This window comes from Ceratotherium simum, chromosome 4 (genome assembly GCF_057802395.1).
Source record: "Ceratotherium simum simum isolate JZ-2026a chromosome 4, ASM5780239v1, whole genome shotgun sequence".
In the NCBI taxonomy this organism is placed as follows: domain Eukaryota; kingdom Metazoa; phylum Chordata; class Mammalia; order Perissodactyla; family Rhinocerotidae; genus Ceratotherium; species Ceratotherium simum.
In genome coordinates, this window is record NC_141903.1 from 59,936,565 (window position 1) to 60,008,653 (window position 72,089).

The 72,089-nt window shown below is 40.4% G+C and overlaps 1 protein-coding gene and 1 pseudogene across 2 annotated transcripts; one reads left to right on the top strand and one right to left on the bottom strand.

The window, feature by feature from the left end:
• Positions 1–10,617: 10,617 nt before the first annotated feature.
• NREP (neuronal regeneration related protein) lies at positions 10,618–40,420 on the top strand. 2 transcript variants are annotated; one of them, XM_087429931.1, is made up of 6 exons: positions 10,618–10,635; positions 11,395–11,436; positions 12,732–12,795; positions 33,000–33,110; positions 33,215–33,292; positions 38,681–40,420. In XM_087429931.1, exons 3-6 carry the CDS (start codon positions 12,793–12,795, stop codon positions 38,804–38,806), a joined length of 318 nt encoding a protein of 105 aa, XP_087286057.1. In that variant the 5' UTR covers positions 10,618–10,635; positions 11,395–11,436; positions 12,732–12,792; the 3' UTR covers positions 38,807–40,420. The 2 variants fall into 2 exon arrangements, with proteins under 2 accessions (XP_087286057.1, XP_087286056.1); XM_087429930.1 differs by lacking the exon at positions 10,618–10,635 and adding an exon at positions 10,977–10,994.
• On the bottom strand, positions 25,981–29,978 carry LOC147917306 (uncharacterized; annotated as a pseudogene).
• Positions 40,421–72,089: the final 31,669 nt, after the last annotated feature.

Below are 72,089 nucleotides of genomic sequence, written 5' to 3' on the forward strand. Positions count from 1 at the left end.
CAGTAATCCCAGATATGTTAAAATGAGTTAAAGCCTAAATCAAAGTATTTTATGAAGTTTAAGGGAGATTACACAGGTGAATGCGCTTAACACAGTACTTCTCAAAACATATCAGCTCCGTAGACGCTCCTTTCCTTCCTTCCTTCCACCACTCAGGGGCCTCTTTACCTGCGGCTTAAACACATTCTGCATCATTTCATTATTTTTAAATGAAGTGTCAGCACTATTCTCCTAAGAGCTATAGAAAAAAAATTTAAAACATTAACGTGAATAAAAAAATAAGTTTGAACACTTTTTTTTCTTCAGGTGAAACCAAACTTTTCTATATTGACCGTTTCTTTCCTGGGAGAAAGAAAGGTTCCACGCATGAGCAATGGAATTACTTTGAAAGAACTCATTCAAATCAAGCTACAGCACTTTTCTCTCTTGCTTTCCCAGGGAGAGGATATGGGGAATAATTCATTATTTTTTCCTCCTGAAGTTAGTCAAATTAGCATCGACTTCATTTCAACTTTGGCACTAAATCAAACTTGAGCTTGGCATGGTTAAGGATTAAGAAAAACAATTCAACACCTCAAATGAATTCTAAAGTTAAGAGCTGCCTTTACAATCTAAAGAGAGAAACTATAGTTTGCTTTTATAATTCTCCACAAATTCTGTGCCTCTTTAAAATTGAATATTGATGATTTATCAAACACAGTAAAACTTCATTATCTTGAACTGATTAGTCACTTTAAACTCTATTTTGAAGAAAGACATGTGTTCTTTCCTATTTATACATTAAACAGATATTTTACCTACCTAATGCCAGGTTCAGTCAGACACCAGGGATCTAAAAATCAAAAGTAAGGATCCCCAAAGTCTGGTGATAAGAGAAGCAAAACAACGAAGTACAATGTACAGTACAACGTGATGTGTGCTCAGCTAGAAGAATGCCTGCCTTTCTGATCTCATCCTCATTCCTCTTTGCTCTTGTGCACTGCACTCCAGCCACGTTATCTCAACCACACTCTTCCTAGCCCTTGAACACCCCCATTCATTCAGCCTCAGTACCTTTGCACCTGCTCAGCCCCCACCTTCTGACAGGAATGCTCATCCTCCATGTCTTTCAATTGCTGGCTCCACCTCATTATTCAGATCTTAGCACAAGTGTCAATTCAAAGAGACCTTCCCTGAATACCCATTCCCTCACCCTGCACCCAGCCATTCTTTGCCACATCATTTTTTTTAAAAAAGTTCTTTATCTGAAAATGCCTTGCTTACTAATTTGTTTACTTGTATCTTGAATTTGTAACTCTAGAATTAAATTCCATGAGGACAGTGCCTGGGTCTATCTTGTTCACTGTTCTATGTCCAGTGCCTAGCACAGTGCCTTGCACATAATAAGCAGATGCTCAATAGATATTTATTGAATTGCATGAATGGTGCCATGAGGAGTCATTGGGGCCATCGGGGAAGCTTCACAGAAGAGGTAATGCTTGATCTGAGGCTTGAAGGAGTCTGTTTAAGATATGGGATTAGCAGCAAGTCAGGACTGATTAGAGGAGGGATTTGAGGAAGGTTTCCACCTTGTGTGAGTGAGTATGTGGAAGTGTGACTATTTGCATAAACAGAGAACAGAAGATGGTCACAGACTTCCAACGGAGATGATGACTTCAGTTTTGCATAAAGTGAGTCTGTGATGCCAGTAAGTCGTTCAGGTAGGGATGTGCCATGGATACTTAGACAAAGGAACTAGGTCTGTGCTGGAGACAGAGATTTTTGCTACTTTTTACCTTGTAAAGCCACTCAGGAGAGTTGCCAGTGAACTACTCCTAAATATAGACCTTTCAGGGACTACTTTAATAAATAAGCTTTTTTTTTTTTTTAATTTGAAGCACACTTTTTAAAAAATTTCTGAAAATGTGCTGAAGCTAGACTTTAAAAAGTAAAGCTAGACTTGTAAAAGCTTAAATCTTGTTTACTTCATTAATTTGTTTCATAAAATCTTCCTTCGTATACATTGCAAAAATACAGTTCCATCTAACCTCAGATTAGCCTGACTCAAGTTGAATTACGAAAATTCCTGACGGCTTGGATTCCCGAGGATGTGTTCATATATGACCAACTGAGGCTTTTTTCATGCGTGTCCTTAACTCCCTGGGGTGAGGGATGTTAAAGTAAATTGTAATTTATGATAAGTGGACAAAAAGAATTCAGGACATTTAAACCTGCAAAACTGTAAAAAGTAAATGTGTTGACAGAAGGAACAAAGAAGTTTCTGAACTTAGTAACCAGTGAAGAATTATCACTTGTATGATTTATGGCAGAAAGAAATTTCCTTCCCTTGTCGAGCTCTTCCAGGGAAAAAGCACTTACCCAGCCCTTTCCTGGGCCTTTGGCTCTTCTCTCCCACTGGAACTGGAAGGACACCCAGCTCCACGGAGGAGAAATCTATGGACTGATAATTTGAACTTGAGGTTGTGAGGAGGAAGCAACAGAACTCCAGGGGGATGAAGGAAGGCAGAGAGGAAAAAGCAAAGGCCTAAGAAGGCCTAGTAGACAACGGGGAGAGGGACACTCCAGAAGAGAGGTTTTCAGATGTCCATCCCAGGTGGACTCAGTATGTGGGAGGCAACTTAAGACGGATAATAGAGAACCACCTTGCACAGCCCTCTACACTTGTGTTCTTGGTTGTCTAATACTAAGATTTTTCTGTCTAATGAGTAGCTGAGGCATTTTACCCTTTCAACTTTTCAGGGCATAGTAAAGGGATCACTGCTGATGCTTTAAGCAGTGACCTTTTGGTGCAAAATGAGGCAAATCCATGCAAATGAAAACCTGGCAATTTTTCTTGGAGCTCTCCTGATTTCAGCTTCTTAATGTGCACATTCTCAGAATTCTCAGGGAAGTCTCACGGGTCTTCTCAATCACAGAGTCAAATTCTCACTGTTTTATTATGATGCCTTTGAGAATCAACAAAAATAAAATTTTATACTATTTTAAAAAAATGATTAGGACACCTTTTTCAATTCCAGCAAGGTGTTTAATTTAGAATGAAACAGCTATATACAATGCCAAAACCAAGATGAACCTGAAGTTATGAAATCTGTGCACTTTTAAAAGGAACTGTAATGACTGATATGTAAATGAATATGTGTGTGTGGAGTGGGGGAAGGGAACCTCAGGTTTTCAGTTCCGTTTTCTGACAATATGTCATTACCAGTATTTGGTAGAATAACTGGCACATGGTGTCATTCAAAACCGTTTGTGAAATAAATTAATCACCTCAAAGAATCACAGGCTGTTTTAGGGACAGTTTAGGTGCCATTTTTGCAAATGCAGAACTATCTCATTCCTATAAATTGCCAGAATTTATGGTGTAGAAGAAGGAAGAGTCTGTGAAAAAGTCAAAGAAGAAGCGAGAGAGTAAGGCCAGGAAATTAAGGGAAGTCACGGAGTGAAGGACTAACCAGTATCCATTGGATCTGGAAATTTCTCAGCCTAAGGGCACAGGAGGGGAGGTACAAGAGCATGATAGTTGAGACTGCATTCTGGAGTCAGACTTCCTGGGTTCAAGTCCCAGCTCCACTATTCACATTGTGTTAAGTAATTGCACGGCTTAACCTCTCTCCACCTCAGTTTTTCATCTGTGAAGTAAGGATATTGATGTCACAGAATTGACACAAGGACTACATGTGCTAACTCGCTGCAGATGGGGAATGCTTGTTTCAAATGCTATTTTCTGGGAAATTGAGGACTTTTGGTGAAAAGTAATGCAGTCTAGTCATGATTTAGACAGTCCAATCAATGTTACTAACCACAGCCATGATCTTAAATGACTCCCTTCATTTTTTTTCTACCTGTTTCCTCATCTGTTAAAAAGGAATAATAAAATCTGCTTCTTGTGGCTTACGAGTTATATAGTGAAAGACTTTTACAGGTTAAAAAAGAAAGTACAACAAACGTGTGAAATTATTATTATTGTTAAACCCAAACACCTTCATTATTCTTTATATGTTAATTTCTGTGAATTCCAGGGGACCACACTATTTGATGTCTGAAGTTTCTGGCAAGCGTTTACCTTCTTAAGTATCTCCACAAGGAGAGGAGGTAAATTATCCCAACTTTTGAAAAGAAGAACCTCATTCTAAAGGCAGAGAGTCTTCTGTCTTCCAATCAGCTGTTTCTCTCTTTGGTCAGCCTCCTCCTTCCATCTCCACTCTCCAGAGTGGTCAGGTGAGGAGGGTGCCTAAGTGAGGGTGTCCTGAAGTGTAACCCTTGATATCTCAGGTGCTACTGAGTCCTCGAGTCGGAGGATGACAAATCCCACTGTAATGGGACAGAACTTTGCTCAGCTGTCAAGGTGCTTGAGCTAATTTCAAAATGACATTTAGTATGTACAGAATTTTGTTTTAACCACAGCACAGTATCAAGGGATATTTAAATCTAGAGACATTTTTTGTTACTTCATCTCTTGAATGATAAGACAAGTGCCAGCTTCATATAACAGAATAGTATATATTTCGTCAGCTTAGAGCACATTTCTGCATTTTCCCAGTGTTACAGAGACTATCCTTTGATTACTTTAATCAATTTTAAACTTCAGAATTTCCTATGGAAAAAACCATTCTTCTTTGTTAAGGATAATCAGCTAACACACACACACACACACACACACGGACACACACACACTAGGACTTTAAAATAATTTTCTTGCACTTGTTTTGGAATAGCATTAACCAGCAGTATTATTTTTAAAGTTTTGCACCACCATTCAGATAAGTTTTAAGGCAAGTAGAAGGCTAATATTTAAATATGTTTCATATGGTCTGTTTTGCATGGTAGGATAATCTGGATAAATCTTCTTTTGAGACATTCCTTCCATTTATCTCTTTGTTTCTGCAGCAGCCAGCTTGTTCTTCACCTCCAGGAGGGCTAACTTGGTTTTTCCAGGGATTTTCAATTATTTCCAGATGTTGGACAAAATACAAAATTGAGGGCACCATGATTTTCAGAAGTTCCTCACCTCTTACATTTGTCCTTTATAAGTGCTCTGTTCATGATTATATTTTATAGAGTGCCATAGGTTATAAGTCATCCTATATTCCCTTTTACATTCAGATTTCACATTTTGCTAAATTAACACCTATTTTTCCTCCTTTCATTGCCAATGTCTCCAATGTCAATGGCTCAGTTCTTGATGTTTTGTATTCTTTCCTGAGACTTACTAAATTCTCAAATATGAAGGCACTTTTCTGAACTTATTCTCAGTGTGGGTTTCTCAGTGGTGGAGAATCCTCCTCATCTATGCTGCCTTCAGCAGCTGTGTAAATACAGCTGGAAACTTGCAAGTGGACAGGCTCGATTGTAAATAGGTTTCCTTATGTGTTTTGGAATGCTGTTCTGAGAACCACGAACCATGAATTTCTGATGAGCCTTCATAACTGCAACTTTCATCCACAATTTAATATGACTTTCTGAGTTTGGACAAAGCCTCGTCCTTGGTAAACATATTACTTCTTGAGCTTCAGGCTCTTTCTTAGACTTTCCATTTTATGATACCCTAAAAGTCATAACAAACAGAAATATTACAAATCCCTTACTCTTCTGAATGTTTGGTGCAAGGAAGGTGTATTAGTTTGCTAGGGCTGCCATAACAAAGTGCCACAGAGTGTGTGGCTTAAAAAACAGAAATTTATTTTTTCACAATTCTGGAGATCAAGGTGTCGGTAGGTTTGGTTTCTTCTGAGGCCTCTCTCCTTGGGTTGTAGATGGTCATCTTCCCTTCGTGTCTTCACATGGCCTTCCCTCTGTATGTGTCTGTGTCCTAATCTCCTCTTCTTACAAGGACACCAGTCACATTGGATTAGGGCCCACCCTCATGACTTCATTTTACCTTAACTACCTCTTTAAAGACCCTATCTCCAAATATAGTCACATTCAGAGGTACTGGGGGTTAGGATATCAACATGCAAATTTTGGAGGGGACTCAATTTAGCTCATCATAGGAAGGAAGGACGAGGTAAAGGGAGAGGGTAATAAAATTACACAAGGCTTGCTGTTGGAACATTGAATATGTGGGTTCTACATGCAACAGGTATAAAACTGAACTCATTGTCATCCACTTCTCCTCCCAAATCCACTCTTCTTCCTGTGTTTTCTGTCTTAGGAAGGACCATCATCATCCAAGCAGTCACAAAGCCAGAAACCTGGGATCATCTTAGACTCTTTTCTCCAGCTAATCCCCAGTACGCTATCAAGGCCCTAATGAGCCCTGCAATTCTACCTCTGTAATGTAACTTGACCCCTTCCCTCTTCTCCTTTCCCACAGTCTCTACTTTAATTTGAGCCATTCATAATTACTCACCTGGATTACTGTAATACTCTCTTAACTGATCTCACTTCCTCAGTTCTACCCCTTCTCCCTACTCAAATCCATCCTCCTAATTGCTCTAAGAATAGTCTTTCTAGGAAAAAAAAATCTGGTCATGTCACTTTCAGATTAAATTTCTTTGATAGTTCTGTATTGCTTTAAGTATAGAATTCAATTTCTTAGCTCAAGCATGCAATGTAATTCTTACCCTTCAGGCTGATTGGTTGAACTTGGGTTACATGCTCATCTCTAGCCCATTATCAGATCCAAACAATTCAATACACTGATTGGCTAAAATAATTAGGATCTACTCCTTGGGGTCACTTTTCCTGGAACTTGTGGGCTGTATGGGGGAAGGATGGAGACTAGGACCAAATCAGAATTTCATTAAGAGGAGGAGGAAAGAGACAATAGTTGTTAGGCAGGTAACAAATAATGCCTATTACAGGCTGTTCCTCTATGGAATTTACAGTCTAGTGGTGAAGACAGAAAAATAAAGCCAAAGTCACAGTGCTGTGTGATAGGACAAATGTAGAGTTCTGCACAGGGTGCATGGTGAGCACAGAGACTCCTTGCTAAATCAGACCAGGGGTTCAAAGAAAGTTTCCTAAAGGAGGTGATGCATAACCTAAATTTATGAAGAATAAGCAAGGGTTTACACATTGAAGAAAGGGGAAAGGGACATTGTGGCAGCAGAAACAGCAAGTGAAAAGGCCCAAGAGTCATTCACCATAGTGACTCACTGGGAAGCTGTACATCATTCAGGCTGACCAGAGAGGTCCTAGAGTCGAGGCTAGAAGGAAAGGCAGGGGCAGATCATGATATATCATATAAATTTTATTCTCTAAAGCTACCTATAATAACTATTGCTACTGTGTATGTAATGTAAACACAGTACACAATTCTACCTAATACAGCACTCTGGTACTAGGGTATAAATCCCAACTGAAAGATGAAGAAACTGAGACTAAAAGGTTAAATAACCTCCAGGGTCACATAGAGCTGGCTCTAACTACTTTTACACACAGCTTTTCACTTGGAACTCAAACTCATGGAAATTGTTACCCCAAGCGAGGACATAGACTGAAAACAAACAAAATTGCAGGAATATACATTTGAGATACATTTGAATATATGAAGATACATTTGAGAATGAAACACCTAAGGGAGATTGAAGGAAAACTCTGTATCTAAAGTACATTCTCTCTTCTTGACCAAATCCTCTGATGGACTGTTCTTTGGCATACACGTCAGGGACAGAACACAAGGGTCAGGTTCTGACCCAGGATTCTTCTTTTCTTATATCACCTGGCTGTCACCAGTCATGGATCAAATTTCTCAGCTCATGATCTGCCCCTGCTTCTGCCTGGAATGTCTCTTTCCCCTTTCTTCAATTTGTTGCCTTTTGCTCATTCTTAACAAATTCAGTTTAAGCATCACCTCTTTTAGGAAACTTTCTTTGAACACCTGGTCTGATTTAGAAAGCAGCCTTTGTGCTCACAGAGTACCCTGTGAGGACTCTACGATTGTCCTTATCACACTGCACTGTAACTTTGGCTTTGATTGTTTTTCCACCCCCTCACCCCAGACCATAAATTTCATGAAGATAAGGACATTACCTACTTCTTTTTCCTCTTTCCTAAGAAAATCTTGCTTTTGTTCAGGTCTCTGTCCCTCCTGCATGCAATCCACCTGGCTCAAGGGAGGCCACCTCTTTCCCACCCCAAGGAATGAATCTGATTGTTTAAACCAGTGCTTCTCAACCCGGGCGAGTTTGCCCCTTCAAGGAATATTTGACAACGTCCAGACACATATTTGGTTGTCACAACCGGGGTTTGCTACTGGCATCCAGTTGGCAGCGGTCAGAGATGTCGCCAAACATCCTGCAATGAAAAGACAGCCCTCCTTCCCCCACCCGGCCCCTCAGTCCCATCAAAAAATTATCCTGCCCCAAATGTCAAGAGCGCTGAGGTTGAGACACCCTGGTTTAAGTCAGTGTTTGCATGACTTTGCTTCCTGACTGTGACTGGTCTAGGGATGAATTTACATTGTAAATAATTAACCAGACTGAAACGAAGGACTGCTATGCTGTGATTGGGAAAGAAATGGACGATAAAGCTAGAAAGTTAGATTGTCGTCACATCATGGCAAGTTTTGAGTGGAAGGCTAAGTATGGTCTTTATCCTGTAATGGGGCAGGAGATACCATGGACAGAAAAGTATTTCAGGAAAGTGGGTCTACCACACAACCTGCAAGATAGATGGGAGGGGGCAGAGCATGACAGCCAGGAGCACTGTGACAGCTATGACTACATTTCCTGAGATGACATGGTGTGAGTTCCCTTATGTCCCTTAGCACCGTCTCCTACACTCAGAAGGACTCAAGAATGTTTCTTGAGGGGCCAGGCCAGTGGTGTAGCGGTTAAGGGCGCGCGCTCGGCTGTGGCGGCCCAGGTTCGGATCCCGGGCGCGCACCGTCACACCGCTTGTCAAGCCACGCTGTGGCGGCGTCCCATATAAAGTGGACGAAGATGGGCATGGATGTTAACCCAAGGCCAATCTTCCTCAGCAAAAAGAGGAGGATTGGCATCGGATGTTAGCTCAGGGCTAATGTTCCTCACACACACACAAAAAGTTTCTTGAATAGTTGGATTGTAACCGTTTCCTGGAACCCAATAAATAGACTATGATTCTGACCCAGTGTTCTTATTTCTTAAAACATCTAAGTCACCTGTATGTCTGTGGTTACAATGAAGACAAAATAACATAAAATAAATCCTAAATTTCTCTGTGTTTTGAAAGGACATCTTAGGTAAGTGTTGCAGAAGCACTAAAGTCACTATGTATGTACGTGTGTCTGTATAAGTTTTCTTGTAGAAGTAACATTTGAACATATCTTCCTGGGATAGATTTTTTTGTCGATGCGGCAGTGCCCTCTTGGGTTTCTCTTCTAGCCTACCTCTGAAGTGAATGCCAAAAGTCTCAGTGTTGAGGTGCCCTTCTCCAGCTTGCTGGAGCTTGAGACATGCAGAAGCAGCGCCCAAGCTTCTGCCCTCTCCCAGTACCCTGCTTACTCCCCAGACCTTCCCTCCAGCATTTCCCTGGCAGGTGGACGCTGGCCCTGAAGGCCTTAGGAAAGTTTGCTGAGTTTTGTTTCTTCCCTTTCTTTCTAGCAATGTCTCCAAGGTAACCTTTTGGAGGAAAATGACTATGATATTTTAGATTAATTCAGGGAAGCTCCTAGTGGGCCCCTTAAACATCACACCCACTGGCAGTCTAAGTATTTGCTGCCACTGTGGCTTTTGTAGTGTGAAAGATCTATAGTCCTGGCAACAAGCTTACAGAGAATTTATTCCTTAGAATTAAGAGTGTAAAATATTTCTATTTAAGGTGGGCTATTTTAAGTATGCCAAAATACTTGAATCCAAAAAATAAGACATTCTATAAACATGTTTTTGTAAATTCTCCCCCTCCATCTTTTTCTTTTCACTGTTAAATGGAAAACATTGCGTTTACTGTTTAGAAGTAAAATGTGGATGGCAAATTTAGAAGACATTATTATCTTTTATATCTTTTTTTCTTGGCAAAGCAATTTAATTAGGAAATAATCTTCCCCTCTAACATCTGACACTTACCATAAAATGATATCCTGTTTTGTTGGCAACAAAACCAGTTTCTAGCAAAATTTTGAGCTATTACATTACTATGAAAAGATAGATTTTAAATAAGAAAGACGAGTTTTTACAAAAATCAGAAATGCAAAGCACTTTTTAAAAAAAGTAATCTGCAATTTTAAAAAGTACAGTTTTAGTGGGGCAGGGAGTGGGGAACATGCTAAATCGTTCAGGGAAGGAGAAAGGAGCACCAGGGGAGCGTCCCTTGGTCTGAGCACACCACGCTGCAGCTCTTGCTGTCTGTGCACGCGTGTCCAAGTGCGCGCGTGTGTGTGTGCACGTGTGTGTGCGTGTGTGCACGAGCGTGTGCCCGAGTGTGCGCGCGCGCAGCCACAAGGCCTCTGGGCCGGGCTCCGGGGTGCTCGCGGCCCGGGCTTCCTCGCGGGCGGGAGCGGGGCGCGCGTACCCGGCGGGGGCGGCGGGGCCGACCCCGGGCCGTGCGCAATCGCGTGCGGCGCCGGCTCTTTGTGTGTCCGTGTGCGGCTCCGCGCCGCCGCGGGCACCATTTTCTGCTTCGCTCGGGACAGGCACATAAAAGGGAAGGCGGCTGCCGCCCGTCGCCGTCCTCTTTCCCTCAGATGCCCTCTGCTGCAGGTTTATTATTACAGTACGGGCCGCGCCGCCTCTCCCCGCGGACCTGGCGGGCCGCCGGGCTGTGCAGCGCCCTGGCCGCCTTCACGCCTGGCGCGCCCCCAAACCGCCTCCTCCGCCTCCTTATTTGTCTGAAAAGCAACCGCACGTCGAGGCGGAGAAGCCCGCCGGGGGCGGGAGAGGCAGGGCCGGCGTGTGTGCGCGCCGCGCTCCGGGGGCGGGGCCGGGGCTGCGCGCCGATCTGCGGGCCCCTTTGTCCCCCAGGGGCCAGGCGGGCGCAGTGGGGACGGCGCGGGGCGCCGGGGGTGCGGGGGGCCGGGGCGCGCGCGCGTTGGCCGCTCGCCGACGGGGCCCCGAGTCGCCGATTCCTGCCGAGTAAGCAGTCTGGCTCCGCCGCGGCAGCACAGTGGCAGCAAGGCTGGGGCGCTGGCGCTGCGCCAGCCCCATCAGAATTAGCTCATTGTTCACTAGCACACTAGCAGCAGGGAGAGAGAGAGGGAGAGAGAGAGACGAGAGAGAGGGAGAGAGAGAGAGAGAGAGACTGACTCTTAGAGAAAGAGACACACACACTCCTGGAGAGAGAGCGCTAGGCAGGGAGACCTTCCCCTCCTTTTTCCAAGGCTGCACTTCTTGGAAGTGAAGCCGGTTTGGGTTTTGTTTCCCTTCCCCCTCCTCCCTCCTCCTCCTCTACCCCTTTCCCCTCCCCCTCTCCCCCCACCCCCCTCCAGCTGTCTTTCTAGCATGATGCCCTTTTTCATCCACATTTGTGTTTCAGGTGTAGAGAGGAGAGAGTGAACAGGGAGCGGGGCTTTTGTCTGTAAGTATATGCCATTCCCATCCCCGGCCGGGAGCGCTGCTTTCTCTTTTGTGTCGATTTCTTGCCGTTGCTCTTAGCTGGACCCTTCAACCCTGCAGAGTTCATGCCTCTTTCCTCTAAATTTTAAAGAGCTGAAGCGGTACCTTGGAGAAATTCTGGCATTCTTGGTCCTGCTGCATTAAGGCTGGAATTTAACTTGAGCTTTTTTAAAAAATGCACAAGTTAAGAGGGAGAATTCTTTTGGGAAGGGGTGGGGTTTTTTGCTTGTTGGTGTGGTTAATTTTTGTTCTTCTTGCTCATAAAGCATTGTTAGTAACTATTTTGTTTCTTTGCATTAAATGCACTTTGGTGCATGGAGCCGCCTCCCTTTTATTAAATGAATTCGTGTCCCTCCATTCTTACTCTTGATTACTCTTGATTTCAACGCTGCTGCCGCCGCCAAGGGTCTTATAAAGACATTCGATCTTGCAACACTTTTTTTCTGCATTTTCTTTCAAACCAGTTGAACTTTGGGGGAGGGAGAGCTTAAAAAGAAATGACTGCTTTTTGCTTGATGATGATGATAATCTGATTTGCATTTGTATGTGTCTATAATAACGTTATAGGAAAACTCTAAGAGCTTATGATACCCTTTTGGAGAACTTTTCGTTTCTCCATTCATCTTAATTTTCGTTATAACTTATGTTAACAAAAGAACTGTGTTCTGATGCCATAAAGGTTGAGAGGGAAATCACTGCAGCATGTACATTAATGTTTGTTTGGTTTAGGGAGAAGGGCATAATGGTGTATATTCCTGACTTTTTTTTCCCCAGTGTAGTTTTTTTTTTTTTTAAACACGGAAGGTTATGTAATGCAGTGCCATTTCCAAAAATATCCACTCTGAGGCATTACACTACACGGTGGAAGGCTGATTCCTATTCTGCTGTCTTGATTGCAAATATACTGCCAGTAGTATGTCTGGGAACAAAGAGCAGCCAGAAAACAATCTATTTTTATCACTTGGTTCTACTTTTAAGTTGCTAAACCTTTTGAACTCCTGCAATTTAAAGATGAACCAAACACTAAATATAGCCCAGGACTCTGCAAAGCCGGGTCCCAGGGATTCCTTTGTCCCCTATTTAAGCCTGTAGACCGCTTGGAAAGCTTTTTCAGAAACCCCAGTGGCTATGATAATTTGCATGTAACTTATCTTAACCACAGAAAATGGCTATTTGTCTTAGCCGCTAAACAGGCGTTTTTTATTTGCTGACCTGTGGTGAGGTGATTTGTCTACTGTATTTAAACATTTTTTGCAGGTTGGTCTCCCTGGACTGAAGAGAGGGAGGGTGCAAGGCCAGGACTCTTACGATTCTCAAAATGGTAAGAATTGGTCATCAGAGGAGATTCTCAGTAGCTTCTTATCAGTCTTTATTCCATATAAATATCAACCACCCACCTTCATCCCGCCTCAGCCCTTCATTGTTCCTACCCCTTCTGACCTTTAAAAGGTTCTATCTCTAGCATGTGGGAGCTTTGCAGTACAGCAATTTATGTGAATTTGATGTGGTGAATTAGATCTTTTGATTTTCAGTCATTTTGAATAGAAAACTGAAATTCCTCTTTCAGAGGCGAAGATTTATTTAACTCGAACAACAGAAACCGTTCTGTTCTTTAAGAAGAGTGATATGTTGTGACATGCATGGAAGAGGTGGCAGCATCAGGGCCCCAGCAAAGACTGGGTCTTACGTGAGAGTGAGCCAGAACTTAACCACAAAGTGGGAGTCTGTGTCCAGTTAGTCAAACAGCTCTAGTGTCTGTTCTTCTTGAGAGCAATATATATGAAGAGCATGGACTTTCATAGTAATACACTCTGTCTGTTGTATCGCAAATGTAATCACTGTTGTTTTTTGTTGATTTATAACTTCATGTAAGAGAGACATTTGCTCAGTTTTAGTCAAGTATGTTATCCTCTAAAGGAAAGTGTAACTATTTCGGACAAGCATTATGAACCACAGAGAAGGCAGTTTAGTGTTTGATGACTGAGTAAAGAAATAGACAAAATACACATTGAAAACAGCTAAATAAGTCTATTAATCTTCTATGAAAAATTTCCTCTTTGGAAGTATGGTTGAACAGAACAAAATAATGGAAGTATCATGAAACTTTTCAGATAAGTACAGCATGTCCTACTGCAGATGTTTATACTCTTTGAAACACCTCTTTGCCGCTTAGAATGTGTGATTTCCAAATTTAGTTTTAGTTTTTTCTTTTAAACGAGGGTGGAATTTAATGAATCAAAATTGAATCTGATATACTTGCTGTTTTCTTTGAGAACAACCCCAGTCTAAGCTTCCAAGGAGAAAAATGAATCAGAATCAATTAAATGAGTTCAGTTGGAATCCTGTTAACAAGTAAGCTCTTTATTTTTTTGTGTATGCCTTAGCTGTCATTTCAACAGGTGGGTGTCAGAGCACCGAATGAAATAGTTCTTGCTCAGACTTAGATTGATAATGACCAAATTAAGGAAGTTAAGCTAGAAGGGCAAAAGGGATGAACAGAAAATTAAACTGATCAATAGGTTTTGTCCAAATGGTTCCTAACTTCATGTAAAATTCCTAAGTAGCCATTGTCATAGAGTACTAGGGTGGTAATAAAATGAACTGCTGCAAAGTATTTTTTTGATTTAATTATCTTTTACTGTGACTGACCACATCACCCTGTCTTCTAGCTCTTTATCCCAGAACCTACACTGTGTCACCAGAGATAGACCATGAAGGTTCATGCATGTGGTAATATGTCAGGTGACCAGTTTGGTTAAACATAAATTTGATCGCTGGCCCTGCCCAAACTAGCCCTATAGATCAAGCTCAGAGAGTAAATATCATGTTTCTGTAGTAGTGAGTGGAATGAGCTTTGTGGAAGGCAAGCATGTGTGCCAAAGACGGGAATGAAAGTTGGAACGATTTGAATGCAGAAGAGCAAATTCGAATTATTATTACATGTTGTTAATTTCTTACAGTTGTCGTTTATGTATGGTGGCAGAATGAGAAATCACAATTTGTTGCTCTTGGAAGGATTTTTACTCATGGAAAAATTCTCACAAGTTTTTGGTGATCTTTTCATCGAGATGTCAGTCCCTTTTGGCACAAGCCCATTGCCTGAAATGAAACCACCGACAGTTATTGTCTGTGGGTGATTCCAAGTAACTTTCTAGCAATTCTCTTATTCCGGGAGGTCTGAGCTCTTACAAGTCTTTGCACATAGTAATGTACAAAAAGTTTCAATTATGATTTTTTAAAAACTGATATTAGACCTGTCTTTTCTCCTTTTTGGCAAAATGCAGTTATTTTCTTTCCTTGATTAAGACTGAAATTACTGTGCTGATCTCGGTCACTGGCTTACTTAGAGTAAAGACTTAGCCCACATACAATAGAAACTACTGTTAGCGAAGCAGTAGATTTAACACCTGCCCACCTCTAGAAAGTATATGAACATGCCTTTTGTATTAAATATATATTCCATTTCCCTAATTTAAAACACTAAAGAAGATCTAATTTCAGTGTATTTAGCCTGTTTAGTAAAGGGCTCATTTCAAATACAAATTTATAATTAGCTCATTCCAGTGTAAGAAGTGAACTGGTAGACTCCAGAATTCAAAACAGAGAGATTCAATATCTAAACATTTTACATACCCTAAAATGATAATGCTTCACAACAATAATTTGAAGACACTCAAGAATCCTAGAGTGTCTTTTGCATTATTTTTTAACTCTGTGAGGCAGTTAGCACAATGTGTTCTGTGTCTGGGGCCCTTTGAGCACAACTCCAGGGAGCATCATTTACATAGATTACACTGCACCTGGGGTTGTGCAACTCAGGAGTACCTTGAAAAGTTGTAATTTTGAGTATAGTTTGCCATGTCCTCATTGACCAGAGTGTTCTTTTCAATAACTCATTCCTCAACTTTTTAAGCTTTCTGGTAAACATGCCTTTTTCCAGTTGCCTCCCTTTTTTAAATTTTTTTTTTTTTTTTTTTGCAATTAAGATATTGTGAGTTTGCAGGGATCTTCAGCATTTCTATAATTTATATTTGGCTTTTTCCTAATTTTAATTTCTAAGATTATATTTTCTATGAGTCCTTGGTATTTACTTAGGTGTTTTGTTTTAAAGGTACTTGCTTCAGATATGTCAATGAGAAGATAATACTTCAGAATGAGCAGATGGTCTTATTGAATAGCTTGAAAAAATAAAGTAAGCCAATGTCAAGGTTAAGTCCTGGTTTTCAACATGACTACCCTCTGTGCAGTAAACTTGCCTCTGCGTCTGTGTGCCATGGGCTCACAGTGACATAAGCATGGGCTCATTCTGTTTTAACAGAAACCTAGGAATTGGAACAATTTAAGTTCTCTCTAAGGCTGACGCTGAGCTTTTCAAAACGATGAGTTGACTCCATTGTACCGTTCATAGAGCTCTGTTTTCTGTCCAGTCTGTGAAGTGGCATTCATGGTCTTACAAGGAGACTCTTTCAATAATCTCTCCATTAACATAAGGTTTTCTTGTTTAAAGAAAAAGACAAAGATTGAGGAGGGATGAGGTCCTCCTCAATCTTGGTAGCTGTGCCATTGGGTTTGGAATGTAAATTTACAAGTTGCTCAGTGATTCTTGATTGTAGAGATGCTGAAGAGTACCTAGGAGGGTAATTTTATATGATGCTGTCTTCACCAGGCCTTCCAGCACACCGTGAAGAGGAGAAATGGGAATTGTTTGGGGAATTAGGACAGTAGCGATGGTCTATCTGGAGTTAACCCCAGCCCAGCTTCCTCTTGAGCTGTAGAGATAATTCAGGCAGGAGAAGGTATTTGAGCAGAAATTTTGGAATAAACAGCTATTCAGAGGATCATTCTATTTTAACCTGATACAATAAATAAAATACAAATATTTTACTAAACTAAATGAGTAACCTACAGATTGTGAGTTTTATACATTAAGTGTTCATCTACGTTGGACTGACTGGGAGCCTTGGAGTGAAATACAGTGGCTTCCTTGGTTTTGCACATGTTTTTCTTAATGCTGTTCCTGGATGGAAAGTCTTTTAAGGCCTTATCCTCACAGCCAAAGTGACATGGAGGGTTGAGATAATTATCTGAATAATTATGCTTAAAACAAACAAAAAAACCACTTGATTTTGTCTGATTCATCTTGGTTATTCAAAATGTTGCTGGAATGATGTAGGAGTGGGAAGGAGTTGCCTGAATTATCTGCATAATTCCTTTGTTATACAGGAAAAGACTAGGAATAAGGAAATCTTATCAGCAAATCCAACTTGAATATACCAGAGGAAAATATATTGAATGTACTTGGACTGTGTCATCTTGGTTGATCAAAATATACTAAAAGATTCCAATTTTAAACTGCTCCTTTGCTTTGAACTGGAAAACATGTTAACCATAAATCTCAGTCCATATCTGTAGAAATTATAGTTGCTAAAAATATCATTTATTGCTTCTAAAGTTATCTGAAATGGATATTTCTAGATAGATTTTGCACCTAGGGACAACTTCAAGAATTTGTCATCTCAGTGGCTTAAAAAATAGCAGTGATCATGAAATTGATCTGCTAGTGCATGACAAGTATTAGCAGCTCTAATGGTTTGGGATTTAAGCATTAACCTGGCTCTCAACTAAATTCTAAATATCAGTTCAGTTATTAGTAGCATGACGTGGTATTAACCTGGGTATAACACCAGATTATACTCTCCTTCATTATTTGTTAGTTGGATCGTATGCATTTCTTTCATTGACCAACTAAATTATAGGCTCCCAGAGGGTTGACAAACTTCATATACAGTGCTTAATAAAGTATTAAATATATATTAGAAACTCAATAAATATTTGGTCTATGCATGTTAATATCTATTAAGTTGGACTTGTTTTTATTCACTCTTAATGACTTAATGTTTAGTTTTGGTGAACTGGAACTGAGTTGTATCCTTACGTTCTTCTAAAGAGCGAGGAAGTTGAAGTGAATGTAATTTTAGTTTTCACAGCAAATTGTTTTCCATTATTTATTAAAGGGAGAAAAAAATTTGTGGCTAAGTTATGAAGCCACTTGCCAAAAAAGAGTGGCTTGCAATTGCTCACCTTTACCAGCCTTTAGAGCCACATTCTGAGCAACCTGGTGAGATGCTAGCTCTCTAGGTTTGATCTAGCCGTGGTGCTCAAAGCTCACGGCAACTTTCCTGCAGCCGTAAAAATCCCCTCCAGGATCAAGGAGGAGCTTTGCTCCCAGTATTGGAACTTATTTAAAGCCCTCACTTATTTCCATTATAGTCTGATTCTGTGATGTTATGATAATAATCCCAAGAACTCAAAGGTGCCATGTCTGAAAGTACTGAAGAGCATGAGAAGAGTTAGCAGTAGGATTATACATCTACTCCCAAGTCAATTGAACAAGTATTTTTTGAGCATTTTATTTGTGCTTAGTTCTTTGCATTGTAGAAGGTACACCCTTGGCCTAGACTCTCAGTGGATTTGTATTTTAGTTGTGGAAGGAAGACTAACATGCATGACAAACTTAACAAACAATGCAATGTGATATAATCCAGTGCTAAATTGTAAGATGCAAAAGAGTGATATTATTGAGGCCTGGGGACTGGGAATTGTAGGGGATAACATTTTTAAGAAGGTTAAAATTAAGCTAGACCCAAAGATGGCAAATATATGGCATGCATGCCACCACTAACTCCTGCTACACCTGTGGCAGACATTGCTAATCAACCTTGACACTGACAATCATTGTTATTCAGCCTGAATGTGATTTTAAAATCCTCAGTCTAGTGTTCTGTTAACAATTGATTGGAGTTGGCACAAAATTTGAAACCTAGAAGTGGTGCTCTACCTTCGTAACTTTTTATCCCTAGCTCTTAGCACCAGTCCTTAATCAATATTGAATGAAGAATTAAGAATATTTGGGTAGATTTAGATGAGAGAGAAGTATGCTTCAGATAAAGAGAATACATTAGAGAGAGGTGCTTGCAAGAGTGAGCATAGGCATTTTTGCTGTAGTAGGGAATGTCTTCCTCGCTAATGAGGGCCTCTGTGCTGTCAAGGACAGACCTCACAAACTAGACCTAGAAATCAAGGACATGATGTGCTAAGCCATAAGATGCTACTGAGCAGGCGTCTTAGAGATGGCCCGAGGTTCTCACTCAGGTTCCAACCTGTCTCAGGTTCTTTGTCATTTGTTTGTGCCCAGCAGAAAAGAGCACACACACTCACTCACATACACTTTTCTGGTTAACTGTAAGCTTACTTTATTGCTGCCTCTTACTCTCCTTGGGGTTGGGTGGAGTGGTGGAGAGAAGGAAGGTCCTTAGCTGGAAGGAATTGGGAAGGAAGAAGGGAGCATGCTTAACCTCTTTCTCCCAAGAAAGTGGCAGCAATTCCACTGGCAAATTCCAGCAGGTTCTTCAGTGTCCACTTGGCCAGAGAGGGTGTTGCTGCTGTGCAACAGGAGGCACCACGCTTCCCTTCTGTGAGGCTAACTGGGTGTAGCCATGTGTTAATCAGTTGCAATCACATGTACCCAGCTGATTCTCTCTCTCCACTTCTTCCTGATTAGCCAGACGTACTTATTCAAAATCCAAGCCGACACTTACATCATCATCATAAAATTGTTTACAATTTGAGGCCTAAAGGCTGTTACTAATTTAGTCAGTAGTCTAGTGACCATCTAAAGGGAATCTCATCACATGATACACAAAAGTTGGGGAAAGCCAAGACCAAGAATTTTTCTGGAATTTCTTCTGGATACAGCACAGACTCCTACCTTAGAATACATCAGCTGCAAGATTTTCAACATGAAATGATTTCACTAGCTCTTTTAACCCTTCATAGGAGGTTGTAGTTATCCCTGGGTCTCTTAGTAAAAGTAACATAGGTAAGCATTGAGTTCTTCATGGCTACTTGCACTTCATACTTTCAAATAATTTTTTTTTTGAACTTCTGTGTTTAGACCTTCATAAATTAATTTCTGTGGCTAGGCAGCTGTGTCAGGAAGTATGTGAACTAATCTTTATTTCTAGCCATGATGGAATATATTTTCTTAGAGTGACCAGGTCACTTGTTATTCTAAACGTGCCCCAGGAGTTCCTCCTCTTAGTGCCTTTGCTTACTCAGTCCTAGAAAGAATGCTCCTCCTGGCAAAATAAAGCCATTCTTCCACACTGAATTTAAATGACACTCCTCTTTGAAACTCACCCCAGTACATCCAGCAGGAATAATCTCATTCTCCTCTGTACACTCATCACACTTAGAACATTCTACTTGTAGCTGGCTTATTTCTGCATGTTTTTCTACCCTCCAAGATTGTACACTTGAATAAGAGCATTGACCCCTCGTAAGTGAGCCTCATCCCTCTCTTTTTGGTAGCAGTTGGGGCTGTGATACCTCGTTTTCCTTTTACTCTGTCAGCAGGATGGTGAATTCAGATATGGAAAAGTTTCATCCTTGAGAGGGAACTCTAGAACTGCTAGTCAAGTTGATTGGTGTTCTCGTTCCATAAAGTGGAAGGAAACCCTAACCATTGACATGCTGTAATGGGACCTTGGAACAGATCCCACAGCTGTGAACCAGTCTGATCACTGCTCTAGTACCTATCCTGGATCTGTCCCATCGTTAGTGGTCAATAAATGTCTGTGCAATAATGAATGAGTCAATGGTTGTGGAGATCTGTTACTTCTGGGCAGAACCAGGTGGCTCACCTTGAGATTTATAGCTAGTAACTGCCTAACGTTTTGCAGAGTTGTCACAGTTCAGTTTATAAAATTTACAGCCTAGGAAATGGGATGACTACACGTAGATTATGGATTTACTTCCGAAAGGCCCCACTCACTAAACATTTAAGAAGGCTCAATGTTAGGGAGCTAAGGGGGGAGAGTTAAGTGAAATTGAAGTACACTACAAAAACAGCTCCTAAATTCTGTGCTCCCTTCTTTTACACTTCTTTAGACAGAAGAGGTCCTGAGAGAGTCCAGAAAGTTGGTTTGGTATGGTCTGCTGAAAGAGGAATCTCATTTTAGGGTAGAGTCACACATCTCATCCAAAATGTTGGCTGTGGAGCGCCATTATGGTCTAGGTTGTTAATGGTGTTTTCCAGCAGTTGTACAGTTTGTCTCTTAGCAATCTGATTGAGGTAGTCATGACAGTAGAGCATAATCTGCTCTGGTTTCACAATGTAATGAAATCTTCATAAATAAAATTATTGCCTATTATTACCTTAGGGTGGTTTCCAGTCTAAGCTTTTTGCCTTAAAAGTGTTATGATTATCAGCTGGAGATATTTTTAAACCCTTGATTTTAGACTGTGCTTGTTTGGTGTTCATCCTTACTTTCATGGACTAAAATACAAATATAACTCGTATTTGAAAAGGAGAAGGAGAAGACGCAAGAGAATGTGGCCAATGAAAGGAAGATGTGTTTGCTCCTTTTTAGCTGGCATTGGGAACCAGAGCCAATGATTGGAAAGAAAGGGAGAAAAGCTGAATAGTCATTGCCGGTAAAAATACGAGCCAAAGACTCATACTGATAAGTAATTAAAACAAGAAGGAGATTCAGAATGTGCACAGAAGTTTTGGTGTGGTTGCCCAGTTCTAGCTCTCCTCCCTTCTCCACCCCTGCCCTTCCTCCGATCACCATCGCACACCACTGTTCTTTGATTACTGGGGCAGGTAGCAGCCTTCCTGTCTGATTGTATTGGATACAGTTCCAGCAGGGAAAAGTACTGCAGGCCGGTGCCTACAGAGGGAGAAATCTACAAAAGTCATTGTGTTTGAAATGGGTCTGGGCATCTTGAGGACGCTTTTATTGGATAAAGTCAGTATCGGATATAGAACCTATCCTTGGACAGGAAAGAGTAGAAATTAGGAGAAGATACTGCATCTTTGGCAGCCAACATTCAGAACTGTCAAGGAAAAACTAGAGTCAGTAGTTAGATGGATAAAACTTATTGACTAAGATAACTTAGAAACATGACCCAAGTAAGTAAGGGATTGTTATTACGTACTTTTCCGAGAAGTACTGTTTCATACCCTTCACTAAGTTCCCATAGTGAAAGTTAGGCACAAGGCATATTGCGACCATCATCTGAAAGTCTGTTCTTGTGCACATTTGTCGGGCAGTTGCTGAATCCCAGGGTGTCAGTGTGCTGTGTGGGTTTGGCAGCATGTGGTTGAACACTTAGCCTAGTGGCTCTGCATTGTAGGGACTCAGTTTATACTGGCTGAAAGAATGAATACTGTGCAGAGAATGGACCCACTATTTGAAACATGCAATATCAGGGACTTGCACTTGTTGTATGGTTAAGAGAATTAGAATTTGAAAAGATGAATTAATTAACTAGCCCACTCCTTTCCTGAATAGATGTCCCAAGATTTGATGGCTTAGTTCTAAAAAATGTTTCTGAAAAAAATGTGTTTTCTTTGCTACTTTGGCACTTCCAGCCGAAACTAATATAAGATGTTCATTCTATAGGATTGAAAGCTACCTACCAAATGTTCAGTACTTCATAGAAAGTAAGTACTTAGTAAGTATTTCTTGATGAATTGATTGGATAGTTGAGATTATATACCCAACCAATTCAGTTAATACAGCATCAAAAGTTCTGCCCACATCTTCTCTGAGCCCTTCTCATCTTCATAATTTTGATCCTTAATTACCTGGATTTGACTGTGTCTGAAGCCTAGATGCTCTGGACCATAACTGAGTGTCCCTTTCATGCTGCCCTGTGGAGACTTGGGTTAAATTATACATCATGCAATGCCCCTGGCCCTTTAATATTTTGCTCACTTCTTGATAATAGAATCTTAAATTGTTCTGATCTTGTTATCAAGGTCTGGGAGCCAAGTCTCCACATATTTTCATTTCATCTTCATTAAGCCTATTCTTTTTCCCTTTTTTTTTTATGAGGACTGCTTTTTAAACTTTAATTTTATTATATGAGGCTTAACTGTCTACACTGTCACAATCAATTCAATCAGAAATTCAATTAAATTTGTTTTTTGGCATCATAGGAACAATTCATCTGATAATTAATGTGAATTTTTACTAAATCGATCAGCTGTTCCTAAGTTGTTTAGACAAAGTCAGAGGGACACTACATCTTTGTGATTGAATATAGTACTCTACCTGTAAGCTGAGGATCAGATGCTGCTTACCTTCTTATTTGCCATTTGGTACCTTTATGATGGTAATGCCTAATAATTGTCTTGTTACCCCATCTCCATTTTTCCATTTTTCCGTCTTTAGAAATGTCTGCATTTCTATTAAATTAATTAAAAGTTTCCAAATGGAGTCAGGTTAAATTTGTTTTTCTTTCTGAATTACCATTCTTAGTAGTTTATACACTGCCTCTCTGCTCTAATAAGTGTTTATTTTCTTCTGCTTCAACTAGGATCACTTTATATTTTTATGTAGTGTGTGGTTTATATATCTGCAGACCACTGATAAAGATAAGATTTTAATTTTCCTTTAACTAAGCAGATTGTTTTTAAATTGACTGAAACGTTGAAGAGCCGAGTTACAGTGAACATGATTTCAAATGCATTGGATGAAAGAAAGATATATTGAAGTAGATTGTCCATGGCTAGGCCATCTGAGAAGTTGTTTCAGAGTTCATTTGGGGGTCATGTTAAAACAATTTGGTTTCTCAATAAATGCCGTTTGTAATTAGCTGCAGTGATTGCTAGATATTTGTATTGTGTTGAACATTTCCTTCCAGGGAAAATTGAAAAAAACACAAAACTCTGACGACCAGTGTTGCTGGGGTTTAATTAGATCCAAGGTCCTCATGTAACCAAGCCCAAGTTGCTGCTCTAAGAGTAGTCTTTCCTCAAGGACTCGAGCAACGTGTGGGCACTGGAGAGCAAACCTCTCTGCTCTCAACAAGCGCTAATTGTTTTTAGGTAAGTTATTTTTGAAGGGCAGCTATTTATCAGAAACACAGGCGGCAGAGCAACAAATATTTTTCAGAAAATTACTCTTGATGGTAGGTGTCAGAAATCCATCTAAATTTCATCACAAGGGCACTAAATGGAGATGCTCAGCACCTACTTGGGGGAAAACAGGCCCCAGCTCTCAGGGGGCCTCATGGCAGCACTCCAGCTGGCTCTGGGGAAATAGCAAAGAAGATCAATATTGACAGACTGTGTTGTATGAGAGGAGAGGCTGGGTTTGCATCCTCTCTTCTCCATTTCTTGCTGATGTGACCTTGGGCAGGCTCCCTGACTGTTCTCCCTCAGCTTTCTCATCTGTAAAGTGGTGAGGGTGATGATAATGACACCTAACCCAGATCCACTTACTCGTGTGCCTCACCCTGTTGCCAGCGCTTTATATATACTGATGCATTTGATCCTTGCAACAGCACTGTGAGGATTACAAGTGCACCTGGAAAACACACCTAAAATTAAAAAAACAAAAACATTACAGTGAACTCTAGTATGCATTTCCACAGAAAACTGTGGGTCCTCAAATTTACATACTCTGCCTGTGTGGGTTCCAGCAACTCGTGTGTATTGCTCGTGGTTCTCCTCCCTTGGGAAAGTATAGTTTTGATGACTGGTCTACAATGGAAGAAAAACTGAGGGAAAGAAGTGAAAAAGATGAGGTCAAAGTCTTCTCTTGTTGGAGAATGCAGTCAGGACTTGGAATGAAGGTTTGAGAATTTCCAACATTCTCTCTTTCCTGTCAGTTAGAATATGTGATCCCTTTCCCAGGGAACTTAGCCTCCTAATTTGGCATTCCTTTTGCAGTTATCTTCACAACTCTTGACATATCCATTTCTTTAGTGACTCCCAGCCCTGAAACACTTTATCACTTTGGGCTGGTGGCTGCCCCTTTAGGTCTTCTGTGCTTCCCATGGTACTGCCTGACTGAGCCCTCATCAGAGAGAAGCCTTCTACTGCATCGGACCATGCTCCACCCGATGGGGTTGAAAACCCAGGTGGCATACAGGGGCACATCCATCCTAATCTTATTATATTCTCCTGTACATTTAGTTTTTTGCCAGTTTTCATAGCGGAGAGGTCATTGGAAGCCTTTTAATGGCCTCTTTGTAACCTAAGCACTTAAAGCTTGGGGATAGAGATTTGCCTATATTTTTCCTTTTTTTAAAGCCAAATTTCTTATAAGATAATCAACTAGGCTCTGATTTAAACCAATTTTAATTACATTCTCCCACAATAGAAACTACTTTCCCTTCAAATTTGGTGATCTATTGTGATGCTGGTTGCTGTTGAAGAGAGGTCAGTCTTTAAATGACCAAGACAGTGCAAGACAAGCATTGAACTGTGAAATGACTTTTGCTAAATGCTGAGGGGTTTGCAGCTGCCAGCAGAAGAGGGTACATTGATGGAAAGAGTGAATAGTTTCTTTTGGAATGAGCACTTTGGGGAAAAATGCACATTTTCTAGAAAGCTCAGTCTTGCACATATCAGCAAGAGGAATGCTTTGAAATGTCCACAAACTCCTGAAAAGCAGCTGGCTATCTCATCCACCCAGACCAAGAAAAATCCAAAATCCTTGTGTCTAGATAAATAAATACTTATCTCACTAGCCTAAAATTGAGGGCTGTAATTTTTGAGGGTAAAATTGAGGGTAAAATTTTTCATAAGATTTTAAGGGATAGCACAGTAATTTTAGGATAAGAGGAAAGAAAAAATAGCATTCTTGGTGAGTAGAAATCAGACTTCTTATAGTTATTTGAAGGTGAAACCCAGCATACCTAAAATTATTCAAACCAGCTAACAAAAGCAAGTCTAGATGTTTCCTATTAACCTTGGAATGTGTTTGGAAAAAGTCCTGCTAACTCCAGATGTCTAGTATTGGAAAGCCTATCAACAGCATTACTCTCGTTTGTGGCAGAGAATACTGTTCAAAAATTCACAAGTGTTGTTTGGTGTTCTGGGGCACAATATAGTTTTCTTTCCTTCCTCCCTCCCTCCTTCCCTTCCCTTCCCCTTCCTTCCCTTCCTTCTGCTTCACCTTAAAAGTAGGAGAAATGTCACAAGAGGTAGTGTTTGTAATTTCTTGATTACAAATGAAAACCAGTTTATATAAGGGAATAAAGTGGTCCAGACTTAGAACTCGGATGTGTTAAGTAAATATTTACTCTGGTTCCACTCCAGGGAGGTAAAAGACTTTATTAACATATTTGTTGAGGTCATGGGGGCAAGGAAAAGCTTATGCTGTGCTTAAATGCCTGAGGGGCCTTTTTTTTTTTTTTTTGCTGCTAGTTAACAAAGGCCAGTATTTTTTTCCTGCTGAAAAGAGCAAATATCTTGTTTTGTGGCCTTTACTTTCTTATTGTTCATTCACAAACTGCTTAATCTCAAACCAGAGTTTTAAAAAGCTGTTTTATTTTTTCCCTTTGTTTGGAAAATCTCTTCTTAGATATCCCTTGTGAGATTTGTTTCCAAGCTTTATTCTTGTACTTTTTCTCCTGGTTTACTTTGGGCTGCTATCAGCTGTTTGTACTTTATTTTGTCTTCATCACGGAAAAGAAAAATCGCCCATTAAAAGTCGAGATTTGAAGTGTTGAACTTAATTCCTTGAGTCCAGTCCGCAGTTTGGCTCTGATTACCGTACCAGGCTGACCTCCAGCCCAGGGGAGGGTGCCTTGGCAGAAATCTGAGAATTCCTCGATCAGTAACTCCCTTTTTTGGATTTATGGAGTCTTTAGGTGGATTGCTTTGTGCTAAGCATGTTCCTGTTGGAAAGGAATGAGGCTGGGATGCGAGGAGGAGTTTGCACAACACAGATGTTTGCAGCTGACCTCCGTGGTCACCACGGTTGAATTAGCCAGCTGCCACTGCAGGCTGCCTTCAACCCATGCACCATCAAAGCCCGGACAACTCACATAACAGACAGTTTTAAATAGTGGTGAAAAAGCGAGGTCGGATGATGTTAACCTTTTGTGGCTTGCTCCTGACTTGATTTGTTGTTCCTCTTGAATGTCTTTGCTATTATTCTTAGAAATCAAATTTTAAAAGACTGGGCAGCCAAACAAGCAGAATATTATATTGTGGAACAGAGTGACTGTGAAAGCTCTTTGTGCTGACGATTAATTTCACATGTAAATACTTGCATTATGTTGCCAGCGAGGAGATTTCCTTTTCCTTTCTCTGCCTTGTTGAAATCTAGAAATAAAATTCCACAGCTGTCAGGTTCCCACATATTCATCAGCGGCCGCTTAAGATGGCTTCATGACGAGCAGAGTGAATTTAGAGGATTCCACTATTGAAGTCTACACAGCTTGTTTCAGACACCCCAGCTCACAAAGTAAAGAATTATGAATCTTTTGCCTGCCTGATATGTAATATTGGGCAGTAACATAATCTGCTACATAATATTAATAAAATGTGGACATTTTCTTTGCCCATAGTGCACATATGTACCTGAAGCAAAGCGAATGCCAGTAGGCTTAACCAGTTTGTGAGCTAGGAACTACAACTGTCTCCCCTGCCCCCATTTCTACAGGTTAAGGACTTGTCAGGCTATGGAAAAGCTGAGAGTGTCAGCAGGTGTTGTAATACAGCACTGCCCTAATAGGCCATCCTTTCCTTTCTAGCAGGAGGGTATTTATGGCCGAGTGCAATAGTCGGGTGTTTGTAATGCTTTCTTTGTAATTACCCATTGTTACCACAGCCAGCTCCTGTGTGCGTGTGTGTACTTACGTGTGTGTGTGCGTGTGTATTTAAATTAGGTCGCTGCACATTTCACTTAGTTCCCAAACCAGAATGTTTGCCAACTGAGGCACCAACTAACACTTTTATTCTGCTTCCTAGAATGTGCAGAGGTTACGTACATTATCTAAATGGCCCCATGTTCTGTGTGCTTCTCTTTTTGTCTCCTAGTTGCAATGCATTTCCTCCACTGTGGGCTTCATCTCCGAGCAGCCTTCACAGAGTTAGGCAGATCTCTAAGACTAGGTCTCTAGAGAGACAGCTCAGTGCATCATCTTTTGGCACTATCTAATCTTTGATGTAATGCTGTTCAGAGAAAATGATCCTTGTAACTCATTTATGGTTTCAGTTTACATTCTGCCCTCTCACGTGACCAGCCACACCTGGGAGCAGAGTGGCTTTTGAGGGAGATTCTTAATAGCACCACTTCAAAGGATATTTGCAGAAATGAAGTGCATGCATATGCACGTAAATTCTCCTTGTATTACAGTACTAGGTTTCACAACCTCCCAGCCAATTAGGCAGAATAGGACATGTACACATGCAGACACACACACACTGTTTAACTGGCAGAGAGATTATGAAATATACTCCTTTGCTGCTCAAAGAATTAATTATGCAGGTCGGACACCTGCTCCCCTAGGCAGCTTTCCTAATTGCAAGGGGTGGGTGCCTATCCTTGTTAAGTCATAAAAGGGCCATGTGTGTGCATTCTTTAAGCACATAGAACCCCACCAAGGATAGAAAATAATATTGTAATTATGATCGTTAACAACCAAGCGATGCAACATCCTCATAGCAGGTTTCTGACAAGGTATGTTAACCAATTCAGTAAGCACCATATATGTATGTGGTGTAAATCTATGACCCTGCCTTTGAGGGTCATTCTCATGTAACGGTCTCCCTAAGGAAATATTGATAAAGACAGTAAATGAACAGAGGAAAACACAAATTTAGAAACAGGTAATAAATACATATACTTCAAATTTTACATGCAGTATCTTAGAAGTGATAGGAAACGTGTCAATTAGATTGATTCTGTATGTGGACCATACTAATGAAAAATAAATAGCAAGTTTTGAAATGAAAAGCTTAAAAGAGGTTAGAAAAAGAATTTAAGCAATAATCTAGTTTGCATTTTTTTAGGACCTTGTAGGAGTGGCCTCTGATTTCCCCCACATTTTATTTTTCTAATTTGGAAACCAAGTAATAATCATGAACAAGCTAATTGCTTTATAGACTTAAAAAATGAAGTTATTTTTCATGATACATTGTCCAGAGAGTAAAACAAGGCCTGTAATGAAAGAAAGGTAGATTTAGAAAGGCAAACACTGTGATCATTTAATTCTCAACTCGTGTGCTCTGCTAGACAATTGAAACTTAAACTTGCAACGATCAAATGCATTTAAGAGAATCAGTAAGAACTAGTACCTTTTCACCGTAAAACTGTATTTAAGTATAGAGTGGGTTTAAATATATTAAATGTACTTGAAAGCAAAAGCTGGTTTTACCTAAGAGTTGCTCATGTATATCTAAACACATATCTGTCATGATTAGTGTATTTAAACCAATGTAGTTCTCCATGTCACTTCAGTTGTTTTTTTTTTGTGAGGAAGATCAGCCCTGAGCTAACATCCATGCCAATCCTCCTCTTTTTGCTGAGGAAGATCGGCCCTGAGCTAACATCTATTGCCAATTCTTCTTTTTTTTCCCCTTTTTCTCCCCAAAGCCCCAGTAGATAGTTGTATGTCATAGTTGCACATCCTTCTAGTTGCTGTATGTGGGACGCGGCCTCAGCATGGCCGGACAAGCGGTGCGTTGGTGCCTGGGAATCCGAACCTGGGACGCCAGTAGCGGAGCGCGAGCACTTAACTGCTTAGCCACGGGGCCGGCCGCTCAGTTGTTTTTAAACCTAGTCGTTACTGAGATAAATGTAGCATTGTAGAAAAAGGTGCGTTAACTAATATATTCAGTGATAAGCGTAAACACTCAACCTTTCCCAGAATTCAGGCAAAACCTTTGTGTGTTCTCCAATTTAAAACAGTAAACTTTTCTTCCCCTCTGTATTTTCACAATGTTTTCTTAATTGTTGAAGGTATAGCTTGCTTCTCTGATTACTGACTTCTGAATGAATGGTACTCTAGAGGATTTTGAGGATTGTACTTGAGCAAGGACAAGCAATTGTTTATTCTATATATGGAAGATAGTTTTAAAAGAACATATACTTCTCTTGTGAAGATTAAGGCAAACTTTGGTTTACTTGTTTAATAAGACAGCAATTTTGAGGTAATCCCATGTGTATTACCCAGAGCTTACATTTCTGAGGTGCACACCACCACCATCAAGAAAAGAGAGAGAACTCAGTGAAGTTGAAAAAAGAAAAAGTGAGTTTAATTGGTCTTCATGAAAAACACAAACTTAAATCCAGAAAACAAAATGCAAGGAGTACAGTTTAAGCCATGTGTCCACTTTCGGAGCATCAATTGACTAGTAGTGAAAGGAATGAACAGCTTTAGGCACCAGCAAGAATGGACTCCAGAAAGATAGATCAATTTATCCCTGTTTTCTGACCCGCTTAACTATCAGCACTCAAAAGCCTCAATCACAGGGTCATTGTCAGCTCCTGATATTCTGAACTAGGTGAAAACCTGAGGGCACAGCAGCCTGTGGCATTTGTGTTGTTACTATTGTGGCCCCTGAACGCTGCCATGGGACCTTCTGGCCACAGGGGTGCTTTTGCATAATGGGCTCACTTACCTTCTCCCTTCCTTGGCTTGCATCTGGCAGCCATCAGGTGCCCTTCCAGATCTGCTCACTGCCACCCCCATTTCCTCTGTTGACAGCATTACTGGATGTTTTGCTAAATATGGTTTTGTTTGTTTTTCGGTCTGTTGATAGATGTTCCAACAACTGTTACATTTGACATAACCTATACATTTCTTTTTTTTTTTTTTAATTGCACTTAAAGCACACCAGTCATACCGGATTATGGCCCACCCTAGTGACCTCATTTTAACTTAATTACCTCTTTATAGGCGCTATCTCCAAATATAGTCACATTCTGAGGTACTGGGGTTGGACTTGAACATATGAATTGGAGGGGCACAATTCAGCCCATAGCACACACTTTAAAATGATCTTTTAGAGGGTCTGTCACTCCTGCTGTCCTCCCAACCCCCGACCATAGATTTGAGCTCCTAGAAGGCAGGAACTATATTTCTCTTCTTGCAATCTCCAGAACCTAACGTGTCCAGCTCATTGCAGGTGTTTCACAATCTCTTGGTGAACATATGCGTGGACAAAGGTATTCTGAGCTATTTGAGAGCAGGAGTAATGATTGTCATAGACCTTTTCTCTTAAGTTCTTCATTTTAGAGTCTCCGAACACTACAGGTATAAGAAAGAACAAAGCTGTAATGTAGTAGCATATATTTCCAACAACCTACCACCTTTTTCCAAAGCCAGAAAAAGTTTATACATCCCCTTTAGATACTACTCTCAGATACCAGGGGTATACTGAGTTCTTAGAGACCAGCCAAGCAGGTTTTAAGAATGTAACTGAGACTCCTCTATTCCTGCTGTGGAAGAATTTACCACAAGGCCAAAGTGACATTTATTTTTCCTAAAGTATACAATGATTACTTTATGATTCAAACAATAAAAAATTGCCTAATTAGAAATGCCCTTGGTCAGTTTGTGGCTAAATTAATATGTTTCAAAAGAACAAATTTGAGGTAGAGGAGGAAGTTTCCTTAGTTGTGGGTTTTGCTATCAGCTACTCATGTTCCTGAGTTCTTTGGCAAAAAAATCATTGACCATTTTTTTTAAAAAAAAGAAAGCTTTTGGAAAAACAAATCGTAAGAATAATAAATATAATAATTTCTGAGAGGCAAGCTATTTTTCCCTACAAATCAGACTTGGGTGGCTTTAGTATTGATGCTTTGAACTTAGAGTTAAATGCTAAAGCAGTGTCATTTTGTTAAAAGGGAATATCACAGAAAAGCACAAGAACACAGACGTAACAACAGCGTTTACTTGATTTTGCTTTTCATTGCATCCGTGTGCCTACTTGCTTACTAAGTTTTTACCTGTATTTTTATCAACGTTTGGTTTTGCAGTGGAACTTTATTTCTCGCTAATATGCGTAATACTTTTAATTGTACTTAAAGCATGCTTTTAAAAGTAGTAATGTAGAAATGTAATCATTTTATATCTATTTATATTACATGAATTTACAGTTGATCCCAATTTGGGGTCTCCTAAAATTAGTCCCAAGCTGGGATTTTGTGTGCTGTGACTTTGTTTTAAGCCTTAAAAAAACCTTTTGTATTTTAGATTGCAGTGTTGTTTTCTTCACCTGTTCCTGGTTAAAGGGAATGTGAGGGGTGGCTGTTTGTCCCAAACAAGGCAGATGATGGAATTCTCCCAGAAGGAGCTGGGCAAAGGAGAGGAAAGCTGAGATAAAGGAAGGAGGTTGGAGTTGGGGGAACCACATAGCCCAGAAAGCAGACCCAGTCCAAAGTGAGAAAATCCAGTTCTTGCAGAATAAGCTCTCAAACATTTAAGACCTAACTTTGTGTGGTGGCTGTGGACTGGTGTAATTTTGAAAGAGAGGTGGTAGGCAATTTGCATTCTGGGATAATTCAAGGGCATCGGGATAGTGGGACTGAAGTTTAGAATCTGGAAACCTGGTTTGAGTTTGAGACCTATCCTACACTGACTGTGTGAATTTGGGCAAGTCGGGTGACCTTTTTGAGTTTCAGTTTTCTCATCTCTGTAATGATGAGACCTATTCACAGGCTTATCGTCAGGATACATTAGGTAATATATGCAAAACTGCTTTGTAAACTTGGATGTGCCATAAATGTTACTGGAGTGGAGCAAAGATAGTTACTGTTAGACTATCCCCAAATCCCCATTTCCTACCTCAGATCCCCGACCAAAGGGATTGATTGGGACATTGAATACATTGAGGTTACCCTGGGGTCAGGCTGCCACATCTAGTGCTTCCCAAACCGAAAACGATATATAAGTCTGTTTGTTAACCTGTTAATACCGTGTGATTCTTAATATTATTTATTACATGTGAGGCTTAGTTACAGCATTTAGAGAATCAGATCTGGAGGGAATCTTATCTAATCTCTTCCCCTCTCTTCAAGTGAGGCTGTATCAAATGTGAATTAGCCCTGACAGATGGTTGTTAGATTCTGTTTCTAAATTTCTTAAAGAAGATTTCACAGTTTTCCTCTCTAAATTCTTTTAGTAATTTAACAGTTCTTATGCCAAGTTCTCCCTTATAGCTGACCTAAATCTATAGTTGTGATTTAAATCCTAACCCCCTACTCCTGTCTTTGTTGGAGATGGAGAACAGCTGGTCAGCAGCCTTCTTATGCTCATAACCCTAAAGAGTTCCTTAGTTCACCTCACTCTCTCCACCTCATCCCACCCCTGCCCTCACCCCCTAGTTCATCAGCTAGTATTCTCCGAGTCATTCATGGTGAAGCCACCTATATCCCTGCCTCTCAGACACTTGGCTACGTTCAGGCAGCTGAGCAGTGTTCAATGGCCACATGGACTTGGGGAGAAGGCAGGCTGCTTCTTCCTTTCCTCCTTATGCTTTGTGCATAATCTTGAGCCTTCTAGTAAATGATCAGGATAACCCCCAACAGTGTTTGATGGGTGTATGGCACATTTATCTCATAAACATGGAGTTTTGCAAGGACACTTAAGGGTTGCTTTGAAAGTTAGGCCTCCCCAGTGCCTTACTTTGCTCAGCCGGACATGCCATGAAGCTGCCACTCTGTGGCCTGAAGATAACATTGATTGATATCTCTGCTATATTGGAATTAGTCTTGGAAGACATTGAGCCTAAACTCTCTGAGTGCAGTGTCCATCCAGAGGCACACTAACAGTTTGAAAGAATTGATGCTCTTCCCCAGTGCTCCGAGTTGCAATTGCAAAGTAAGTGACCTTTGAGGACAGTTGAGTTTGTTAAGCTGATCCCATGTGGTTTCAGAGTGGATCCTGTTTTGAATCTGAATGTGTGTACTTTTATGTCTCTATAGGTTTATTACCCAGAGCTCTCTGTCTGGGCCAGTCAAGAACCATTTCCAAACAAGGAAATGGAGGGAAGGCTTCCTAAGGTAAGATACCTAGCTGCCATTTTGTTAATGTTTTTTCAGTCTAGAAGTAATTTTTTTAAAAAATTAGAGTTATTTCTTTCTAATTTTAATATCCATTATAATCTACTATAAAAATCCATTAACCTGATACTGTTGTGACCTTGGAAATAACATATACTAAAAAAAAATCATATCCTGAAGTCCTTGGACTCTTAAAATTCACATTGTCTTCCTTTCTTGACAAGTCCAGAGTCTAAAGCAAATTTTCATTTAAGAATCATAAAATCAATTTATCAAGTATACATTTTACAGGATTTTAATTTGTTTGTTCCATTCCTGGGTAGATAAACTCAAATATGATGATCGAACTAAAAGATATCTTAAAAGTATAAGATGGTGACAGTTTTGTCTGGTAATGATGCCCAAATGTCTGATAATATTAACCATGAAACAATACAGAAAGAATATAAAAAACTATTATATTTCTTTCTTCTAATTTTTAGGCCTAAAAGTATTTTCTATAAACATGCTTTCATGGTTCTGACATCTTAGGTGTGACAATTTTCTGCCTTAAGAAAATTTGTAAAATTTACATTTTAGATTTTAGCACCATTTCCGAAAAAAACAAAAACAAAAACCCAACAAAAACATTTAGAGTTTTTACTGTAGACACCTTTGGACTTTGCCTGTTAGGGTAAATATCAATTTGACCTTAAGCAGGAGGATTGTACTTTTTACCACTGACCTGCTGATTTTGCAATTAATAAAAATAGAGTCCATTGAAAATAAAATTTCCATTTAAAAGTTTTATAAGTGTAACTGATCAATGGTGAGGCCTTTCCAGCCAGTACTGATATTTCCTTGTTTGAGAAACTCTTATTTACACTGAATGGTTTCAGCAATTTGCTGTCTTTTACTGACTGGCAGAATTTGAAGAGATTGGGTCAACTGGCAGTTTGCAGTGAAAGAAAACAATTCTAAATCACTTTTAATCTTTCAGAAAATTTCTGAAGGTCAAGGTTGAAATCATTGGCAGGAAAGTAGGTGAACAAAATGATTTTGGCCCTGTCTGAGCTAGACTTGTGCTGATCTTGTAGAGTGGAAGTGCAAGTGAGCTTAAATACCGAGGCTTTACTTAAAACACACCCACACCCCACCACCTCACCACCACCACACCACCACCACACTACCACCACACCACCTCATCACCACGACACCACCACCACACCACCTCACCACCACCACACCACCACCACACCACCACCACACCACCTCATCACCACCACACCATCTCACCACACCACCTCACCACCACCACCATGCCACCACACCACCTCACCACCACCACACCACCTCACCACCACCTCACCACCACCACACCACCTCACCACCACCACACCACCACCACACCACCACCACACCACCTCATCACCACCACACCACCACCACACCACCTCACCACCACCACACCACCACCACACCACCTCATCACCACCACACCATCTCACCACACCACCTCACCACCACCACCATGCCACCACACCACCTCACCACCACCACACCACCTCACCACCACCTCACCACCACCACACCATCTCACCACCACCACACCACCTCACCACCACCACCATGCCACCACACCACCTCACCACCACCACACCACCTCACCACCACCTCACCACCACCACACCATCTCACCACCACCACACCACCTCACCACCACCACCATGCCACCACACCACCTCACCACCACCACACCACCTCACCACCACCTCACCACCACCACACCATCTCACCACCACCACACCACCTCACCACCACACCACCACCACCATCACCATGCCACCACACCACCTCACCACCACCACACCACCACCACACCACCTCACCACCACCACACCACCTCACCACCACCACACCACCACCACACCGCCTCATCACCACCACACCATCTCACCACACCACCTCACCACCTCACCACCACCACCATGCCACCACACCACCTCACCACCACCACACCATCTCACCACCACCACACCACCACCACACCACCTCACCACCACCACACCACCACCACACCACCTCACCACCACCACACCACCTCATCACCACCACACCATCTCACCACACCACCTCACCACCTCACCACCACCACCATGCCACCACACCACCTCACCACCACCACACCATCTCACCACCACCACACCACCTCACCACCACACCACCACCATCATGCCACCACACCACCTCACCACTACACCACCAGCAGTGGCAGTATAATTCTAGACGTTCTTTAGCAGGCCAGCTCAGGCCATAATTCCCCTGAGCAGCTTAGGGTAAGACGTGATAATGGAAGGGGCGCAGGAGAGTATAGTATTTTCGTTAGTTCCTGCCCCATTCAGGCATCCAGAGGTCCTCTCATTGATACTGGTGACATCAACTGGAGGGGCAAGACTAGGCAAGTTCCTTGATGAGGTCAACAGTGCCTCCCTTTCCTCTTGGAAGGCCAGTCCAGGTACTAGGCCTTGCCTGCATTAAGGCATGCTCTGGAGGGTTGGCACAATGGATCCTGGGATTCAGGTCTTCTGTTATTTTAAGTTCTTTCCTTTCTAAATATGTGAATAGTATTTTAGGCATAATATATTTGTCCCTTTTTCAGCACTTTCCTTCTGGAAAGCACATCTTTGCATAATCATAAGAAAAATAATCTTGACTTACTTGGTCCAAGGCACGTAACGGGGGATTCACATACTAACAGTCATCAGCAGAGAGGGCCATCCAACTGAGGCAGGTCAGCTGTAGGGACATCCAGGAGAACTAGTGGATGCCACTGCCAGTGGGAGCCACTGGACATATCCTTTCCCCCTCCTCCAGCCTTCTAGATTACTCAAGTTCTCTAGGCACCATTATCTGCTAGATGATGGAGGAAGATATGATTATCTTTGCCTGAATTCTTGTAAGGCCTGACTTCTGAAGCAATAAGACATCATTGTGTCCCCTCTTCAAAATACCTCCTCCCCTTGCTGCAGAAGCCTAAAATTCCTTCAGTGGGGGCAGGAAGACCTCCTGAGGGACAGGAGGTAAGGATTGAAATCTAGTAAATTCCAGCCTCCAAAGAGAGGATACTCAGAACTTTATCTCTCCAGGAGCACCTCTCCCCACAGGCATGTTGGGTTATGGCCCCTCAGGGTGCTTCAGGAGCATACCTCCCTGCATAACTTACCTCCATTGCCTTTCCATTGTCCAAGTACTTAGGTGTCTCCCATACAGCAAGTTAATTAAAGGCAGGATGGACAGGGACTGTTTCTGTCTCTGTTTAAATCTCTGTAGGCTTAAAATCTAATAGAATATTCAAGCCATAGTAGGCACTCAGAACATTAATAATAAATGAAGACACGAATAATTGGGAGCCTCAAAAGAGAGAAAAAATAGTAAAAATAGTAAATTCAAATCTGAAATAATCTCCCTCACATTTTTTTTTCTGGAAATACCTCTCCCCTAATTACCCAGATCCCACTTAGCTCTTCATTTTATTGTATGTTTTCCATGGAGGTAAAAGATTAATAAGACTGAGAATTTGTATAGAGACAGACTAATGTTCTATATATTCACTTTGAACAGAATAAGTCTGAACTGAAGTAAGCAATTTTAAGGCCAGCTATGTACAGAGTGTAGTTGTTGAGTGGAATAAAGTTTATAAACTTTTGATTTTCCTTCCTGGCCTGTGACAGTTAGCAGCCGTTGAGTTCTTCATTTGTCCAAAACCTAAATTTGTTGTATCTTGAACTGTGCTAACTGCTTGATGGGGGAGGAGGAACAAACATTATTTTAAAGGCACCAGGATTACTTTTTCTTTTTTTAAATCTTGCGATTGCGTGCCAAAATTTTGAGACTGAAATAATTTTCACAACTGAAAGGAATTGCTTAATATAATTATCTAGATCCTTAAGTATATGTGAGTGATGAATTATATTTTAATGAATTTTTCTGGTTTGGTCCTACTGCTATTTAATGATACCAAACCAACCTATAAGACGGGAACATTAAAGTACATACTAAGTGGATTTTATATACATCCTAAAAATGTACGCTTTCAAAGTCTGAGATTTTTAAACATAAAATTTAGGCACACCAGATGTTTGATATGAAAAGTCTGTACAGTAAATAAGACTTCTTAAAGTTGAATTATCTTTACATTTAGTTCGCCCTAAGGCTGCTGAAAACATTTATTCGGTTTCAAGTTGTTTGGAAGTTCCTGACTTCTGAATTCTTCTTAAAGAGAAATGCAAATGCAATAATTTACAGATCACAAAGCAAGATTATAACTTTAATCCAAGTACATATATCCTGTCAAATTAGCTTATTATAAATGTCCTGTTAGAACATGTGACTTCAAAAAGAAAAAAAAAAAAATATCTCTTAAAACCATAATGGATAATTTTTTCCAAGAAAACTCCAGTAATTAATAGTTTGGCTAAAAGAGAGACTGCTATCAAATCACCATTTTCATATCTGATTGGGCCATACAGTCTATTTGTGAGAAAGTAGGACCTTTATTTTATATCATCCCTTGGGCGAATGGGCTTCAGTCTCCTGTCTTCTTGCTGTTTGGTTCTGATGGAGAGTATCTCCCCATGGGTGCTCAACAGATCATCGGTCACACTGTGGTGGATTATTCTAGTCAGAAACACAAAAACCTCACTCATCAAGATTGTGAGGAGAGACTTAGAATAGCCCCAGTCCATCCAAACTAGCTGAATCCCACTCTCTGCTGTCCTTGGTTTTACACTCTCTTCCTCTTTCCTACAGCCCTGCCCCAAGCCCACACTATTTCCGCCCGAACTATACTCCCACCTTTGGAACCCACTTCTCATTCTGACCGCACATGGACTGTGTCAGTGGCTTATAGAATAAACCATACATAAATTACATTTGTACAAATCGTGATATGCTTTTAAATATTTTTATTGTATATTAGAAAACAGAGAATTATCCCTTTCACCACAGCCATTGAACTCTTTAAAAAAATTGTATTAACACTCCTCTGAGCACCTTTTACCCAGCTTCCTGTCAGGCCCTAAATGATACTAGAAACTGTCTTCAGAAACCTGACTCTGGGGAATGCTGCCTCCCACATGGCTGGGCACAGCCATTAGAGAAGCACTTGATTTTACCGAAGCCAAGGCAGCTAGTGTTTAATTACTTCATGCCCCCACAGACCTAATATTTACATTCAGGTGAACTGTGTTTAATATGTAAACTCTGTTTGCAAGACATCAGGAGTTCAAGGATAAAAGGCAGGTGGGACGGGGAAGCAGAAATTTTCAAATGGTTTCAGAAGCATGACTAAGTGTGTCTCTTTTTGTGTGTGTGTCTGTCTCTTTGTGTGTGGGTCCACCTGCTTTTCAGGGAAGACTTCCTGTCCCAAAGGAAGTGAACCACAAGAAGAGTGAGGAGACCGAGGCTGCCTCCCTGACTCCCCTTGGCAGCGATGAACTCCATTCCCCAGGAATCAGTTACCTCCACTCTTTTTAATCGTAACACCTCCATTTGTATTACATATGGTGTATGGGTATTGATGAGGTCATGGTATCATATATGGGATTTTTTTCTGTGTAAATCATCAAGTATAAGAAGAAACTATGGGACTCTGAGCCCTGCTTTAGAGAATTTACAGTGGACAAATAGGTATCATCAAACCAGTTTTTAATCATTCTGACTCTGTGAAACCGCTCAGAATTTCACACTGTGAATCCACGTTTACAACCCTTACAGGTGGGCCTTCAGGCCTGGTTCGCTACGACGATGTCTTCCACAATCCAACTCCCACTGCTCTCACACAACCGGTCCACTCCTGCCTTTTCACTCACACAGCTCCTGACTGCTTCTTGCAGAGGCTGAGAGTCCCCATTTTTTTTTTTTTCATTTAGCTGTAACAAGCCTAGTAGTTTATGTTCATCAATTGTCTGTATATCTCTATATTTTATCCATGTACTCTTTTGATGTATAGAAGTAGTTTGAAACTCATTGTTTCCTTGTGGTAAGTGACCGAGATGCTGCCACAGGACCTGAGACACTGATGAATGGTGCTATTTTGGACTTTCAACATGCTCCTTGGCGAGGTAGCTCTGATGGAGTTATTTTTTATTTCCATGTTCTAAGAAGGTGTTGGTACTCTGTTTCCCTGAATGTTGTTCTCTAGACTGGATTGACTTGTTTTCCTTGTGTCTTCAGTGTGGCTTTCTTCTTCAGCATTGTAGGTTGAGTGAATGCTACCAGAGAGGGTGTAAGAGACTCACGTCTCATTGGCTGGCACTCATGGACACGCAGTCGCTGTAGTGGGAGCAATCACAAAACTGTAATTTACTTACCAAATCTCTTCCTTTCAGTAGCCTCGCCTGCCTAACTTAGAGACAGAAAAGCAATAATTTGTCAGGCGTTTTTAGGTGTCTCTTTTGGTTCTTTTTTGAAAGGATATTTGGGAAAAAAGGGCAAACTCTTTTTTAATAAATGCCCTCTGAAAAAAATCCAAAAAACTAGCATCTGAGTAGGAATATGAAAATTATACCCTTCCTAAAAATTACCTTTGAAAAAATGTCTTTACAAAATTAAAAAAAGAAGGCAGAGCGCTCTTTGTCGGCAGTTTTGATAAGCAAGGAGTAGACTTTACATTTTTGTCCTTGCTCCCAATGAAATGGATAAACAAAAATAAAATCCGACAATGCCATCTACTCATGGAATGTTGTTGTGTTAGCCAGTCTGAAAGCCCACCTTAATTTTTATATAACTGTCTTTTAGCTCTGCCTTTGACAGGGCGGGCTTTGTTCTGAACTGTGCCGCTTCTGACTGTTAACATCGATGATGCATGCGCTGCACTACTTCCTTCTCTTCTCGCTCCCCCATTGGCCTGAGTTTCTTGTGCATTTCCCCCCTCCCTCCTTTGTTAGAATAGGTGTATGAGCTGTGTAAATAGAGCAAGAAAACAGTATTCTGCATCTGTGGCATTTATGTAGAGTTGCAGTTGTGTACTGCTGAACATGCAGGCTTTTGTAACAATGTGATCTTTACTGATGCACTCACGACAAGTACCCAATGTATTTTAGCTATTTTAGTAGTATTTGTTCAATAAATATGCAAGCTGTAAGGTAACTGGCTTGGCTCATCATTGGAAAGGCCTACTTTTGAAGGCTTTCACTGGTTCATGTTAATTCGTGTGTTCTCAGAACCCCAAAAGTAGACCCAAGGGCAACTATCAAAAGAGATGGAATCAGCTCTGCGTTTCATGCATTTTCCTTTCTGAGGGTTTTATGGGATTAGGGGCTAGGCAGTGGCTCATTAGGATGGTATTTGCAGAGCTGCCTCTGGATACAAAGAAGAATTATACCAAAACTCTTTTATTTCTACCCTTTTTTTCCCCTTTCAAGGCACTCCCACACACCTCAGAACTTATTCTTTCCTACTCCTTGCCATTAAGACCTACTGTGTGGTATTCTTTATCCATGCCAAAAGACACTTGACCTCACTTCTTCATGAAATATTTTAACTTATACACAGACAAAAGGCTTATGCTTGTAAGAGGATAAAAATTTGAGATAGGATTTTAAGTCGTTAATTCCTATGTGCCCAGCTACCTGGAATCTAGCAGATGATAAGATAGCATTACCAGAATCTTCTGGAGGTCTCATGTGACCCTGAAACCTGGCAATTCAGGGGATTCATGCTCTCCCTGTGTACGAGAAATGCCTGCTGCTCTCTTCTTATCCATTAGGAGAGTGAAACTTCCACTGGGCTTGCACACAAGTTGCTAAATTGGCTGGTTGGGTTCAGATATTTGAGTTTCTCTTGAACAGAGGATAAGAAACAGACTTCTGAGATAAGAGCCAGAGAGAGAAGGGAGAGGAGCAAAAGGCAGCATTGCCTCAAACTAGGAACTCATCCTCTGGAGAGTGGGGGTCACTGTGTATGTCAGGAGAGACTTTTAAATTGGGGAGTTACTTTTGAAGTTAATGCACATCTCAGATTTTGGTTAAGATTCCTATTTAGACTCAACTTTTAATCTTACTAAGAGAAAGGAACCTTAGGGCAGAACTAAATCCCAACTGCCCACCAGATAATCAGAATTTAGTCAATCTGAAAGAAAATTCTTAAAATGGAGCTGCCTCTACCTCTTTTGGTAATCTCATCCAGAGGTTAATAGTTCTGAATGTAAGAGAAGTCCTCCTTACACTTGATTACCTTTCATCTTATAAACAATTGCCATTTTCCTCACCAAATAGGCACCCATCACTTGTATGTTAACACAGCCGTGAGGGGATACATCTTGCCTTCTTGCCCTTGCTAAATGGAGAACAGAGAAAGGTGATGAGGCTAGGCCATGGGGGTGGGACGGCCTGGGTTGCTTTATGCCCATTGTATTAGTTATCTGTTGCCACATAACACATTACAACCACGCTTTGCATCTTGAAACAACAAACTTTTCTTATCTCACAGATTCTGTTTTTCAGGATTCAGGAGCAGTTTAGCTGGTGGTGATGGCTCAGGATCTTTCATGAGTTTGCAGTCAAGATGTCAGCAGGCTGCAGTCATCCTACGGTTTGACCAGGCCTGCAGAATCTGCTCCCAGTATGGCTCACTCATGGCTGTTGGCAGGAGAACTCAGTTCCTCCACTCATGGGGCTCTCTGTAGGGCTACTTAAGTGTCCTCATGACCTCTGGCTTCCCCCAGAGCAAATAATTCAAGAGAGAGCTGGAAGCAAGCCACAATGCCTGCAACTTATTCTCAGAAGTCACCATCATCCATCATATTCTATTCTTTAGAAGCAAGTCACTAAGTATAGCCCATACTCACAAGAAGGGAATTAAACTCTGCCTCTTGAAGGGAAGAGTATCAAAGAATTTATGGACACATTTTAAAACCAGCACATCACCTGAAGATAAAGTGCTCAGGGTAATTGTAGGTCAGGGGCTGGAAGTGAGAAGGGCTGAAACCAGAATCATAGCTAGTTCTTTCATTGAAGAAGTTTTTTCATTCCTTGGAGCTCCAGAGACTGAAGGCATATGTGGAGAACACCCAGGAACTATAATATTGGGGTTGCATAGCCTCCATTTACCAATTCTAGTGCTATTAGCCCTGAAAGGAATATTTAGAGAATGTTTTTGGAAGCTATAAACACAGGGAAGCTGATATAAATGATGTCTAAAGTTCTATCCAACTCAGTGGACTTTGGTTTGCTGTTGACAACTCCCTGGGCCTCCATGAAGCTTGAAATAGATGATTGACCCTGCACTTCACTTTAAACTTCCAGGACCCACATGTCTGATCAGCTATGGACTTGTGAAGGGTTAGTAACTGCTGAGGCAGAGCTAAGAAATTGGAGCACTAGCTGCAGTCAGAGCAGGAGACCCAAACTTTCATTAAAGACTTCTTTGTTCTCTCTCTGGAGGCAAAAATATAACCATGTTGCCTTGGGCAGAGATTGCTAACCAACGATCATGGATCAGCTATGACCTGTAGACTTGTTTTGTTTTGTCTGCTATGTATTTTATAAAAATGTTGGTTTAATTGCCAACATTTACAAATTGGAAGATTTCCCATGAAAATGCAGGTTTTTGACTTCCTTTGAAAGTTGGAAGATCTAGCAATAGTGAAGTTGGAGCTGAGGAGCGGCCTTCACCTTCCGTGAGGCATGCCTCCTGCAAGGTCCAGTCCTCACTCTTCTTTTCTTATCCCCTGTCTGCTTCATTGATCTACATCACCTGCCTGCTCTGTTAGTGTGTGAGTTTGCAACACCAGCCCTCTGGTTTCAGGGGATGGTGATGTGCTTATTCACCAACAAAGGGCCAGGGGACCTTCTAAGATCTTTTGGTTCGATAGGTGGAGTGCATGCAGGTCTATGAACACCAGACTGGAAACGGGCTCCTCATTGCTGTTCCCCAAACCGGGGCTGCTGCAGTTCTGTCTGCACATCCAGGCCCTCTTTGAAACTCTCTGATTACCCTCCCTCAGTGACTGAGATCCCCGTGGTAAAAAAAAAAAAATCTTGGACTGGGTCAGGTTAGGCTTTATAGAGGTCTGATAAACTCATGAATTTCAAACTAGGGTATGTGTACCTCAGGGTATGTGAAGTCTTTCCAAGGCGTACATGCTCATGGATAGTTTTAAGGGAACTAATTTCTAGATCTTCTATACATACTGTACTCTTTCTTAAATTTGATCTGCTGAGAATGAGTCTGTGTTCGTGACAGTCTTTTCCGCACATTATTAAAAAAAGATATAGGTCTCACCTATCCCAAATTTTAATATGACACATTGCCCTTGATATGACACAGAAACCCCACATGTGGCAAACAAAGAGAAAGGTTCCTTTAATGATTAGTCATAAATCCATAGAACTTTGGGCTTTCCCTTCTTATACACACGTTAAAAGTGATATGTTAGAATACACAGAAGTGAGGGGTTTGGACTCACGTATGGATTTTCAGAATTCAGAAAAATGGTAAAGTGGAGTGATGGAAATAATGACAATTTTTATTTAATGGCTTTTCCTCTTCCACCTCCTGACTCTTGTCAAAGAATGCCTTACAGTTGAGGGAGAGTCCTGAGAGAGTGAATCAAAGAGAAGATCAGTAGATGACATCGGATACCAAAAATGGCTTCTTCATGTAATTGTAAGCAATTATTTTCAATATTCATTCCTACAATATACCTTAAGTAGAAAGAATAACTTAGAACAGCTAAAGCAATATAGTTTTGCAATGCTGATTAGTTTAAACGTAATCAGAATGCCTTTTGGGAATACCAAATTTTTACAAGATAAAATGGATAAAACCCAAGGATAAACTTTCGTGTGGGTTCTTTCAGATTTGATGTGCATTAGTTAATAAAGTTGTCAAAACCTATTGTATCGAGCAGTAACATGAAATATTTATTTTAGTTATAGTCAGTTCTCATCATATTCTATCTTACAAGAGGTTTAATATCTTTTTCATAATAACAAAAAAATTATGTGCTACTAGACTGATTAGCAGCCTAGAACTTTTCGTGGCATTTCTGATTTTTACATTAGTTCTTATTTATTCTTCAGAGCTAGTCAGCAGCATTCAATAGCATCACACAATTTTAGCAGAGATGTACCAAGTCTTTTTATCATTTTTCTTACTTTATATGAGAAAGAGTGTATTGATTAGCTTATTGAAGCATGGAATAATTAGTTATATTAGATATATATTATTTTAATTCTGATTGTTTTTAATGATCAGTTTCACAAGATATGCTTTTAATTCTCATTGGTTTTTATAATAATCCTCAAAATAGTTATTTGAATTGAAAAATGAAGTCAAAGTTTTTTTCTGACAGAAGTGTAGGATTTGGCTAATTGGTTTGAGAGTGGAGACTGGCTCTGCCAGTGAGGTTCTTGATAGACATTTTCCATAAATGAACTAAATCTGCAGCTCCAAAATAGTGGTAATATATTTAAAGCAAGAAATAAGGTCAAAGCATTTTATTAAAAAGCATTATTTTGGCAAAAGTGTCATGTAATTAATAATATATCTGTTTTCCTATTATTTGTGAAGATACAGGATTTAAAAAGATGGGTCTAAGTGAAAGTGTTACAGCATAAATAACAATAATTTGGTAAATCTTAGTAGAGCTCTTTTGGTATACTTTCCAGAAATTGAGAAAGTGAATTATTCTAATGATGAGAACAAATCTCTTTGCAAGTCAGGTCCTTTCCAATTCACTGCTTATAGAAAAACGAAGAAGGACCTAATGAAGTTATCAGATGACAGAAGATTAAAAATATTTTTGATAATAGATAATTATATGAATTTTGGCATATAACATGGAAGGAGTTCACAGGATTGGGTTACATTGCTATGATAAAACACTTTCAATTCCTACAGCTTACATGTATAAAAACAAAAATAGAAAGAATTGATGCTGATCCCATCTCATTCTAGCAAAAGCTAGAATAAGTAAGATACATGAACTAACTTAAAAAAGTTCATCTCATTAAGAGATACATTTGCAATATAATGTCACTTTTTGTGTTTAATAATTCGTATAATGTATTCATGTTGTTTTAATCAGTGGTATATTGCTAATAATGCTAATTCAACCACATAGATTTTTTTAATGATTAGTGTTTTATGGTCACAGAAAATAAAAGTTTAAAAATTTAATTTGGATACATTTTTATTGAAGATAAATGTGATAGGGTAATCAATAATGTCTTTTCAAACAAAAATTACGTTACATTAAGGTAAAATTCTTTAAGGGAAATGGAATGAAAATTTAAGTTCAAGGAGAAAAAGAAAAAAAGAAATTTCTGCAAGTTAAAAAAGTATTTGTTTTTAAAAATGGAATGATAAATATTATCAATTGCCATAGTGTGTAGATTTGATTGTCTACATTTACAAAAGAAATTCAACTTTCATTTTAAAATGGAAACATTTACAATATGCTCAAATTACATCCTTTGAAAGTATTTAAATTTATGATGAAAAACTATTATTAACTTAAAAATTGCATGATGGGAGGGCCGGCCCGGTGGCCTAGTGGTTAAGTTCTCACTCTCCTCTTTGGCGGCCCAGGGTTCATGGGTTTGGATCCCGGGTGTGGACGTACACACCGCTCATCAAACCCTGCTGTGGTGGCGTCCCACATACAAAATAGAGGAAGATGGGCATGGATGTTAGCTCAGGGACAATCTTCCTCATAAAAAGAAAAAATATTGCATGGTGGTACCTACTTTATTGAGATTCTTTCAGAGGGTATAAGAACCAAAAAATTTGAAAACCTCTGAGCTAGACAACCACCTATGCACTGTGTTTTGAGGAACTCATTCTTGGCTAGAAATACTTCCCACCCAGCCACAATACCTGATTTTCCCCCGTTATTCTTCTGATTGAAGCCTTGATGTTTGTTGGCCGTGAACTTACAGCACTGCAGGGGACAGGTCCCTGAGAGAATACAGTACTAGTGAATTTTGATGGGGAAGGGAAAGAAAGATCCAGACTGCCTGTTTGTGGATGGTCCACTGAGGCACTGACTGCATGGGGGAAAGGCAGGAGGAAGATCCCAGAGATCAGTCTTCCTGGGCTGCAAATTCAATGAGTCTGTGAAAGATTGGCAACTCTTCTTAGAGCCTTTACTTCATTCTCTTAAATCTCTTTAGTGCTAATATCCTTTTCCTTTAGATTCTTCCAAACACTTCATTATGTCTCTATCCAGCATATCCAAAAGGGCTGGGTCAATGGTCACAGGAGAAGGGGGCTTGGATCAGTGAGAGAAGGAGGATTATATAGCAGGCTCCCAACCCATTAGTCCTTGAGACTGCAGCACCCTTGGGGAGAAGCCCGTAGAGCAGCAGGCAGCTCGTGAATCAGGGCAGGAAAAGGGGGTCATCTTTTCTTTTGTTGCATGTGTCTATTAGGCTTACCTCTGAGCATAACTACATAGAAGCAATACGAAATTAATCTATTCCCTCACACAATACACGGTGCCGTTAGTGCGCAGCTTAGCTGTTTCACTGAGAGACCCATGTGGCTATGTGAAAGCCTCATGGAATAGAGAATTTTAAGAATGCATTAATTTGCTGGTTCCTTCAAGTTGGGCAGCTTTAATTATTAGTTGAAACCTTTCTGAGCCCAACACTTCTGTTACTTTCCACCCACCCTTTGGTCCTAGCTGAGTTCTCAGAGCTGTGTAGACTAAGCGGGCTCTTTCTTCCACACAACAGCCTTGCAAATCCTGCTCTCCTTGCCTTTTTCTCCTCCAGGCCACCTGCCTCAGTTCCTTTAGCCAGTTTTCTGTGACCTGTTTTCTGGAACTTTCACCACTCCTATTGCCCTCTTATAAGAACCCTTGTTTGTGGCTGACCCGGCTTCTTTTTAAAGATGGTAGCCGAGGTCTGGGAAGGATCAATGGCAAAGGCTTCCATGAAGGTCACACTGTATGGTGTGCTGGCCCTGGGGGCTCCTATGACATAGCTAAGTTGAGAGAGTGGGGGTCCTGGTTACTATCTAAACAGCTGCTGTAGAGCCGCATGCACTCTGCCCCCCCGACACTTTGGGCAGCCCCAGTCCTGAGCAAAGTCTCCACAGTGCTCCGCACCACAGTGCTGCTCCCAGGGCCCCTGAGAAGGACGGAGACAGTCACTTCTTTTCTCAGAGGCCCTAGATCACCTCCTGTTCTCTCCTTTCCTTGGGCTGCTTGTACCAAAGGTGCCGGATATCTGGGAGAGGGGAGCAAGCAAGGGTATCTCCTCAGGCCTGTTCAGGGGCTATCTCCCTACTGGTTCGCTCTTTAAAATCCCAAGGCTAGTTTCTGCAGATTAAATGCTCCCTGCAGAGCTGAGGGGCACTGCTTTCTAGGAGAGAAGGGTAAGTAGAGTGCTCTAATTTGTAATTAACAGCTAGGATCTGCTTTGTCAGATGTGATAATGAGGGAGTATTTGATGTGAGTTCTTGTGGAGGAGGAGGATTAGCTCAGAGGGACATGGCAAAAGTGTGGTAGCAGCCCCTGGAAAGAGTGTGAAAAATAGCCACTTGCTCATTGCTTGTGTGGGACACTGTCACTTGTATCACTTCCCATATGGTCCCTCTGCAACACTGTGAGGTCACACTCATTAGCTCAGTTGAGGGATAATTAACTGCCCAGAGTGAAATATCTTGTCTAAGATGGCAGAGCCTTTCCCTTAAATCTTTACCTTTCCTATACACTGGTACATTGCTGGTGGGAATATAAAGTGGTGCAGCAGCTTTGGGAAACAGTTTGGCAGATCCTTAAAAAATTAAACATAAAGTTAGTATATGACTCAGCAGTTCCACTCCTAGGTATATACCCAAAGAATTGAAAATAGGTGCACATAAAAACTTGTATATAAATGTACATTGAGTGTTATTCATATTAGCCAAAAAGTGGACACAATTTAAATGCCCATCAACTGATGAACAGCTAAACAAAATGTGGTATATCCACACGATGTAATATGATACAGCCATAAACAGTAATGAAGCACTGATACCTGCTACGATGTGGATGAACCTTAAAAATATTATGTCAAGTGAAAGAAACCAGTCACAAAGGCCACATATTGTATGATTTCATTTATATTAAATGTCCAGAATAGGCAAATCTATAGAAATAGAAAGTAGATTAGAAGTTGCCAGGGGCTGAGGAAGGAGAGAATGGAGAGTGATTGCTAAAGGATTTGAGCTTTCTTTTTGGGGTGATTAACATGTTCTGGAATTATATAAAATGTGATCGTTTCCCAATCTTTTGAATATACTAAAAATGACTGAATTGTATACCTTAAAAGGATGAGTTTTATGATATGTTAATTATATCTTAATTAAAAACAATTCAACAGTAAAAAACCAAACAGTCCAATCAGAAAATGGCAAAAGACGTGAAGAGACATTTATGAGACAACATAGAGAACATACAGATGGCAAATAAGCACATGAAGATATTCAACATCATTAGCCATTAGGGAAATTCAAATGAAAACCACAGTGAGATATCACTACACACCAATCAGAATAACTAAAATAAAAACTTGTGACAACAACTGCTGATTAAGATGAGGAAAAACTGGGTCACGCATACATAGCTGATGGGAATGTAAAAAGGTACAGCCCCTCTGGAAAACAGTTCGGCGGTTTCTTGAAAAAATTAAACATGCAACTGACATATGACATATGAATGCCATTGCATTCCTGGGTATTTATACCAAAGAAATGAAGAGTTATGTTCACGTAAAAGCCTACATATGAATGTTCATAGCAGCTTGATTCATAATAGCCCCAAACTGGAAACAACCCAGATGTCTTTTAATGGGTTGGCTAAACAAGCCGTGTACATCCATATCGCGGAATACTACTCAGCAACAAAAAGAAATGAGTTGTTGATACACACAACAACGTGGATGAATCTCCAGAGAATTATGCTGAGTGAAAAAAAGCAAACCCCTGGGACCAGCCTGGTGGCCTAGTAGTTAAGTTCACGTGCTCTGCTTCGGTGGCCCAGGGTGCACGGGTTCGGATCCTGGGCATGGATCTACACGCTGCTCATCAAGCCGTGCTGTGGCAGGCATCCCACATATAAAATAGAGGAAGATGGGCACAGATGTTAGCTCAGGGCCAATCTTCTCCAGCAAAAGGAGGAAGATTGGCACCAGATGTTAGCTCAGAGCTCATCTTCCTCACACACACAAAAAAGCAAATCTCAAAAGCTTCCATATTGTATGATTCCATTTATATAACTTTTTTGAAATGACAAAAGTGTACAAATAGAGAACAGATAAGTGGTTGCTAGGGGCAGGAGGGAGCATATGAAGGCACAACATGAAGGATCCTTGTAGTGATGGAAATGTTCTGGCATCTTGACTCTATCAATGTCAATATCCCGATTGTGATATTGTGCTACAAGATGTTGTCACTGGGAAAACTGGGTAAAGAGTAAATGGGATCCCTTTGTATTATTTCTTACATCTGCATGTGAATCTACAATTATCTCAAAATAGAAAGTTTAATTTAAAAAATAGAGAAAGAGAAAAACATATTGAATGCAAAATATTCAATTATAGCAAACTTACTTATCTATTACCTACAGTGGACATTTAACTTGTTCCTTATTTTTCACACTCTAAATAATGCTGTGATGAACCTCTATGCCCCAAAGCTTTACATGTATCTGTCATGTTTCCTTTTATATTTTGCCAAACTACTTTCCCAAAAGTTTGTGCCAACTTACAGTCTCATCAGTAGGGTAGGCATGATGCCTGTCCTAGGACACCCTCACTAGGCTTGCGTGCATACCTGGTTTCCAATCTCTGCTAATTTGAGAGGTGAAAAATAGTACCTCGTTGCCTCTATTTGCTTTTTTGTATTAGTGGGGGTGAACATTTTTAAATGTTTATAAATCATTTATATCATGTTATGATTAGTCTATTCACCAAAGACCAAGGGATTCCTCTGACTCTTCATGCATGAAGCAGTGGGCACAGGAAATATTATGAGCTGGTTAAAAATTGATTGTAATTTGTTAAAAGTTACAGTAAAATAACACACAGGTTTAGGTGTTAGGAGAATCCTGAGGTGAAATATAACCAAGAAGTGGGGAGGATGAGCATATATAACCAGAGCAAGGTCAGAGGTGGGGTCCAGACGAGACATGATTTAAGTCTAGGGGAAGTTAGGAAATGATTTCTGTACAGATAGCAATATTACAGCAGGGGCCTCATGAATAAAGAGCTGAGTGTAGCCTTTCCTGGTGGAAAAAAGGAGCAGAGAGGCAGGTAAATATACAAAAATTGTGCAAGAATCTAATGGCATAAAAATACAAACGGCAGAAAGCTGGAGAGGTAGCCCAGGGCACAGTTTTAATCCCAGAAACAAGGTCCTTTTGTTTCAGTAGAGACCTTTCCTTTACAACAAACATGGGCTTAGGGGTGTTTGAAGATGTACGTGACTGTGGATATAAAGCAAGGAGTGGGAAATGTCAGATTGGTGAATTGTATGCACCTGAAGAAATGCAAAAGCAGAAAATTATTTACACTGCTTATAACAGGAATCAAGATGCAGTGGAAGAGCTTTTGACTGTTTTTCAGAAAAAGGGCATAGAGTTAGAAATGAAGAAAAAGTGATCCTTATAGACCAACCTTCTCAGTCTGTACAACTACAAGACTAGGAACCCTCCTGTGATACACATGGATCATCGCACCTAAATTATACCTACAAGGAAAGAAAATGGGCCAATATTACAGAATCGATGTGGTGGAGAGAAGTAAAGAGGCCTTTCTCTATCTAATCTTCTATCCTCAGCAGGAGTCTCCTCTGAAACCTTGGATAAACCTCTGATAAGACCTTAGACAATTTCTTCTTGGATACTGCCCTTGATAGGAATTTATTTCAGCAAAAGATAGCTTAATCTATTTTTATCATGCTATAATTGCCAGAAAATTCTTTCCTTGAATTGACTCACTATTTTCCTAATTCTGATTCTCACCCATAAATTCTAGTTCTCCCTCTGGAACCACACAAAACAGTGGCAATAATAGTTTATATTTAATGAGTGTTCACTATTGGACATTATGCACATTACAGTTGTGCTTAACTATGGACATATGTTCTGAGAAGTGTGTTGTTAGGTGATTTTATTGTTCAGACATCATAGAATGTACTTACACAAACCTAGATGGTATAGCCTACTACACAGCTAGGCTACATGGTACTCATCTTATGGGACCACTGTCATATACGTGGTCCATCGTTGACCAAAACGTCGTTATGCTGTGCATGACTATATATGCATTATTTCCTTTAGTTCCCACAACAACCTTAAAAATAGATAATTTTTGTTATCCCTGCTTTAAAGATGAAGAAATGGAAGGCAAAAGAGATTATGTAACATTCTCAAGTTAGTGTATAAGGACAGTCAATATTTGAACCCAGGTCTCTCTGTCTCTCAAGCTTTTTTCTCTTAAGTGTCTTGTTGGGTTCTGCACGGCTCCCTCACAAGTGTAAGCCTGTGCCCTTGTGAGAGTCCTGTAAGTTTTGGAAGTCAGCTCTTGCAGTAGAGTTGCAGAATTCTCCCACTAAAATACCATCACATCTGCCTCTAGAGACTCCATGAAGAGCGTGGTCAGATTACATCCAAGGACAGAGCTGCATTTCAGATTATATGAACTGTTTTGTGTCTACTTATTAATAGATGTTTATTTAATAAATGTCTGGTAGAGGTGTGGCAGAATTTGGTTGGAGACCTGCTTTCGTTATAACTTGGTAATGACTTTGTGGGGAGATAACTAATCTCACCTACTTCTAACTTTATCTACCAAAATATCTACCATTATTCACAAAATGATCAAAGAACCTCAGGGTCAGTAAATGATCAAACTGGCTCAGGATAGGTAGCAACAATGGGTCTTAAAGACAGGTGTCCAGGAGTGAACATAATATGCCATGGGATCTGATGAGTGGAATGGCAGGAGGCGGCGATCCCTTCCTCTGTCTGGACACTGATCTCTGCTCAGCCTAAGACTGCAGCCACTCTTGGCAGGCTCCACGTTCTGAGACCTCCCAGTGCAGCTTCCAGGCTCAACCTCCAGCCTTAGTCACTTTCACACTTGCTGCCGGTCCATCTCGACCTTGGACAAGGTGATGTGAGATTTTTGGTTCACTCAAGCATAGCTTTTCTATGTAGAAAAGATTATTCAGGTATTTATTTTGTTTTCAAAAATTGATATTCACTTTATTGTCACAAATTTTTGATAGCCTCACTCTTCCTTAGGCTTTAAGTTCAATTTACAAATCCTGTTATTCTAGTTATGCCTAGCAATTTTTAGCAATCACTCTAATGGCCTTTGAACAATACTTGATCCCGTTTAAAACCAATTAATGAAACACTTTCACATATTTTACACTGCATTTATAAGTTTAATGTATTTTATTTCCTTTTAGAGTAATTTGATTGCCTGATTGGCAAACTTTCCCAGGTACTAAGTAATTCATATAAATCTAATAAATTAATTTTATAAATATCATGAACCTTGAGTTCTCTTAAGTGTTACAATATTGTATTATATAGTTAGTGAGAATTCCACTGCAAACCACAAGTCTGAATCAATTACTTAATTAGATATTTTAAATTGAAGTTAAAAAGTTATTACTCAAATGCAATTCCCAAACAAGTACATAAAATACTGAATTTTAAGTTTTCTTAATTCAAAAATATTAATATTACTGGGTTTAGTTTTCTAAAATATTTCTCTAGTCAATTCTCAATTCTACAATTAAAAGATGCATACCTTTCAAGGAGGGCAAGCACCATCCTAGTTAACTAAGGTACTAATGTCCACAGCTTTTGGCCTGGACCTTTTGATGGGATACAATAAACCTTGTTTGTACTTGATTACATAACTTCAAGAAAGGTGTGCCGTGGAAACTACCTCTTTAGATTGAAGCCGAACACATTACCTATTTCTTCCTGAGTCTACTCACAGAAAGCTGCAACTCCCCGGTTCCTGCCAAGGTGATCACATGGTTATTTGCCTCTCAAGATATGTAATTGTCTGCCTCCTGGGTCTATAGACCTGTGACCATGGCCAGATCCCTGCATTCTTTTTCATTAACTTTCTAATATTACAAATAATAAAATGAATTTTAGGTATCTCCCACATGACTTGAAGTCGTAGTTGATGTGAAAATTCTACTGCCAGGCCTTTTTTTTTTTTTTTTTAACTCCATCTTTGGTCTTTATTAGGTTAGGCTTAATGTGCTGAGGTCATTTCGGATGCTGGCTCTGCCATCTTGTCCAGTTTCATGTCACCCTTGAGTCTGATGGACTTCTCATCCTTAGCTGAGCCCCGCCTGGCCTTTGGGAAGTCTCTCTTCGGTGTGTCTTTGGTCTCTACGTCAGCTCCCCTCAGGGATGTCGCATCCACCTGCTCATGGGAGTCATTTGGGGAGCTTATTAAAACTTGACTTCTGGAATTCATTCCATAGCCTGAAGGGCTGTGGCACAGCATCCTGGACCATTTAACAAGCTCCCCAGGAGACTCTTAGGCAACTGTTTTGGCACTAATTCAAGGACTGGCTTTCGAAACTGCTGCCTCTGTTTCTCCATCTTGACTCAAGGACAACACTTACACTTTGTCGAGAGCCTTGCTCAAGTCTAGACTCACAAGGTCTAAAGCACCCCCACCTACCTGTAGGGTAGTCACAGCCACAGAGGAAACAATCATCTGACATGATTTTCCCTTGTGACACAGATTGATTCTAAAAGATTATCTCTTACCTCACCGTGTGCTCAGGAAAATCCCCGGAGATTGATGTTAAATTCACTAGTGTTCAGTCTGCAGTATCTACCTCTATTTTCTCTTTTAAAAAGTTAAATCATTTCCTCTCTTTGTGTCACCTCCCTTCCCCACCAAATCTTCTAGCATTGTCCGCGGTCTCCATGGTTGGTTTCTCAACAATTATCTGTGGTGAATCAGTGACCTTGTTGTCAGCTTTCTTTTACCCATGAATGTAAGCTTTCCAGGCCTGAAGAAACAAACAGACAAAATAGCTATAAGTATAAAAAAAAATATCAAGTGAATTCCAGCATAAAGACATACAAAATAGGTTCCCAATCAAAAACTCTAGTTGTCTTAGATACTTAAAAAATAACTTGTCTGGTTTTTATCTGAATCGCACTTTGGCAAAATGATCGTCTGCACTTATGATTGATAATAACTTTGTTGCTTCTATGGTTCTCTTTGTGTTCTTATTTTGTCTGGTATTCCCACAAGCCTGGCTCTTTTTTTCCCCCACTGCCTTCTTTTTTACCCTCATTACCTTCTTTTTCTAATTATTCTAGACATTTATGGTAGGAATGAGTTTTATCTTATGGAAAACGTTGTCACCAGAACATCACCTCTTGTGTGAATATCCTTTCCAAATCCCCGCTTCGTGTGAGCATCCGTGAGTGACCAGTCGGAGATGCCTTACTGAGTGGCCACTTCTTTGACTTGGAGGAAGAGTGAGGACTTTCTTCTGGAGGCTACCAGGATACCCAAGAGCTGGAGGGGCCTGCATGAAAATCTGCTGGGGATCATAGCAGTCCTAGGCAGACCATGTACAAGGACCAGGAGAGGAATCAAGATAGTTTCTGAAGCTATCCCTACATCGAGGTCACCTGGCCTTGCTTTTGTCCAGTGCGTGCCGGCCGTGTGAAATGAGGTTCCCTTTCACACATGGCCTGGTGGTTGACGAACAAGGACTCTGCTTTGACTTCATTCCTAGGCTCTTCAGCAGTTTCCCTTCTTTCAAGAACTTCTCAAGCCAATCTGGCCTTTCCTAAGGGTCAAGGTTCTCTGGTGAATATTAGTAGCCTTCTACTACTGGAGTAGGTGGGAGTCATATGTCTTCTTCGAACAACTTCTGTACCAAGTGTTTTATTATAATAAACAAAATTATATGTATTATAATGAATAAGTCTCAGACTCAGTGCTGCCTCACTTACAGACTTTTATAAGCAAGCAGGCACCAAAACAGTCATACAACTTATTTATTAAACTTGCTGAGGTCCTCATTCTCCAATGTTTCTGGCACCTTAATACACACTTTACAGAAGTTCATTTGCTGAAGCTAAAGCAACAAGTACTGACTACAGCATCAGCTAACCTTCTGGTGGAATCAGGCAAGAGAACCATTTTCTCAGTGTCTAGCCGTTTCTAAGTGACCCAGTGGTGTTCTAGATCAAGGGCACCATCCCCAAAGATGTTAGACTGTTAGGCTTTCTATGACCTCATACCTCATTTATGCAGGGCAAACCTATCTATCTAAACCTTCCTGGCCAACCACCTATCTTGCAAATCTCTAATTCCAACTGGGAAAAGTATTTGCTAATATGCCTCACCCTAATTAAAAACTCCCTGGAATATATTTAAAGAGCAATATTTGGAGCTATTGCTCATATGTGGATTTCTGATGAGGGTGCTTCATATTCTAATGAACACCCCTAGAGTTTATATTAAAGTTCATTTGTATATATACATACAGAGCAGTATCGACTGAGATATTTTACAAGACAATGGAAATGATAATCTCCTCATAGAGGGCCTTCTCTCTGTCCTTTTCCTGGTACCTCCTTGGTGATTTTGGAGCATCATCCTGCTTCAGGACTTCATACTTCCCTCCCCTCCCTTTCTTCCTAGACTCCCTAACCTCACTCCAACTTCTGCTTTATCCAAAAGCTCAGTTTTCTTATTTCCTCTCACAAAAGACCCTAATGGCCCAATCAGTAAGAGACTTGAGTATACTTTAAACATGAGCCCAAATCTTCAACATGAAAAAAACTGGCTTTCCTTCCCCAATATAAGGAGGTCTTAGTCCTCAGAAACACAATCACTTGATTCACTGCCTGGGATGAACAGGTCTTATTTGTGTTCCGTCTTGGGGAAGGTCATTTATATCTCAGAATATACCAAGAAATGAAGAATGAGTTGAGATTTCTATCCCAAAAACATGTTCATTTATATCTTGAATCATAAGTAATCAGCTCAACTTTATAGGTGAGTAACCGGATAGGTGGTAAGAGGGTGAGTGGGCAGGAGGTAGGAAGGTGCAGGGGTCAGAGGAGGGAAGGTGCATGGGTAGGAAGCAGGAGGTCTTGGGAGTAGGAGGTGGGAATGTGGGTGGTCCTCTGCAAGGTTGGACCTGTCTAGAGCTGGGAAGATATTTGCTGCACTCCAAACCTCTTAGAATTCTCTGATCCATTATATCTTATAGCCCAACCACTCGAATTCCTTTCTTCTTTCTTTTCTTCCTTGAGCTTGGAGTGTTTGCTTGGTACACTAATTCCAGCTAAGAGTTCTATGATTCTGGAGGAAAGAAGGCTATTCTAAGTAGAAATAAATAGCATCAAGTTTTTGTAAGTTCTTATTATGACACTAAGCAGAATATTTTGCGAGGTTTTGAAATTCTATCATCATTGTAGCAGAAGACGTTGTATGCAGAGAAGATTGCCAATGATGGAAATGAGACCCAGAAAAAAAATAGCATTGTTTCTGAATATTGAGTTAAATTGAAATTCTGAATAAACAGATAATCAGATTTATTATTCTGTAATAGAGGAATCATGTTACTAGACAGGGTATAAAGGTGCAATCTTGTGGTTCTTATTCCAGGGATAACAGTGTAAGTATTGTTGATTAAAGTAAATGGAATTATGTTCATTAAAAGAGTATCTACAAAAACTGTCAATTAGAAAATCATTATTGAGCACCCACTGATTGCATCTGCTTGGATTTGATTTTTAGTAACTTCAAGGAAGAAAGTGAAGTTGGTGCCCTCCATCCATCACCCACACACACATGCAAGACACCTACCTTCAGAACACCTGGAACCACCACCATAAGGCCTGGTTTCAAGTTCAGGGAGATTTTTTCTCATTTAAAAAAAAAAATCTAGAATTTTTGCATCTATTTGCATGTTGACTTTTAAACATATGGAATCTTATATACGAAAAAAATTTTGATAGAATCCTGCTGTTTTGGTGGCCAAACTCAATTTAAAGAATCATCATGTGTAAAGAATTCTAAAATGATTCGATTGTGGAGCATAGAGGTTAAAAAATATATATATAGGGACACAAGGACTTACGGGAAAAAGAAAAGTTATTAAAAAACCCTCCCAAATTCACAAAAGGAACCATTAAAAAGAAATGTAAACCGTAAGCAGTCTAATCAAATCCACTTTCAAAATATTCCTTTGTTAATATTACCTGTAAGCCTGTATCCAATTCAATAACAAAAAGGTATTTTTTCCTCACTCCTCACCCTGGGGCGTCTGGGAGATTTCTTTAAGCTTATTGTCAAGCTGCAGAGGCACCTGAAAAGAGTCAGACGTAGAGAGTAGTGGATTCTTGACATCCGAATGTCACTGGAATTTTTATGTGATGGCTGTCACTTAGTGGAAAAGAAAGTAAACGTGAAGCATTTTCATTTGAAAATGCTTCATTTTCATTTCTTTTCAAAATGAAAGTTGATTTCAATGAGGTCAACAAGCCGGTGCTACCTCCTTCTTGGCTTTCAGTTTCCTCTGAAAGAAGACTGTCTTGTGTTTTGATCTCTCACCAAATGCCTACTACTGACCTCTCTCGTTTCCAGAATTCACATAGCATCTGTTGCGATATTTTTCAGAAGTAGGTTTCTTTTTCTTTTTCCAACTATAAAAGCAAAACATAACTGTAAAATCAAGTTCAAATGTTTAAACAAAATGAAAAGGTTCCAAAATCACATACCCAAGAGATAATCTCTTTGTCTTCCGGATCCTTCTGTTGGCATGTATAACTTATTATACATATATCGTGATTTTGCTTTCAAAAGCCAAATTGTTTTGGATGTGCTGCATGCAACTTCCTTTTTTTTTTCACTTAACAACATGCTGTGAACATTTTCCAAGCCAGTTTATGCATCTCTCTCTTGTTTTGAATGTCTGCTTAGTATTCTGCTTTTTGACTATACCATAACTTAATAACTAGTACCATATTGATAGACTTTTAAGTTCTTTCTAATTATTCATTACTACAGATATTTATGCAATGAACATACTTCTGTAAATTATCTTTTTTGCCCATGTGTGGGCATGGCAATGGGGAGGGAGGTTAGGATGTTCCTAGAAATGAAATTGTAAGGAAAAAGGATATACACAATTAAAGTTTTCAAATCTTTTGCCAAACTACTCCCTAGAAAAATTGCACTAACTTATACAACTACCAACAGCAAATATGAGGGTTCAGGTATATTTTATTAGGTTTCCTCTGTGTAGATGCATTGTGCTAAGCAATTGTATACGGTAAGATGCTCTATCACAGGTACCCCATGCTGTGTGGAGCTACGCCCTTGCCCTGCAGAGTTCACAGAGCCACATGTGCAGCCTGACTGTTCTGGAACACAGATGAGTCAGCTGCAAAGAAGGCAAATGTGTCTATGGCCCAGCTTTCGAGCCAACAAGGTGCTTCTCAGTAGTGGAGCTTCACTGGCTGAGCTTGGGGCTTTAACTCAGAGCCTCTGGACCCATTTAGAAGTTGCTGGTGAAATATCAAGCCTGAAATCTCAGAAGGCTGTTGCTTCTAAGGTGGAAGGGGGCCAGGATGGAGGGGATGTTTACCTAGGTAAGCCAGAAGCTTCTGTTCTAGTCCTAGTTCTCTTCATTGTTGAGCCTTATTGAGGAGGAACAAAAAAGCAGTATAGCTTTATTAGCTTTCCAGCTTCAAATACTTTGATCTACATGCACACACATGCACACACACACACACACGGCCTATAAAGCACATTTATTCATTCACTGATTCCTGATAGTCCAACAAATGCTCTCTAAGCTGCTCTGTGACAGGCACTGTATTAGAGGAAGTTAGAGGGTTGGAATGGTGAACACGGCTGTGGCCAAACTGAATGTTGTGAGCCCGTCTCCAGTGCTGACCAAGCCTGTTGATTATCCAGAACCATTTTTCTCCACCTACTCCTTTTGTGTGTCTGTCTTAAAGCCATTTAATCTCCCAGAATCTTATCTGAAGATGTAAAATGAAGCAGAGAATATTACTAACTGTTAGTAACTCAGCAAATAGAGTAGGGGAGCTGCTATATTCAAGGTTTCAGGCTTACTAGTGTAGGAATATAAAGACAAATGAGACACAGTCTTTGCTCTCAAAGAATTTATCCTGCTGTAGGGATACAGACAGGCCAGAGACAGGCTCTGATGAACACTGAATTATAGATACTCAAATACAATGTTTTGAGGTAATAGAAATGAAAAGGGCAGATTCTCTATGAAGAGAATCCACAGAACCTGTGAATATGTTACTTTACATGGTAAAAGGGACTTTGTAAATGTGATTAAGCTAAGGATCTTGAGGTGGGGAGGTTTCTTGGAGTATCTGGGTGGGCCTGATGTAATCACAAGAGTTCTGATAAGAGGGTGGCAGGAGGTTCAGAGAGAGAAGGCAATGTTATGACAGAAGCAGAGAGAGATTTAAAGATACTACGCTGCTGGCTTTGAAGATGGAAAAGGGGGCCACAAGCCAAGGAACATGGGTGGCCTCTAGAAGATGGAAAAGACGAGGAAATGGATTCTCCTCAAGAGCCTCCAGAAGGAACACAGACCTGCTGATACTTTGTAGCCCGGTGAAAGCCATTTCAGCTTTCTGACTTCCATAACTATAAAATAATAAATTTGTGTATTTTAAGCCACTAAGTTTGTGTTAATTTGTTACAGCAGCATTAGAATACAGAGTATTAGAAAAAGTTTAATGGAGGGTAGTATTTCAGCTGAACTTTGATATATAGGTAGGATTCTAATATGCAGATATGAGAAATGGAATTCCAGGCAAGAGAACAGCATGGACAAAGGCACAGAGGGGAGAAAGCGCAAGGTGTGTTTGGTAGAGAGTAAGGAGCATGGCAGCCTGTAGGGAAAGAGAAACCTGGAAGACACACATGGAGAACAATTCCTGACCTTGTGTACTCAGAGTTCAGGGCGGGCTTAAAGGACTTCAGGGAGGAGGTGAAGGGGATCTCTCCTGAGCAAGGCCTAGGAAAAAGAATCTGGGTCTTGGAGGTTCAGCTAGAATTAGGTGAAGAAGAGTGTGGGAGGGGCGCTTTGGCCAAGGAGACAAGAATACGACAGTGACAAGAGCAGACAGAGCAGGGAGCCACTGGGGAGAAAGGAGGGGGGAGGTTTAGGGCAGTCTGAGGGGTGCCGCTAATATTGAGCTGAGGAGTTGGAACTTCTGTATGGAAACACTGAGGGAGTCTGAGGAGGCCAATCTCATGATTTATTATTTTATACTCCTTTATTCTCTGTAGAATGAGTGTGCAAAGCCACCAGAGGCCCATTTAGCTGCTTCAGGGGCTGGCGGTGAGGAAAATGGACAGCTGTTGATGTAGGGAGAGGAGAGAACCCTCAGACTCTTCGGCTGCACAGTTCGTGTACTCAGACCTGTTTGGCGTGCAGATAGCTGACTTGTACAGTTTTGAGGCTGGGGTGGCATTGTGGGATGGGTGGGATGGTGAAGAAGCCCTGAGATCCACACAGTATAATGTAATGAACCCTGAGCTAGAAGTCAGGGGATCCGACTTACAGACACAACGTTCTAGCAATAAGCTACACGACCTTGGGCAAATGACCATATGTCCCTGGGACTCAGTTTCCTCACCTATGAAATAAGGGTCTGAGCTGGGCTATGTTTGTCAGTGGTGGGGGATGCAGGTCAACTATGCCCATGACTCCTGAAGCATTTCCATATTGACTCCATACCCAGAAACCCAGGGTTTGAAGATGTGTTTAACATGCAACATTGTACAGCCCAAGTCCTTCCCCAGCCACCTGTCATTAAGTGACCACGTGCCTTGGTTTCTTCATTGGCAAACAATAGGCCACTGAGAAAATCTCACCTCCAATTTGCCAACAGCACAAGCCGGGAGTCCAGAGGCAGGACTGACTGACACCATTGCTAAGTCGCCAGATGGGAAGCAGGGGCACTGTTGGGTGAGTGAGGTTCTTAAAAACATGGATCTTTGCTGAAGACTGAGAGAAAGAAAGCAAAATGGGAGACCACAGAAAGAATGGAATGCAGCAAACAGTGCTTTGATCATCCACACAGAAGCACAGCAAAGTGATAAGCAAATAGCCTAAAATAAGCAATCAGCCAAATTTCTAACATACTATAAGAAAAACAACTGGGCTTCAAAAAAATTGCAGAGAGTTTCCCTGGGAAATTCACGTTTATGACCAGCATTAATCTCCAGATTTCAAGGGACTGACCATCTGAGTCATCAATTAAGCGAGAATTTTTGACTCAGCCATAGGTTGAGTGCTCTTCTAGCTATGGCCATGACTAAGCTGGAAATCAAGTCTTCAAGGATAACCCAGGGTCGCTGTGCAGAGTGTAGTTTGTGTATTTTCTTGGAAAATGTTGGGATACCAAGCCTCTTCCTGAGACTGGATATCTGGCAGAGGATTTGTAAGATTTAGAGTTAATTTAAGTTCAGAAACTGGCAGAGGAATGACTTTGACACGGGAAAACCTTTCTGACAGCTAACTATACAGGAAACACTGTCTTTCTGCCCTGGAAAACTTGGATGGTTTTGTTGCATTGAAGTTTTCCTGGCGGATTTAACTGAACAATTTCTTGTGGTCCTGTCTAGCTTTATAAGTTAATGAACAAAATAGATCTCCTTAGATGTCATCTTCAGTCACGGAACTAAAGGAGAACATGGGGCTCCGCCAGGTAATGTTACAGTGTAAGAACAAGAGCTAAGGCAGATAATTCAATAGAAACATGTTCTTTTTTACACTTTGTTGTTGTTGAATCAGTGAATTGGAGAAATAAACCTGTGCCAATTAAACTTATTACTACATGGCCGTTATCATTAATTGTTAAAACACAGATCACTTCTGACCTGAAAATCCAGAACTTACCTACCACTACCATTAACTGCATGGGCATACTTGATGCTAATGCCAATAATCTTTGTTCTAGAAAGTAAAATTCAGAAAACTCTGAGGGGACTTTGAAGTAAATTGTGAAGCAAGTAGCATATCAACATTCTGGATACTTTGTGTAATTTTCTCTGTCACCATTAACAAGAAGAATGAAGCACTGGAAACCTGCCAGAGAAATGTTCAGCAAGCATTTGAGTGCTTTGCCTTGGGTGTGTTTGAATGAAGTATTGGATGCCCCAGAGGTAGTTGGGAAGTTGAGTGTAGAAAGCAGATCTGCACGTAGCAAACTAGCCATCTCGTAGCCAAGCTCTTACTGCTGAGCCTGGAGACAGGAGGCTCCCTCGTGTCATGATTTTAACCCTGCAGTCCTTTCCATCACACCATTCCACTGATCCCTGATGGAGATCTCTCTATTAAAATCTCCTAGAAAGTTACCATCTAGGAGACAGCCTGGGGTTTCCAGAAAAACAATCAGTTAAAAAGGTTGCCATGCTCTGCAGACAAGAGAGATCAGAATAAAGAGAAGAAAGGCTGTTACCTTGACACTGCTGTCACCTACATCTCCTTGTTTTATTTTTCTAGACTTTAGGGCCTAGATATTATGGCATTTTGACATCTGTATTAACCCCTGAGTTGTTCCTTCCCAAAATCGTATGTTGAAGCCCTGGACCCCAGCACCTCAGAGTGTGACTGTGTTTGGGGAGAAGGTCTTTAAAGAGGTGATTATGAGGTTGTTAGAGTGGGCCATACTGGTGTCCTTATAAGAAGAGGGAGAGGCAGCGGGGATGTGTGTGCACACAGAAAAGGCCAGCTGAGGACACAGCAAGGTAACCATCTGCAAGCCAAGGAGAGAGGCCTCAGGAGAAACCAGTCCTGCCAACACCTTAATCTCAGACTTCTGGACTCCACACTGTGGGAAAATACATTTTTGTTGTTTAAGCCACCCAGGCTGTAGCATTTTATGGCAGTCCTAGCAAACCACTACAACCCCAATGTTGGCAAACTCTCCAGCTTTTTGGGTAATTCTTCCTTTTAATTCAAACAACAGTGACAGTAAATAAGCAAACAAACACAACAACAGTCTGGAATACCATTCTGTATGATGTGGAGATCTAATCTTACCGGAAATCTTCTCTATCCTCCCATCACCCCTAGTAATTTGTTTTTAATTATGAATATATGTATTTCTTTTTTGTTGTTGTTCTGGTAACATTGGTTTAGAACATTGTATAAGTTTCAGGTGTACATCATTATACTTCTATTTCTGTATAAATTACATCATGTTCACCACACAAAGACTAATTACAATCCATCACCACACACATGGGCCTAATCTTCCTTTTTGCCCTTCTCCCTCCCCCCTTCCCCTCTGATAACCACCAATCTGATCTCTGTCTCTATGTGTTTGCTTTTTGTTGTTTTTATCTTCTACTTATGAGGGAGATAGTACGGCATTTGACCTTCTCCCTCTGAATTATTTCGCTTAGCATAATACCCTCAACGTCCATGCCTGTAGTCACAAATGGCTAGATTTCATCATTTCTTATGGTTGAGTAGTATTCCATTGTGTATATATACCACATCTTTATCCATTCGTCCCTTGATGGGCACTTAGGTTGCTTCCAAGTCTTGGCTATTGTGAATAATGCTGCAATGAACACAGGGCTGCAAGTATCTTTACTCATTTGTGTTTTCATGTTCTTTGGATAAATACCCAGCAGTGGAATACCTGGATCATATGGTAGTTCTATTCTTAATTTTTTGAGGAATTTCCATACTGTTTTCCATAGTGGCTCACCAGCAGAGTATGAGAGTTCCCTTCTCTCCACATCCTCTCCAACATTTGTTGTTTCCTGTCTTGTTAATTATAGCCATTCTGATGGGCGTGAGGTGATAGATATCTCATTGTAGTTTTGATTTGCATTTCCCTGATAGTTAATTATGTTGAACATCTTTTCATGTGCCTGTTGGCCATCTGTTTATCTTCTTAGGAGAAATGTCTGTTCAGGTCTTTTGCCCATTTTTTAATTGGGTTGTTAGTTTTTTTTTTGTTGAGATGTATGAGTTCTTTATATATTTTTGTAGATCAACCCCTTATCAGATATATGGTTTGCAAATATCTTCTCCCAATTGTTAGGTTGTCTTTTTGTTGTGTTAATGGTTTTTTTTTTGCTGTGCAGAAGCTTTTTAGTTTGACGTAGTCCCATTTGTTTATTTTTTGTATTGTTTCCCTTCCCTGATCAGACACAATACTTGAAAATATGTTGCTAAGACTGATGTCGAAGAGCGTACTGTCTATGTTTTCTTCTAGAAGTTTCATGGTTTCAGGTCTTACATTCAAGTCTCTAACCCATTTTAAGTTAATTTTCGTGTACGGTGTAAGATAATGGTCCACTCTCATTCTTTTGCATGTAGCTGCCCAGTTTTCCCAACACCATTTATTGAAGAGACTTTCCTTTCTCCATTGTATGTTCTTGGCTCCCTTGCCGAAAATTAGCTGCCCATAGATCTGTGGGTTTATTTCCGGGCCCTCAATTCTGTTCCATTGATCTGTGTCTGTTTTTGTGCCAGTACCATGTTGTTTTGGTTACTATAGCTTTGTAGTATATTTTGAAATCAGGGAGTGGGATACCTCCAGCTTTGTTCTTTTTTCTCAGGCTTCCTTTGGCTATTCGGGGTCTTTTGTTGTTCCATATAAATTTTAGGATTCTTTGTTCTATTTCTGTGAAAAATGTCATTGGAACTTTGATAGGGATTGCACTGAATCTACAGATTGCTTTAGAAAGTATGGACATTTTAACTATGTTAATTCTTCTAATCCAAGAGCACAGAATATCTTTCCATTTCTTTGTGTCTTCTTCAATTTCTTTCAACAATGTTTATAATTTTCAGTGTATAGATCTTTCACCTCTTTGGCTAAGTTTATTTCTAGGTATTTTATTCTTTTTGTTGCAATTGTAAATGGGAATGTATTCTTAATTTCTCTTTCTGCTACTTCGTTGTTAGGGTATAGAAACACAACTGATTTTTGTATGTTGATTTTGTATCCTTCAACTTTACCACATTCATTTACTATTTCTAAAAGTTTCTTGGTGGATTCTTTAGGGTTTTCTACATATAAAATCATGCCATCTGCAAATAGTGACAGTTTCACTTCTTCCTTTCCAATTTGGATCCCTTTTATTTCTTTTTCTTGCCTGGTTGCTCTGGCTAGGACTTCCAATACTATGTTAAATAGGAGTGGTGAAAGTGGGCATTCTTGTCTGGTTCCTGTTCTTAGAGGGATAGGTTTTAGTTTTTCACCATTAAGAATGATATTAGCCGTGAGTTTGTCATATATGGCCTTTATTATGTTGAGATACTTTCCTTCTATAACCATTTTATTCAGAGTTTTTATCATAAATGCATGCTGTATCTTGTCAAATGCTTTCTCTGCATCTACTGAGATGATCATGTGATTTTTATTCTTAATTTTATTAATCTGGTGTATCATGTTGGTTGATTTGTGGATGTTGAACCATTCCTACATCCCTGGAATAAATCCCACTTGATCATGGTGTATGATCTTTTAAATGTATTGTTGTATTCGATTTGCTAGTATTTTGTCGAGGATTTTTGCATCGATGTTCATCAGTGATGTTGGCGTGTAATTTTCTTTTTTTTGTGTTGTCCTTATCTGGTTTTGGTATCAGGGTAATGTTGGCTTCATAGAATGAGTTAGGAAGCTTCTCCTCCTCTTCAATTTTTTGGAAGAGTTTGAGAAGGGATAGGTATTAAGTCTTCTTTGAATGCTTGGTAGAATTCACCAGGGAAGCTGTCTGATCCTGGACTCTTATTTTTTAGGAAGTTTTTGTTACTGTTTTGATCTCCTTACTGGTGATCAGTCTATTCAAATTCTCTATTTCTTCTTGATTCAGTTTTGGAAGGTTGTATGATTCTAAGAATTTATCCATTTCTTCTAGATTATCCAATTTGTTGGCATATAGCTTTTTGTAGTATTCTTTTTTTTTTTTTTTAAAAATTTTATTTATTTATTTTTCCCCCAAAGCCCCAGTACATAGTTGTCTGTCATAGCTGCACATCCTTCTAGTTGCTGTATGTGGGATGCGGCCTCAGCATGGCTGGAGGAGTGGTGCCTCGGTGTGCACCCGGGATCCGAACCCGGGCCGCCGGCAGCGGAGAGCACGCACTTAACCGCTAAGCCACGGGGCCGGCCCTGTAGTATTCTCTTATAATCTTTTGTATTTCTGAGGTGTCTGTTGTAATTTCTCCTCTTTCATTTCTGATTTTACTTATTTTAGCCTTCTCTCTTTTTTTCTTGGTGAGTCTAGCTAAAGGTTTGTCAATTTTTTTTATCTTTTCAAAGAACCAGCTCTTGGTTTCATTGATTTTTCTATTGTTTTCTTTGTCTCTCTTTCATTTATTTCTGCTCTGATTTTTATTATTTCCTCCTTCTAGCAATTTGGGGCTTTGTTTGTTCTTCTTTTTCCAGTTCCTTTAGGTGCACTGTTAGATTGTTTATTTGGGATTTTTCTTGTTTGTTGAGATAGGCCTGTATCACTATAAACTTCCCTCTTAGAACCGCTTTTGCTGTATCCCATAAATTCTGGCATGTCGTATTTTCATTTTCATTTGTCTCCAGGTATTTTTTGATTTCTTCTTTGATTTCTTCATTAACCCAGTCGTTGTTCAGTAGCATTTTGTTTAATCTCCACGTATTTGTGGCTTTTCTGATTTTCCTCCTATAGTTGTTTTCTAGTTTCATACTGTTGTGGTCAGAAAAGATGCTTGGTATTATTTCAGTCTTCTTAAATTTATGGAGACTTGTTTTGTGGCCTAATATGTGATCAGTCCTGGGGAATGTTCCATGTGCATTTGAAAAGAATGTGTATTCTTCAGTTTTTGCATGGAATGTTCTGTATACATCTACTAAGTCTATCTGGTCTAATGTGTCATTTAAGGCCAATGTTTCCTTATTGATCTTCTGTTTTGATGATCTATCCATTGGTGTAAGTGGAGTGTTAAAGTCCTCTACTAGTATTGTGTTACTGTCTATTTCTCCTTTTAGGTCTGTTAATAATTGCTTTATATATTTAGGTGCTCCTATGTTGGGTGCATAGATATTTAGAAGTGTTATAGCCTCTTGTTGGACTGTTCCCTTGATCATTATGTAGTGCCCTTCTTTGTCTCTTGTTGCATTTTTTGTTTTAAAGTCTATTTTGTCTGATATGAGTATTGCTACCCCAGCTTTCTTTTCATTGCCATTTGCATGGAGTATCTTTTTCTATCCCTTTAGTTTGAGTTTGTGAGTGTCTTTAGGTCTAAAGTGTGTCTCTTGTATGCAGCATAATTATGAGTCTTGTTTTTTTATCCAATCAGCCACCCTATGCTTTTTGACTGGAGCTTTTAGTCCACTGACATTTAAAGTAGCTATTGATAAATATGTACTTACTGCCATTTTTTAACTTTTTTTCTGGGTGGTTTAGTAGTTCTCTGTTCCTTTCTTCTTCGCTTGCCCTCTTCCTTTTTGGTTTGATGGCTTTCTTTAGTATTATGCTTGAGTTCCTTTCTCAGTTTTTTGTGTACTTATCATAGGTTTCTGGTTTGTGTTTACCATGAGGTTCATATATAATAACCTACGTTTATAGCAATCTGTATTAAGTTGATGGTCTCTTTAGTTTGACCTCTTTCTAAAAGCTCTACTCTTTTACTCCCCTCATCCCACATTTTATGTTTTTGATATCATATCTAACCTCTTTTTTGTGCATTTGTATCCGTTACCCTTTTATCATGGAAATAGATAATTTTTTCCTATTTGTGGTCTTCTCTTTCCCTCTTAAATAAGTCCCTTTAGCATTTGTAGGAATGGTTTCTTGGTGATGCACTCCTTTAATTTTTGCTTGTCTGGGAAACTCTTTATCTTTCCTTCCATTCTGAATGATAACCTTGCCAGGTAGAGTATTCTTGGCTGTAGGTTTTTTCCTTTAGCACTTTAAATATATCATGCCGCTCTTTTCTAGCCTGTAAGGTTTCTGCTGAGAAGTCAGCTGATAGCATTATGGGGTTTCCTTTGTATGTAACTTGTTGCCTTTCTCTCACAGCTTTTAGGATTCTCTCTTTATCTTTAATTCTGGACACTTTAATTATGATGTATCTTGGTGTGGGCCTCTTTGGGTTTATATTTTTTGGTGCTCTCTGTGCTTCTTGTACTTGGATGTCTGTTTCCTTCCTTAGGTTAGGGAAATTTTCAGCTATTATTTCTTCAAATAGATTCTCTGTGCCTTTGTCTATCTCTTCTCCTTCTGGGACACCGATGAAATGGATGTTAGTGAGATTGATGTTGTCCCAGAGGTCACTAAGACTGTCCTCACTCTTTTTAATTCTTTTCTCTTTTATCTTTTCAGCTTGGGTGATTTCCTTTAGTCTGTTGTCCAGCTCACTGATCTATTCTTTTGTATCCTCTACTCTGCTTTTTAGTCCCTCTAGTGAATTTTTCATTTCCAGTATTGCATTCTTCATTTCTGATCGTTTCTTGTTTATATCTTCCATTTCCTTGTTGACGTTGTCACTGAGTTCATCCATTCTTCTCCCAAGATTAGTTAGCATCTTTATGACTCTTTGTTTGAACTGTCAGGTAGATTGCTCATTTCTGCTCTATTTAGTTCCTTTTCTGGGGTTTTGTCCTGTTCCCTTACTTAGAATGTATTCCTTTGCCTCCTCATTTTGCCTCTTTCTCTGTGCTTGTATTTTTGTATTAGGCAGGTCAGCTACATCTCCTGATCGTGGAGAGGTGACCTTATGTAAGTGATGCCTTATGAGGCCCAGCAGTGTGCTTCCCTCTCATCGCCAGTTCCAAATGTTCCAGGAGTGACCCCCGTGTGGGCTATGTGTGTCCTTCTGTTGTGGCAGGGTTGCCTTTGCCATAGGTGCCCAGGGAGACTGAGCTGTCTCCCTGGCAAGCTGGTTGTAATTCTCAGCTGTGTGTGGTTGTTGTGGACCCTTCACTCTCTTTATCAGGTGTGAGGAGCCCCAGCACAGTTGGCTGCAAGGTCTAATAGAACATTCCTGTTCCAGTTTTTCTACTAACTGAGTGGGCCCCCAGCATGGCTTGTTGTTAGGCTCAGGGGCTTACAATTGTTATAAGCCTCTGGCCTATAAGGCTTTTGTCAGCTCTGAGAGGATTGCAGCTGGGTGGGGCTGGCCCCAGGCTGGGGAGCACCCAATTGTTTCAGACTTTGGAAGGTGGGGCCAATCCCCTATGTGGCTGCTTGAGAAGCACAAGTCTTCCGCAGCTGACAAGCCCCACTGCCAACAGGGCCACACATACAGTCAACACAGTCCTGCCCCATGCATGTGCCCTGACCCCCTGAAGTGGACCCAGTTGCCCCATGGCAGAGGCCCACATGCTCCACCAATGCCCCACACACTACACCCACTCCTCATGCATGCCTTGCCCCACAGAGGTGGACCCACTTGCCAGTCTGCAGAGAGTCGAGGCACGTAGCCTATGCAGGCCCACATGTTGCCCAAGGGCTTGTTGTTGGGTGGGGCCGGTCCCTAGAGGGGGTGCTTTCCTTGGCTGAGCTGGATTAAACCAGTGCTCTAGTGGGTGGGGCAGACCCTGGGCTAGCAGGCCACAGGGAGAACTCCAATGGTGTCTGCCAGCATCTGTGTCAGGACATCCACACCAGGTCGCAACAATGGCCACCACCAATGTCCCAGTTCTGGGAAACCCTGGAGAGGTCTCACCTCTCACTGAAATGCACCGAGACCCTATCAGGTGAGTCTCTTTTCACCAAAGGACTGTGAAGCCTTCCTTCTGGTGGTTTTAGATTGCTTTCTGAAATGGGTGAATTTGTGTGTGGGCCATCTAAGAGCCAGCTTTAATTTCTTCATTAACCAGCTTTTCTGGTGGTATTCCATGTTGTTGTTAGTAGCCAGCACAGCCAGACATTATGACAATGGTCCCGGTTGTGCTGGGTCCAAAAAATGCCTCTAGCTGGAACACTCCTCTGCTCAGGTCCCCCACTCCTCCAGGGAAGGCTGTATACCTTTGAATTGCTCCCAGCCAGCCGTGAAGAATTGCGGCTTGCAAAGGGGGCATTTTTTTTTCTCTGAATTTCTGCCTCTTCCACCTCAGTCAGGATTATCATTTGTTGCAGGGGTGCCCGTTATGCAGTTTTCAGTTCTCTCTCAGGGGTAATTGTGCCAAGAGTAGTTGTAAGTCTGCTGTGTCCGTGGGAGGAGGTGAGTTCAGAGTCTGCCTATGCAACCATCTTGACTTCTCCTAAATCTACCCCTAGTAAATTTTTGAGAATTCACTTAGGAATGCTTTTATGTTCCATTAAATGACTTGGTCATCCACGCATCCTTCAGCCAGCCTTCTTGCTCTGACTGATATTTCTTGTTTACTAGTTATTCATCTTTTGCTATCTCCTAACTTGCTTCCTCCTTAAGTATGAACATTGGACCCTCCCATATGGACATTGGTAATTGCTCCAAGTACCAGCTGAGACTAGGCAGCAATGTTTAACAAATGATTATTGAAGTATTGGGTATAAGACAATAACAGTGCAAAAAGAGAAAATTAAAAACTAGCTTATAGATAGGACGTCTCCTGGAATCTCCTCCTAGGGACTTCCACAGGCTACCTCAGTCCTTAGCTCCCTACACCCTACCACGATGGGACCAACTTACCTCTATGCACAGGAGGATGACCTTGTGCTCCTTTAGCCAGAATCGAGGCCTCCAACCTCATTTCAGTCCCAAGAATAGTCCTCCTTCATGAAGATAGGCTCAAAGTGTGACTTACTTTCTGCCCTGGGTATATGATTGACAGAAGGAAATCCCCACCCTTCAGAGGACATCCCACATGCACTTGCCCACAGCAAGGCAAGCCCACGATTCTGTGTTTCATTTTTCAAAGTCTGGCACACAGTTGTGTCACTAAAGAGAGTAGTAACACAGGAGATGGTTCATTAGATTCATTCATTAAAAATTAATTTTAAAAAATCACAAAATGTCTTTGGTGTGCAAGAGACTCCATTCCTTGATTTAGCAGACAGCAAAAGAATCATGCCTCAGGTTATTGCTTTCCAAGAGATTTTCTTCAGGGTGGTTGAAAGTTGTGAACAAACAGGAAAAAATCTTTCTCCGTGAAAGAAGAACATTTAGGGATAAGGAGAGACGTCACTCGAGAGTACACATTTGGGGTGGATGACACGGGTGAAGGAAGTCAAAGAGTACAAACTTCCAGTAATAAAATAAATAAGTCCTGTGGATGTAATGTACAGCATGGTGACTATAGTTAACAATACTGTATTGTATATTTGAAAGTTGTTAAGAAAGTAGATCTTAAAAGTCCTCATCACAAGAAAAAAAGAAAAAAAAATTTTGTAACTATGTGTGGTGACAGATGGTAACTAGATTTATTATGGTTATCATTTCACGATGTACACAAATATTGAATCTTTATGTTGTACACCTGAAACTAATATAATGTTATATGTCAATTATACCTCAATAAAAAATTTAAAAGAGTACATGCTTTACTCATATTCTTCTTTCTCAACTATAATCTTCTAACACTCCTACTATAGTGATGACAATTACAAAATAGATTTCCTGACCTAGGCTGGTGACTGCACTTCACTGTTAAAATAACAACAGCAGCAACAATAATAGTAATAATTATATAGATGCCATCTATTTGTATCTTAAAATGTGAGGAGCACTGTGTTATTGCTTTACAAACATTATCTTGGTTAGTCTTCATTATGACCTCTCTGAAATAGGTAATGTTACCACTATTTTCTAGATAGAG

Bases quoted from the DNA above. Each gene is read 5' to 3' on its own strand.
- NREP (XM_087429931.1), top strand. The intron at 33,111-33,214 runs GTAAGTGACCTT...ATGTCTCTATAG, and splicing joins CTCCGAGTTGCAATTGCAAA to GTTTATTACCCAGAGCTCTC. The intron at 33,293-38,680 runs GTAAGATACCTA...CCTGCTTTTCAG, and splicing joins TGGAGGGAAGGCTTCCTAAG to GGAAGACTTCCTGTCCCAAA.